The sequence below is a fragment of the Ischnura elegans genome, chromosome 11 (assembly GCF_921293095.1).
Source record: "Ischnura elegans chromosome 11, ioIscEleg1.1, whole genome shotgun sequence".
Taxonomy (NCBI): Eukaryota; Metazoa; Arthropoda; class Insecta; order Odonata; family Coenagrionidae; genus Ischnura; species Ischnura elegans.
This window is the reverse complement of record NC_060256.1, coordinates 10,935,477-11,007,565: the sequence shown is the minus strand read 5'-3', so window position 1 is coordinate 11,007,565 and position 72,089 is coordinate 10,935,477.

Sequence of the window (72,089 nt, the reverse complement as noted above, 5' to 3'; positions counted from 1 at the left end):
ATGTATTTAGGAGGTGAAGAATTTTATTTAATTTTTTGCATGTGTAATTTTGTTCTGTCTCCATTGTTTTAATTGTATATTATTTAAGTTTCTTTGCTTGAAATTTATTTTGAAATAATATTGCTGATTTAATTTTTATGTACCTGGCTATTGCTGTTTCTATGTATTTCTCAATTTTTTCGCATTATTTTTTTTTATTTTCTCATTGCTATCATCTGTTGAACAAGTGTTGCTGTCTTTTTTAAAAATTAAACTAATTTGAAATGTATTTACTGTCTTTATTTATTCAGCAATTGCATTTATTTCAATCAAAGGCATTATTTTTCTCAAGATACGTTAATACCTACATTATTTTTAGTTAATTTTGTATTATGTATGTCTTCTACATGAGTGTGTGTGTCTCTGTGTCTGTGTGTGCTATATTATAGCAATAATTAGTCGATTACCTTTGTATGTAATATTATATAAGTGTATGCATAATTGACTGTAATGATTAAATATTTGAAGTTCTGCGCTTTATTGATTTATTTTTTGCTAATGAGTTTTCATTGTTTTTTGATGAATGCAATAGCTGCACCTATTTTTCATGCATTCATTTTGATGGATTTGGAAGAAAAAATCAATATTATAGGGTCATTTTTACTTTCGAAAGGCATAATAATATTTTTGGCTGCTGTTTTTATTTAAGTTAAAAATACACAGCAAGAGGGATAATCTTTTGACCCAATACTGTGGGTCCAAAAGCAAAATTTAACAAAGCCTTATGGGGCTTTCATGCTAGAAAATTTCGGAAAAGAAAAATGTGAATATCTCGGAGAAAATGCGACATTCAAGATTCATGGTCATGGGAAAAATAATAGCGTATCATTGCATAACTGATAATGCGGACAACCAAGGCGTCTAAACATATTATTAGAGGGATGAAATCAACGTCGACAGTCATTTCAGAAGCAGTGGTTGTGGTGGGCACAAAGAAAAAAGCGTTCCATAGAATTTCGTTTTTAAGAGAGTCCATACTGAAAACAAGATCATTATCAATGTAGTCACAAAGTGTCGGAACCATGGTCGGTCGTTGAGTGTTAAATTGAACAAGGTGGAAATTACCATTTGTGTTTTCTTTATGGATAAAACAATATTCCACAAAATCAACCCTGAAACGATTTTATACGTTTTTAAGGGAGTTCAAGACAATGGTACAGTCCACATTCCGGCAACGTCAACTTGTTGACCTCTGATAGTCATGCATGGGTGAAATGTCTATGAGGGTTGTTCCGCACTATGTGAACAAACAGCATGACTAACCATAGAATTTTAGGTTGCCAAAGTTTTTGACGCTGTCCACAAAGCCATGTTGTCACCCTGTTGACCTCCAACGGCCAAAAATTCGTTACAAATGTGAGGAAAAAATATGTCATGCTTGTCAATTTTCCTCGGAGTGTCCAGATATCGAGATTCGAGTGATCAGGATTCCAATGTCGATCATATGACTCTTCTAAAATGCTTAAAAAATTTAAAATTCACTACTTATAAAATTTACAGAGACAAGGTCCCCGGTTTGGGCCCCCCCAATATTTTTTGTAAGTCGGCACCCCTGCTCCTGCTGTAATGTTTAGATACTTCTAGTGAGGTGATTCATCCCACGCTTATGGAAAGAAATCTTGGGAGATAAGTCTCATTTTGTGGGAACCATTACGAAAAATAGGAAAGGTCTGTTAAGAGAAATAACGACTGCTAAATTAAAGAAAGGCATTTCAGTGCTATGAAAAACTTGTGGAGCAACGGTAAAGAAATGGAAAGATCAGCGAGACGTATTCATGATCTCCACCACCATCAGATAGGAGGTAATCCCAACGGGGAAAGAAATCGAAGAGGGGAAGTGGTTACTAAGCCAAAGATGGTGATTGAGTACAGTTAAATAAAGGGAGGAATTGACATTGCCGACACCCTTTCGTTGTATCACTGCACCCATCGAAAAACAGTAAGGTGGTACCACAAGGTGGCCGATAATGCTCTTTTAGGGACTTGCATTGTTAATGCTTTTATACTGTGGAATGAAACACGGAATCCAGGTGCCCACATGATCTCTCTCCAGCAGTTATGACGATAAATTATAGAAGAATGGCTGCATATTCTTTGGGATTCCGTTGATTGGATCTAAAAAAAAATCGACGCACTACCTGATAAAGACAAATAACACTGGAGGAAGTCTTCGAAGTCTGGTAATTTAGAGGATAAAATTATCATTACATAAAATCGAGAATTAGTATTTCTCGCACTATTTTTAGCGCTGTTTCTTCATTTTAGAAAAGCCCGTGTTGGCTGTCGCGGATGTTACAAAGAATTCTTGCAGACGATGAGCCGCAAAGTTGCCCTCAGTAAAGCCAAACGTGTTTCTACAAAATTTATGATCTGTCCGGATCAGCCGTACCTAAGCCTCCCAAATATAAATCATTGCACTAATCATCTCTGGATACGATAGCAAACATTATTAAAAGCATAATCAACAATTAAAATTTGTTTAAACATTATATTCAATCATAGATTTTGAGTGTACACTAACAAGTTGGAACGCAGATCCAATTGCCTGAGCCGCCAAATGGCGTCTCATCAAATTTTAGACATTGTCAAAAGTGGGGAGACGCCCTATGGCGTCGCACGTGACTTAAGTTACAAGCGATAGCACATCACGTAATGAGTGTAAATATACCGAGAAATATTAGTAAAACCCGGAGATAGGCTCAATATCATTATTGCCGTTTGGTAATAGGTTCGAAAATGTTCGCCTGGCACACGCGGAATGACAGTAGAATTCGGGCCCGGCAGCGAACGTGTTAAGTAGTGAGCCATTAGTTTTAACTTGCTGGATATCGAAAAAATTTAAATGGGTGCATCTGCAATCGGGAGATTTGAAAATATAATTGGAAACATTTTTTCATCAAAATTTTATTTATTATGAAAGTAAAACGTGCAAGGATATTTAAAAATTTCGATATAAAACAGTTCAATAAAAAATAAAATACATAGTACTATAGAACAATATTTATTGAATATTATAATGCATTTATTCTGATTTGATCAATTCTTGAAAATTCAATTCTCTAGCTTCCTCATCCTCAATAGATAACGTTGCTAGTGCAGCCAATCGTTCTTGTGACATTGACGACCTCAAGTAGGTTTTTATAAGTTTCAGCTTGCTGAAACTTCTCTCCCCGCTAGCTACCGTGACCGGTATCGTGAGTAAAGTACGAAAAGCTATCCTCAGGTTTGTGAATGAGTCCTGGTGGTCTTGATAGAATTCAAAATCTTCAATGGTGTCGCTAGGCCGAGAAAATTGCCATTGTTTGGCGTAGTATAACTTGCACGAAGAACCTCGGAAATTACCATTTGTGTTTTATTTATGGATAAAACAATATTCCACAAAATCAACCCTGAAACGATTTTATACGTTTTTAAGGGAGTTCAAGACAATGGTACAGTCCACATTCCGGCAACGTCAACTTGTTGACCTCTGATAGTCATGCATGGGTCAAATGTCTATGAGGGTTGTTCCGCACTATGTGAACAAACAGCATGACTAACCATAGAATTTTAGGTTGCCAAAGTTTTTGACGCTGTCCATAAAGCCATCTTGTCACCCTGTTGACCTCCAACGGCTATACGGAGGTTAGTGGTCACTCAAGTGTCCGGACAACCAAGGTGTCTAGCCCTATTTTTGGAGGGATGAAATCAATTTCGACAGTCATTTGAGAAGCAGGGGTTGTGATTGGCACAAAAAAATTGTTCCATTTAAAACAAAACCAGCGACGCCGTAGAGTCTGTGTGCCGTAAGTTCGGAAAATCGATCTTAATTTCGGCGTCACAGATCAACTCTACGTATCACGCTAGAGGCTGTGCTGCGTATGTGTTCTAAATATCTAGAAGTAACTCCGTGATCCCTTTATTTATAATCGTGTATGAACACAAAAATTCGACGAAAAATAGGGTCCGCCATTAAGAAAATTAACAATGACAAACCGTATAATAATATGGAACACATTTGTTAAAATTGAATTGCTTTAAGTAGAGAGCCATTAGTTTTAACTTGCTGGATATCGAAAAAATTTAAATGGGTGCATCTGCAATCGGGAGATTTGAAAATATAATTGAAAACGTTTTTTCATCAAAATTTTATTTATTATGAAAGTAAAACGTGCAAGGATATTTAAAAATTTCGATATGAAACAGTTCAATAAAAAAGAAAATACATAGTACTATAGAACAATATTTATTGAATATTAAAATGCATTTATTCTGATTTGATCAATTCTTGAAAATTCAATTCTCTAGCTTCCTCATCCTCAATAGATAACGTTGCTAGTGCAGCCAATCGTTCTTGTGACATTGACGACCTCAAGGAGGTTTTTATAAGTTTCAGCTTGCTGAAACTTCTCTCCCCGCTAGCTACCGTGACCGGTATCGTGGGTAAAATACGAAAAGCTATCCTCAGGTTTGTGAATAAGTCCTGGTGGTCACTCTTCTTGATAGAATTCAAAATCTTCAAAGGCCGAGAAAATTGCCATTGTTTGGCGTAGTATAACTTGCACGAAGAACCTCGAAAAGCGATGTTGTGCCCGCCAAGTACAAGATTATTTCAGCAATGCGTTTTAATATTTCTTGCCAACGTTCCGATGCTCTCCTAACCTGATCAATCAGCTCTTGATCAATTGCTGAATTTTTGTTGAGCCGCGAGTGAGCCTCAGTCCATTGGGCCATGCATTTAAAATGCTCCGGTGAAGTCTCATGCGAAATCAATCGTTCTTGGACATGTTTCCAATCGTTGAATTCCGATTTTTTTTAACAAGCTGAGACTAAATCTATATAACATGAAGCCCCTTAACGACCACTCATTCATTCATTCATTCACGTATACAAATGTTTGGGGTGAACGACACGAGATACGGCAAAAAGTCTAATGAAGACCCCCTCTAAAATTGTCTGAAACCCCAGGAAAAATTATGAAAACACTAAATTTACAATTATTTATCCGTCTATTCATATAAAATTGAGTGTATGGGGATTAGTTCAAAAAATGGCCACCAAATTCCAATGGCAGCGCGGCAGTCATACAAACGGACAATCATAGCAACATATTTGTGTATGCAAACAAGAGGAGCTAAATTGGGAAAGAAGATAAAGGAAATGAAACGAAAAACTGATAAATATAAGGTAGGAAATCAAGAAAGTAATATTTGAAGTGTCTATTTCTTTGCGTCTTCTTTCCGCAAAAACAAACATCTGTTTAAATCAAAGCGCATTCAAATCAAAACCGGAGAAATGTAAGGTAAGAAATTTGTTGTTGTTTCTGATATATTACATCGAGAGTGTGGTGGTTATTAATTTCAAAGTTAACAAGTGCTCTAAATGCCATATTAGAAATATGATTGGTGCTGTTGACTATAGTTCGTATCTTGTTGCCGATACACGATTGTAGTAGAAAGACTTTTAAACAAGTCTTACATAATAAAGGTTGGTAAAAATGATTTTATTATCGTGTTTTGTGATGGTGATAACTTTTTATTTTTGTTTACGTTCTTTTTTCCGTTAATTTCCTTTTTAATGTACAATATTATCCGTGAGCTGCAGGAGTGAATAGGCAGTGAATAATACAATATGGAAGATAAGTGCAAATAAAGGTATTTCTTATTCAATTATTTGTCTTGCGTTAATCACGTTTCCTTGAGTGACTAAGTTATTCAACTGTGAAAATTATCGAAATCTTGACATTCACAATGTCTTGTACACCAAAGGCTGTGATCCGTTACTCAAATATTAAAGCTGAGATATTTGTGTATCCCGATTCATTAAAACTTTAAATAGAGGTATTTCTGAAGTGAAATCATTCGCGATCACGATAAATAATATTTCGATAAAATTCATCATACTAGCCCCAATTCATGCTTAGGCGCATTTGTTCTAGATATTGATATTCTGTCCCTACGTAATTCGCTTACGAAGGGGAACAGCTGTTACATCTTATTCGTGTATCAAGAATTTGGTTGAGTTTTGTGGAAAATAATTAATAAACGTGTTTTTCATTGTGTTACGTAAAGTCGTTATGTTATGATATTACGTATGCATTAGGTGGTGTTATGTTATGATATTACGTATGCAGTGGAACGTGGTCTCAACGTTTTTTGTATTTGAATTGAATAAGTTAGAGAAACTCGTAGAAATTTATTTACTTTTTTAGCCCCTCAGAAAAACGTTTCTCTTTATAAATATTTACATTCATAATGTAGCCTACGTACCATGCGCTCGTTTTACGTTAAAGTGGAAATATTGCCTATACATAAGCTAGCCAGCTTAAAAGTAAACGATCCTTAAGTAACAAGTAGCAAACAAAAAGTGTAAGACCTCCCACAGTGAGCATAACAGGCCGCAGGCCTTTTCCGGGGGGGCCTAGGGGGGGCAGAGCCCCCCCAGCGAGCAAAGCGAGTTAATGGCATATAAGCGACAGCAGAAACAAAAAATTGAACCACCAGTTTGAGAATCATCATCATCATCACTGGTCAACAATCCTAGGATTGGTTTGACGCAGCTCTCCACTCTATTCTCCTATCAGCTAATCTTTTCACACCTACGTATTTCTTCTCCTTCGCATCTTTCTTCACTTGTTCCATATATTTTGTTCGAGGTATTCCTTTTCCATTCTTGCCTTCCACTTGTCCTTCGACGATTGTCTTCATCAGGCCATCATGTCTCAAGATGTGGCCTATAAGGCTGTTCCGTCTTCTTATTAAGGTTTTCATGAGGCTTGTCTTCTCTCCTACCCTTCTTAGGACTTCCTCCTTACTAACTCGGTCGATCCATTTGATTTTCATCATTCTTCTGTAGCACCACATTTCAAAGGCCTCTATCCTTGCTTTCTCCGCTGCGGTCATTGTCCATGCCTCACTTCCGTATAGGAGCATACTCCAGATGTAGGTTCTTATAAATTGTTTCTTAACATCCATATTTAAGTTTCCCGCTGTAAGCAGGTCTCTCTTTTGCTGGAATGCTCTCTTCGCCTGGGCTATTTTGCTGATAATTTCTTTCTTGCTTCTCCCGTCTTTAGATAGTTTGAGAATAGATAAACCAATGACAATGAACCCTCTCGCCATTTACTGGGCGACGAACTGGTATTCATAAAAAAAAAAAAGATTGAGAAATGAGCCGAGGTTGAGAATTCCGTAGGTAATCTTTATCAGATTGAAAAAAGCCACAATGGGGCCCTGCTAATACTAATTAAATACGCTCAGGCCCTGTTAAAAATTCAGGCCAAGTTGATGGATCATGTGAGAAAAGAGAATCTGCAATGCCGGAACCTTTTATCTCGTCTGCCGTGCTTCTGCTGCGACCAAACCTGCGCAGTTTTCGTTAGAATTGCGGCTGTCCTGGTTGTCAGTGGGATTATTTGTATCATGATCACCTTCGAAAACTACTGCCTCGTGAGTCTGCAAAGGAGCTTGCATTTCGTTGAAAAATGGCGACTATTTACGCACTTTCACCATCACTTTTTCATGAGCTTTTTCAGGTCCCTGTCTTCGTTTTCGTCCCATAGGTCCCGAAAGTTTTTTAAAACATTTTTTCGCGAAATTTCATCCAACAAAAACACAAAGTTTGTAAAAGCTCGGACACTTTCACTTAAAATTCGATAACTTCTCGTTTCTCACTTATGGGGGAAATCACAATTTATGCAGGATGTAAATAATCGGTAAAAACAATACTTTTGCTGACCGCGTAAGACACGAGCCGATGTTATATGTGCCTGGGTTTTTCGACGTGAAGGAGACGATTCGAAAAGGGTCGTTTGTTTACATTTTGCGGCACCTGGGCACAATCGTCATCCCTATCCTATCATCGCCAGAATCTACTCCTCTCTCCCTTGATTTTTCTTATTTCCTGCAGTCTCGACGAAATGGTCACCCTCCAGTTGAATGTTTTCTTCCTCGCTTGTGTCGGTTTCGTCGTCTTGATCACTCGCACAAGTCTCACAATTTCTTATCTCTAATTTACTCTCATGTATATGCAAATCTTCGAGTGTGTAAGGGTGGACTTCCTCATCATGAAAAAGCGCATCGAAATCGGCAGGAACGAGATCGTCAAATACTATCCATTGCCACAAGAATGAAAAACAAGTGGATTGGCACCGCGATCTCTCAGAGCTCTTTCATTATGTTTAAGAGAGCTGAGAGCGCCGCACGACGGTCAACGTTGTCAGTCAAATAAAAAAAAAAATTTAATTGGCAAAAACGGTGCGCCCCCAACTTGCTGGGCCCGGGGCCAAATGCCCTGGTTGCCCCGCCACACCGTGGTCCCAAATCGAAAAAAGGTGGCCAAAAGTAATATTTTCGACTTTTTACGAGGAAGTTTTAAATTATGTATTCGGATTCTACAGGAAATGGCCTACAATATTTCATACCATTTAGGCCTGTGTGATTTTTATGTTGACCTATGTAACCCGTCAAACTTGGGCATATTGAGACTAAAACGCCCGAGGTGTAGAAATAGTGGATTTTAGGGTAATTCAACTTAATAAATGACTATTTTAATTTCATGGGATTCAACTGTCAATTTAAAAACTTAAATTTTGCATATTTATTCATAATATTATAGTACTTTTTGACCGATTAAGAATTTCTTATGATAACATTTAATTAGTTATAATGTTAGCTATTTTTGGGCCTATTTTTAGTCAAATGTGTCGATATAGTTTTTTGCTCCTACGTACTCCTCGAAGATTCCTGTGCAGAATCCTTGGGTAGAGTATGTACAACAAGATAGAGAAAAAAATCTTGCCTATATTTGCCTATCCGACATCTAGAGGGTTTTAAGTTGAGCGGTGCACCGCTCTGCTGAGGACGAAAGGCCGATTGGCATTATCGCTCAAATATTCCTGTATCGGTGGTTGAACTTGCATGGTGTATACTTAGCATAATTCTACATCCTGTAAGATTACATACATCAAGTGCTTCACGCCTATCGTATGTACACTTCACGTTTGTGCACTCTCCTTCAAATATTCATTAAACCAACGAGGGCCGGTTTTCATGCTCTTAATGAGAAACATAATGTGTGATCAAAAGCGACTACATAAGCCACTATGCGAGAACCTTAAAGTAACCCCAAGATGCTTTTCTCTGCAAAACTTTCCTCATATTTTTATTGAGAAGAGATCCCTTACATGCTGTACAGCGTTGTCAACACGTTATTCCGAAATGAGGTCTTGGCGCTAAGAGAAATAAATGCTCCTTAATGCCAAGAATTGTTCATAGGATCATTTTAACAGCCCATAGACGTAGATAGGACGTCATTCGGAGGGAAAAATTCGTCTAAATCCACCGAGGGTGCGTGCATCTTGCAAGTGCATTTATTTCCTCATATAATAACGGAATGAGGATGACGGCCCCCCTCACCAGAACCATTTCACGGATATGGTGAATATTTCCCACTCAGTTTTATTTAATGATTTTCTCTGTGAACAAGTGCTGTGCTCCAAACTGTGTTAACACTGCTAACTCGAGAAACTTCACCTGTCCAGATAATTAAAGCACTTGGTATGGCAATTTTTGACATTCAAATTTCAGGATACACAGTAAACTCAGAGGCAAGTCTATATACACTTGTATATCTTTTATTCAATGTGAACTCATAATTTCCGGTTTTTGATTGGTTAAAAATAGACAAATTTTTGAAATCACATTCATCGTTTCAGCCGTAAATACGGTAAATACACCTGTTAAATTTGAGTTATGGGTGCCGCAAAATTTTTGTACCTTGCGGTGTACAATAAAAATACAGAGAGAAAAGAATATTCATAAGCTAAGTAGAGGGAATATGAGGGGAATATTTGAAAACAAGATTTCGACTGAATGAAATCAAGCAAGCCAAAACTACGTGTAAATATAAAATTATAATCAATAAGTAAGAAATATTGGACCCGTTTCCATAATTTTGAAACAGATACTTTATATGAATGAAATATAATTATTGATTGATGTGATTTGCAATTTTCATGACAGGTGTTGATGAAAGACTTATCCATAGACTTTCAGTGATATTAAAATCTCTATCCCGCGGCTATGAGATAAATAATGAAGCCTTCAGCCAATATTGCATGGAAATAGCTGAGCTGTACATGGATTATGGTTGGTATTATATGCTCATAAAGTGCTGATGCATGGAACAGCAATTGCCAAAGAATCCTTTTTGCAATTGAAGTTTTAACGGAAGAAGTATTGGAGGCCATAGGAACATAGACATGAGGAAATTCCGAGAGCATTGTACAAGAATTTACCCAAGAATGTTAAATTATCAAGATATCTTTCGAAGACGCCTTTAAATATCTGAATCATACATTTTAATTACATCAGGAATTCCAAAAAAAAAATAAAGTCAGCCTATGAGGTGAGGTGAAAATTTGCTAATTTTAAGTGAATCGCAGAGCGAAAATGAGTAGGTAATGAGTGTGATGGGGTGACATCTAGCGACGATTCTTTTAAAATTCGATTTTTGTGATACCTACATGAAAGCGATTTTATTGCAATTGAAACATTATATTCCTCAATGTTCTTAATAGGTCATTTTATTTCATCTAAATGTGACTTATCAAATACATGGAAGCTAAAAATGAATGAATGTATTTTTTCAGATTTTGGTATCTCACCGACTATGCTGATGGTCGCGGATTCGAATCTTACCAATTTCATGCCGTAAATTCTATAATGGGTTTTAACTACAATTTATACATCTTTTACCTTAAAATTATACTTTTTTAAGCTCTCCATGAGCACCAAGTTATCGGCAATCGCAATGACAACTATAACGAGATTTTCTAAAAATTGTTTAGATAATAACAGCTCAAAAAATGCTAAAATGAAGAGATCGCGTAAAAGTAATGCCAAAATCAGATTCAGGCGATCAAATTCAGTAGAGAATTTCAATTTTTGTGGCTAATTTAGGTAAAATTACGCCGTTATTAATTTTGGCCAGCTTTTTTTCGATTTGGGACTATCTCTGGGCCATCGCGACGGCGACCCAACCTTCCCTCATTACCCTCATTAGAGGTTGGACCTCCCCACAATGGAGGAGGTTATTATTATTATTGGGGGAGACCCGTTGGATTGAAAAGCATGTTGGGTTGTTAAGATTTAAAGAAATCTATTAAGTAATTGTTGATACATTAAACGTAGAGTATTCAAGGTGTTCGCCAAAATGTTGATACTAAATTTGCTGATCTTTTCAAGAACGCGGAAAACTTGCTCAGAAATATTAACGAGGGAGTGAAAATTCCGCGAATTTTTATCCTGTATCTATTTCCGCGATGAAGTAAACGACTGAACTGAAGATTTTTGCGGGACTTCCGACGATACCATCATCATCAGGCATTAAACAAGGCGGTGGTATGGCGGAAAACTTGATTGTATCAACTATTCATCGAGGCATCAGCGCGAAAGCCTTCGCAAGAAAACCGGTATATTATAAATTAAATAAATAGGTACATGTGGCTATTGGCGAATCAACTTATACCTTTAGTCTTAATATTAATACAGGATAGTTAAATATTGGTTTTATTATTAATATTGTCATCATGAGCGATAGTTCACCGAATCTTAGAGTAATTAATTTTAGCTTCTTCATTCCCACATCATCAAAATAAAAACAACATTGAACATCGCGCTACGTGCTTCAAATCGGTATCCGGCGTAAAAAGATCTTGAATATAAATGGTCTTTATCAATAAGAAAACATGATAATCTTCGAAAAATATTATTTCCATCCATCCTCTGCTACATTGGACTGAGTTCAACTCAAAATAATGGAATTTAGCATATAGCGAAAGGCTATACTACCGCTGGCCAGCAGAGGTCATATCTGGCGCCGCAACAATACTTTCGTTCACCTTGGCAACCTGTAAAACGTAGCCGTACGGTGACATTTTATCAATTGGATTTTCCAAGCGACAGAGAGCGGATGCGATAGCATATTGTGGTGTTATAAACGAAGTTTAAACGCACTGGTTACAGAATAAAACAGCTACAGTGAATAAAACATCAATCACTTGAGTAGCAGAGGAAGAAAACGGTCTCCTCGCAGGCGTTTGCAGTCAGCCGGCAGAGTTCCGACTTCGACCTGCAGAGTTCGAATAACATTAACTCCTGCAAATAAGAGATTGCATTTATTTCATGCATTTGAATCTCATAATCGATTCCAGTCAGTTGATTTGGAGTGATTACCAAATAGCAGATCTCGCCATTTATATTTTCCGCCACGTACACCATGGAACGGATTTTAAAGAAAGTCGCACCGATCGTTTCCGGAAGTGTGTTGGGCAAAAGCCTAGAGGAGAGGCTGGATAAAGAATGTATTGTCAACCTGGAGAACGTTCAACCGCACACGAATAAAATTTCCAACGAGAATCGCAAACAGGAGAAAACATGGTTGATTTCTGAGGTCGCAGCGACTCTGGAAGAAAAGGATAGGCGAAACCTCAACCTGTCCGTTCTCCCCAATGACACGGCATCCGGAACTCTCACGGGAATCCACCATAACACGATTCAGCCGAAGCCAGCGGAACCAATGCCTCCGCGTACGAGAATGTACTCCGACAACATCGAGGAGGAATCGCTGGTCGCGGAAGTCATTGGAGAAGGCATGAGGGACGCCTTGTGCTCAGAACTCAACGGAGAGAAAGGTGATGGCGGAAATTCGGCAAAAAGAGGACGTGTTCAAGACCATCAAGTGAAACAAACTCCAGTCATCGCAGGTGACACAACCCGTCTATCCTCGCCGGCTGAAGAGAAAAGAGAAGAACATGAACATGGATGGAATAAGGCGAACGCTCTTTCAGATGACGAAGGTGAGGTGATATATTCAATCCAATACGAACCTGTAAATCGTGGCACATTTAATAATTATATGGTTCGAATTGAGAAGAATATACAAAGCGGGAATGAAGAAAAAAGTCGCAAAGGTGTACTCGAAGCAAAGGAAGACTCAACAAGGGCAAAAAGCAAACAGGAAGAAACAATTTACAATACCTCTGATGTCTGTGTTGAATTTGAGGCTTTAAATTCTCAGCTTTGCCCACCAAACATTAATGAAGATTCGTATCAATCATATCAATCAAACTCAACGCAACATATACGTGTTTTAGAGCCAGCTATAGCTATAGAATACATGACCAATGGAATGGGTATAGAGAACCCTCATTTTTACCCTGAAAGTGAGGAAGAAGGTGAGCCATTTTATTCACCTCAACATATGAATCACTTCTGCTGGACAAATGAGGCCTCAGAACTGATGGAGTACACCAGCAACCCTTTCGGTCTTCAGAACCCGGATATCTACCCCCTGAGTGAGGAAGTTAGTGAGACTTTTTATTCACCTCAATATATGAGCCACTTCTACTGTACAAATGAGGGCTCAGAACTGATGGAGTCCACAAGCAACTCTTTCAGTCTTCAGAACCCCGAACCTTACGCTGTAGGAGAGGCAGTTAGTGAGCCTTTTTATTCACCTCAATGTATGAATCACTTCTACTGCACAAATGAGGGCTCAGAACTGATGGAGGCCACAAGCAAATCTTTCAGTCTTCAGAACCCCGAACCTTACGCTGTAGGAGAGGCAGTTAGTGAGCCTTTTTATTCACCTCAACATATGAATCACTTCTGCTGTACAAATGAGGGCTCAGAACTGATGGAGTCCACAAGCAACTCTTTCAGTCTTCAGAACCCCGAACCTTACGCTGTAGGAGAGGCAGTTAGTGAGCCTTTTTATTCACCTCAATGTATGAATCACTTCTACTGCACAAATGAGATCTCAGAACTGATGGAGTCCACAAGCAACTCTTTCAGTCTTCAGAACCCCGAACCTTACGCTGTAGGAGAGGCAGTTAGTGAGCCTTTTTATTCACATCAATGTATGAATCACTTCTACTGCACAAATGAGGCCTCAGAACTGATGGAGTACACCAGCAACCCTTTCGGTCTTCAGAACCCGGATATCTACCCCCTGAGTGAGGAAGTTAGTGAGACTTTTTATTCACCTCAATATATGAGCCACTTCTACTGTACAAATGAGGGCTCAGAACTGATGGAGTGCACAAGCAACTCTTTCAGTCTTCAGAACCCCGAACCTTACGCTGTAGGAGAGGCAGTTAGTGAGCCTTTTTATTCACCTCAATATATGAGCCACTTCTACTGCACAAATGAGGGCTCAGAACTGATGGAGTCCACAAGCAACTCTTTCAGTCTTCAGAACCCCGAACCTTACGCTGTAGGAGCGGCAGTTAGTGAGCCTTTTTATTCACCTCAATGTATGAATCACTTCTACTGCACAAATGAGGGCTCAGAACTGATGGGTTACACCAGCAACCCTTTCGGTCTTCAGAACCCGGATATCTACCCCCTGAGTGAGGAAGTTAGTGAGACTTTTTATTCACCTCAATATATGAGCCACTTCTACTGCACAAATGAGGGCTCAGAACTGATGGAGTCCACAAGCAACTCTTTCAGTCTTCAGAACCCCGAACCTTACGCTGTAGGAGAGGCAGTTAGTGAGCCTTTTTATTCACCTCAACATATGAATCACTTCTGCTGTAAAAATGAGTGCTCAGAAATGATGGAGTCCACGAGCAACTCTTTCAGTCTTCAGAACCCCGAACCTTACGCTGTAGGAGAGGCAGTTAGTAAGCCATTTTATTTGCCTCGACTTATGAATCACTTCTACTGTACAAATGAGGGCTCAGAACTGATGGAGTACACCAGATACCCTTTCAGTCTTCAAAACCCCGAACTCTTTCCTGTAGGGGAGGAAGTTAGTGACACTTTTTATTCTCCTCAACATATGAGCCACTTCTACTATACAAATGAGGGCTCAGAACTGATGGAGTACACCAGCAACCCTTTCGGTCTTCAGAACCCGGATATCTACCCCCTGAGTGAGGCTGTTAGTGAGAATTTTTATTCACCTCAACTTATGAGCCACTTCTACTGCACGAATGAGGGCTCCGAACTGATGGAGTACACCAGAAACCCTTTCAGTCTTCAAAACCCCGAACTCTACCCTGTAGGGGAGGAAGTTAGTGACACTTTTTATTCTCCTCAACATATGAGCCCCTTCTACTGTACAAATGAGAGCTCAGAACTGATGGAGTCCACGAGCAACTCTTTCAGTCTTCAGAACCCCGAACTATATGCTGTAGGAGAGGCAGTTAGTGAGCCTTTTTATTCACCTCAACATATTAACCACTTCTGCTGTACAAATGAGGGCTCAGAACTGATGGAGTCCATGAGCAACCCTTTTGGTCTTCAGAACCCGGATATCTACCCCCTGAGTGAGATAATTATTGAGACTTTTTATTCACCTCAACTTATGAGCCACTTCTACCGTAAAAATGAGGGCTCAGAATTGATGGGGTCCACTAGCAACTCTTTCAGTCTTCAGAACCCCAAAATATACGCTGTAGAAGAGGCAGTTAGTGAAACATTTTATTCACCTCAACATATTAACCACTTCTGCTATACAAATGAGGGCTCAGAACTGATGGAGTCCACGAGCAACTCTTTCAGTCTTCAGAACCCTGAACTATACACTGTAGGTGAGGCAGTGAGTGTGCAGTTTAATTGTGCAGTCGCAGTGAATAGTTCTTGTGATATCTCTAAGCCAGATGAATCAATGAGAAATCCAGAGGAAAGAGTGGGTCAGGAGGGTCCATTACTCTGCACACCACAATATTTCATCCCTGCCTTTAATTGTGCAGTCACAGTAAATAGTTCTTGTGACATCTCTAAGCCAGATGAATCAATGAGAAATCCAGAGGAAGGAGTGGATCAGGAAGGCCAATTACTCTGCACCGCACAATATTGCATCCCTGCCTTTAATTGTGCTATCACAGGAAATAGTTCTTGTGACATCTCTAAGCCAGATGAATCAATGAGAAATCCAGAGGAAGGAGTGGGTCAGGAATGCCCATTACTGTGCACACCACAATATTTCATCCCTGCCTTTAATTGTGCAGTCACAGGGAATAGGTCTTGTGACATCTCTAAGCCAGATGAATCAATGAGAAATCCAGAGGAAGGAGTGGATCAGGAAGGCCAATTACTCTGCACCGCACAATATTGCATCCCTGCCTTTAATTGTGCTGTCACAGGAAATAGTTCTTGTGACATCTCTAAGCCAGATGAATCACTGAGGAATCCAGAGGAAAGAGTGGGTCAGGAGGGTCCATTACTCTGCACACCACAATATTTCATCCCTGCCTTTAATTGTGCAGTCACAGTAAATAGTTCTTGTGACATCTCTAAGCCAGATGAATCAATGAGAAATCCAGAGGAAGGAGTGGATCAGGAAGGCCAATTACTCTGCACCGCACAATATTGCATCCCTGCCTTTAATTGTGCTGTCACAGGAAATAGTTCTTGTGACATCTCTAAGCCAGATGAATCAATGAGAAATCCAGAGAAAAGAGTGGGTCAGGAGCGCCCATTACTCTACACCCCTCAATATTTCATCCCTGCCTTTAATTGTGCAGTCACAGTAAATAGTTCTTGTGACATCTCTAAGCCAGATGAATCAATGAGAAATCCAGAGGAAGGAGTGGATCAGGAAGGCCAATTACTCTGCACCGCACAATATTGCATCCCTGCCTTTAATTGTGCAGTCACAGGGAATAGGTCTTGTGACATCTCTAAGCCAGATGAATCAATGAGAAATCCAGAGGAAGGAGTGGATCAGGAAGGCCAATTACTCTGCACCGCACAATATTGCATCCCTGCCTTTAATTGTGCAGTCACAGTAAATAGTTCTTGTGACATCTCTAAGCCAGATGAATCAATGAGAAATCCAGAGGAAGGAGTGGATCAGGAAGGCCAATTACTCTGCACCGCACAATATTGCATCCCTGCCTTTAATTGTGCTGTCACAGGAAATAGTTCTTGTGACATCTCTAAGCCAGATGAATCAATGAGAAATCCAGAGAAAAGAGTGGGTCAGGAGCGCCCATTACTCTACACCCCTCAATATTTCATCCCTGCCTTTAATTGTGCAGTCACAGTAAATAGTTCTTGTGACATCTCTAAGCCAGATGAATCAATGAGAAATCCAGAGGAAGGAGTGGGTCAGGAATGCCCATTACTGTGCACACAACAATATTTCATCCCTGCCTTTAATTGTGCAGTCACAGTAAATAGTTCTTGTGACATCTCTAAGCCAGATGAATCAAAGAGAAATCCAGATGAAAGAGTGGGTCAGGAGCGCCCATTACTCTACACCCCTCAATATTTCATCCCTGCCTTTAATTGTGCAGTCACAGTAAATAGTTCTTGTGACATCTCTAAGCCAGATGAATCAATGAGAAATCCAGAGGAAGGAGTGGGTCAGGAATGCCCATTACTGTGCACACCACAATATTTCATCCCTGCCTTTAATTGTGCAGTCACAGGGAATAGGTCTAGTGACATCTCTAAGCCAGATGAATCAATGAGAAATCCAGATGAAAGAGTGGGTCAGGAGCGCCCATTACTCTACACCCCTCAATATTTCATCCCTGCCTTTAATTGTGCAGTCACAGGGAATAGGTCTAGTGACATCTCTAAGCCAGATGAATCAATGAGAAATCCAGAGGAAGGAGTGGGTCAGGAATGCCCATTACTGTGCACACCACAATATTTCATCCCTGCCTTTAATTGTGCAGTCACAGGGAATAGGTCTAGTGACATCTCTAAGCCAGATGAATCAATGAGAAATCCAGATGAAAGAGTGGGTCAGGAGCGCCCATTACTCTACACCCCTCAATATTTCATCCCTGCCTTTAATTGTGCAGTCACAGGGAATAGGTCTAGTGACATCTCTAAGCCAGATGAATCAATGAGAAATCCAGAGGAAGGAGTGGGTCAGGAATGCCCATTACTGTGCACACCACAATATTTCATCCCTGCCTTTAATTGTGCAGTCACAGTAAATAGTTCTTGTGACATCTCTAAGCCAGATGAATCAATGAGAAATCCAGATAAAAGAGTGGGTCAGGAGCGCCCATTACTCTACACCCCACAATATTTCATCCCTGCCTTTAATTGTGCAGTCACAGTAAATAGTTCTTGTGACATCTCTAAGCCAGATGAATCAATGAGAAATCCAGAGGAAGGAGTGGGTCAGGAATGCCCATTACTGTGCACACCACAATATTTCATCCCTGCCTTTAATTGTGCAGTCACAGGGAATAGGTCTAGTGACATCTCTAAGCCAGATGAATCAATGAGAAATCCAGATGAAAGAGTGGGTCAGGAGCGCCCATTACTCTACACCCCTCAATATTTCATCCCTGCCTTTAATTGTGCAGTCACAGGGAATAGGTCTAGTGACATCTCTAAGCCAGATGAATCAATGAGAAATCCAGAGGAAGGAGTGGGTCAGGAATGCCCATTACTGTGCACACCACAATATTTCATCCCTGCCTTTAATTGTGCAGTCACAGGGAATAGGTCTAGTGACATCTCTAAGCCAGATGAATCAATGAGAAATCCAGAGGAAGGAGTGGGTCAGGAATGCCCATTACTGTGCACACCACAATATTTCATCCCTGCCTTTAATTGTGCAGTCACAGGGAATAGGTCTAGTGACATCTCTAAGCCAGATGAATCAATGAGAAATCCAGAGGAAGGAGTGGGTCAGGAATGCCCATTACTGTGCACACCACAATATTTCATCCCTGCCTTTAATTGTGCAGTCACAGGGAATAGGTCTAGTGACATCTCTAAGCCAGATGAATCAATGAGAAATCCAGAGGAAGGAGTGGGTCAGGAATGCCCATTACTGTGCACACCACAATATTTCATCCCTGCCTTTAATTGTGCAGTCACAGGGAATAGGTCTAGTGACATCTCTAAGCCAGATGAATCAATGAGAAATCCAGATGAAAGAGTGGGTCAGGAGCGCCCATTACTCTACACCCCTCAATATTTCATCCCTGCCTTTAATTGTGCAGTCACAGGGAATAGGTCTAGTGACATCTCTAAGCCAGATGAATCAATGAGAAATCCAGAGGAAGGAGTGGGTCAGGAATGCCCATTACTGTGCACACCACAATATTTCATCCCTGCCTTTAATTGTGCAGTCACAGGGAATAGGTCTAGTGACATCTCTAAGCCAGATGAATCAATGAGAAATCCAGAGGAAGGAGTGGGTCAGGAATGCCCATTACTGTGCACACCACAATATTTCATCCCTGCCTTTAATTGTGCAGTCACAGGGAATAGGTCTAGTGACATCTCTAAGCCAGATGAATCAATGAGAAATCCAGAGGAAGGAGTGGGTCAGGAATGCCCATTACTGTGCACACCACAATATTTCATCCCTGCCTTTAATTGTGCAGTCACAGGGAATAGGTCTATTGACATCTCTAAGCCAGATGAATCAATGAGAAATCCCGAGGAAGGAGTGGGTCAGGAATGCCCATTACTGTGCACACCACAATATTTCATCCCTGCCTTTAATTGTGCAGTCACAGGGAATAGGTCTAGTGACATCTCTAAGCCAGATGAATCAATGAGAAATCCAGATGAAAGAGTGGGTCAGGAGCGCCCATTACTCTACACCCCTCAATATTTCATCCCTGCCTTTAATTGTGCAGTCACAGGGAATAGGTCTAGTGACATCTCTAAGCCAGATGAATCAATGAGAAATCCAGAGGAAGGAGTGGGTCAGGAATGCCCATTACTGTGCACACCACAATATTTCATCCCTGCCTTTAATTGTGCAGTCACAGGGAATAGGTCTAGTGACATCTCTAAGCCAGATGAATCAATGAGAAATCCAGATGAAAGAGTGGGTCAGGAAGGCCCATTACTCTGCACACCACAATATTTCATCCCTGCCTTTATATTGCTGGCGTCCTTCATAGTACTTGTGGACTGGGCTTTAAGGGTTGAGGAAATTGAGTTCCTCCTGGACCACGTGTATGAGGATATGAGGGAGGAGGTGGAGGAGAACGACCTGCTGTGGGAACAACTACAGCGCATTATACGACAGGAGCTACTACTTATGTTGACACACATAGTCATCAAGGTAATGAGGCTTCAGAGTGAGTTCTGCAAGCAGAAGATGGCCACTTTCCAACAGCACTTTTGCCAGACTTCAGCTGGGTGCTATTGCTCCTGTCACCTCAACTACTAAATGCATTCATCAGAAAATGTAAGTACATAATTCAAATCAAATTAAAATACTTAATTGCCAAGAGTAGATGTATCTTTTTTTTACATGTCAAAATTTGTATAAGCGAGGGCATTCATTTCTTTGCATGCCACCAGCATTAAATAATTGAAAACCTATATCCCGCCACAGATATGATCTTATCGGCAGATCGGTTCAGGTCAATAGTCTTTTTTCATGCTGTGTCTTTAGATTATGATTAATATTTAAGAAGGTAATCAGGAGGAAGAATTAATGTAAATATTTCAATCAATACTTTAGATGAATTAAGATACAGGTGGGGATATATTGGTGCCACCTCCATAGGTTCTCAGGGGACTCAAGCCCCCTCTAAATTTCTTTATGGGTGTGAGGAAATAATGTCAGGCATGCCGATTTTCCCCTGGGTGTCCAGATATCAAGATTCAAGTTATCAGGGTTCCAATGTTGATCATATGACTTTTCTAAAATGCTTAAAAAACTTAAAACTCACTACTTAAAAAAATTCCCGGGCTACGATCCGTGGTTTGGGCCCCCCAATATATTTTGTGAGTGGGCATACCCGTAGGGATATATGTGAAGAATAGATGGAGATTAGCATTTAAGTGAGTAAATACAATGGAGGAATAATGTGAATATTTCAATCAATTTCGTAGATGATTTAAGATAGATGTGGGAATATATGAAGAAAATTCAAAGCCAAGTGCACAAAAATTGAAAAAAGGGATGAATTGCTAGCATTCTTGATAGTGAAATTGTTATAAAAAAAAGTTCACATGCTTACCTAAATGACTTGATCATACAACAAATATTAGTCTTAATATACTCTCGACTTCCGGTGAGTCAAAGGCAAAAGTAAAGCTTACTCGAATCCTAATAAATGGTGGTACATAATATATTTTACCGTTACTAATTCTTACAGTGCATGTTTTCAAGACGATTAAAGTTACAAAGAAAATGAAAATTGAAATTTTCTTAAGAGCTCGTTCACCGTCATTATTTTTACCATTTTTACCTTTATTGTGAAAATTTTTTAAATACTCAGGGATCTTAATTTTACCATTTTTATTTGCGCCAACTATTTCTTGAGTCATTTGTGACAGTCTTCATCCTCTCGCATAATAATAATAATAATAATAATAATTTTATTGGTCCCAGGACTTTACATTGTAAAATATAGGACAAGTCATACACAAAAATAAATACATGTGCAATCAAAATCAGAATCAGACCCTTCTGTGGTAGGCAAATTCCTCTAGAAACTGAGTTGTGCTATAATAGCCTTTGTTGACTAGAAAGAGTTTAAGATTAGATTTGAAATTTGCCCTTGTAGAAGCTTTTTTTAAGGTTTGCGGCAGAGCATTATAAACCTTGATGGCCATGTGAAAGGGGCTCTTATTGTACATTGCAGTGGAGATAATAAAAGTTGATGAGGTCAACAATACCATCCAAGGTTGCTGCTTCCTCTCAGCTAGGTACCTACTCCTTGATCTTGTGCATTGGTCTCATGTGGTTCAAATTGTTGCTAGCAATCAGTGGAAGGTCCAGAGAGGTAGTATACAATATACGTATATTGTATATCAATATCGTTCTACGCGTCGCCATCACTCCAGTAAGGAACCAAAAAAAAGTTCCCCAAATCAAATGATATATCGCTTCCATAGCTCATGAATCGTGTTTTAGAACACACTTTCGGAGATCTATCCAAAACCACCCCTTGTCACCTGCACATTAGGGCGGATCGCAAAAATCGATTTTTTTCAAATCCATCTGGCCCAATGAAAAAAAGTTGTGGGACCGATCAAAAATAAGGCCTGAAAAATTTGAGACCTGTACGTGGACCCCTGACCCTCGCTCAAATGCAATTTAGGGGGGGAGGGTCAAAATTCGAAAAATACAATATTTTATGGTCATTCCCTATAGATTTTGCCGAGTTACTGCCCTTCTACGGCAAAATTTTCGTGCATTTTAACGTATCTGCCACCGTTTAGCCACAAAATGCCTAATTTGAGTCCGCGTCCGCGAAGAAAATATTCCAACGCCCACGCAGCGTCGCGGATACCAGTGCCGCAGGCCGATCCCTTCCCCTCCACGCTCGCTTCTCCCCCTCCCACGCCTCTAATACAGCAAAATTCATCCCGCGCATGCTGCTAGGAGGTCGTTTATCTTTGATAATATAAATCAGAAGATGGTAGAAGGTAAAAAGCGATGCGTAGTGAGACGACTTGTCCCTTATTTGGCGCCTCGTCGGCGTTAAACAAATCGATGTTACCAACTTTTAGAGAAGTTATGAAATAATTTTAGACCTGCGCACGCAGGAAAGGAGACTACGGTCTTGAAGACGCCTCCCGAGTGGCTATGAAGGTTTGGGAACTTAGGTTATGCATTTCTATTCCGGTATTGTCCGACAGCTGTGACTAAATTGATGAATAAGGGTGAAGGCCGCCGGCGTACCCTCCCCGCTCTCCTCTCGAACGCCCCAGATGCAACAAAATTCACACCAAGTGCGTCTTTCTTCGTTAGTCTTATTAATATTTGATGTATCAGCATCGTCCAGTGAGGAACAATCACGAAGGAATTACTCAATTACCTGCTTTCCAGTCTGTATTTCTTATGTTAGTGTCATTCCTCGTCTTTTGCTGCTGTCAACAAAGTTTTGGTAAATTCTTTCGCGAATCGCTCGTCCGTATGTATAATAAAAGGAATATTGAAATTTAAATTTGAACTTTCATCAATAGATTTTTAAATTCCACAGCGCTAAGCTCAGATATAGCCGAAGGAACCGGAGTCTCTCTCCAATATATCATCAGCCTTTACGTCGACATTAAAATCCCGCAATTAAAAAAATCTCGGATTGGTCGCCAAACGCATCCTTGCAGAAACGCAAATTGGGTCCCTAGATTACCCTCCCAACGTTCCTGTCGCAAATCCAAGTCAACATAGTGCAATTAGCAAAAAGACCACTGTAAGGGATGAAATACGATTTGATGCTTTCCCGGCGAATGATGTGGGTAAACTCTTTTCGGGGTTCGACAAAATTTATCCCATAGGATGAGCCCCCAGTCGGAGCTTGAAATGTTGGCCATTATGGAAAAATTAACCCGGTGGGAATCCCGAGAAGAGTTTACCCACACTGCAAGGGATGTTGGAATTATGCTTATAGCAAAGGGATGATGCCTCCTTTTTGGACGGTATTCGCTTGGTACCATCATAATCAAATCCTTTTTAATTCTGTGTATCTAATTTTCACTCGGAAAGGAATCGATAATCGCAGATTTTATAACTTTTGCTAATCCTCCGACGGGGGAGGCAAACCTCCAAAAGTGGGACCCTGTTTCTTCAACTAACACCACACATTCCCCTCTAAACTTGTATTGATAAGTCATCTTGCCTTTTTTCATCAGACAAGAGTATAGTCTTTCATTCCAATTAAATGGAACCCTTTGATGACGCCCCTCTTTTCTTATTTACAGGATTTAGCATATTTTTCTGTATACGTAAGTAATTCTGGTACACTAGCTTTGATGTATCTTACGAAGTTATGACTTTTGCGTTAGCTAAAGTTACGGGAACGAGCATAGCTGTTGCTTGGTTCTTGCATATACCTCTATCACAGGTGGCAGACGCATTTTCCCCGAAGAAGTTCCATTTTGAGGTTATAGTCCTTAATGTTTATTTCATGAGGAAAGTAGAGATACAAATCGGCTAATTTCTCGCCAGTTTAATTTTCTTCGGATGAATTGATGAAGAAAATTTTTGATACTATTTTCCCGTACAAGAATTGACGATGTCGACTCAAAACTCTCCTTTGATTCCCTTTTTTCCTCAGTTGCCGAGTTTCTTTAGGGTTCAATCCAGCAGCCATCATCTTTCTTTTCGTCAGATTGTCTCTCAAAATACTTCTCATTGGGGGAACCTTATGCTCCTCCATGCACTTACACGCAAAAATATCGCATAATTTAAAATGTTCCTTTAAAATTGTTTGAGTCTTATACTTCAATAAAACCCACTTTTGGCCTATTACGATTTTCCGTAAGTTTTAGTACTTCCTGTGGTACCGCTAAATCCATTTAGTCACATTCATAATGGAAGAGAAGCGCGTCACCAAAGTTCGCACACCTTCATAGCCACTCGAGAGGCGTCTTCATAGACCGTAGTCTCCTTTCCTGCGTGCGCAGGTCTAAAATTATTTCATCACATGTCTAAAAGTTGGTAACATGGATTTGTTTAACGCCGACGAGGCGCCAAATAAGGGACAAGTCGTCTCACTACGCATCGCTTTTTACCTTCTAGAGCGGGTAGGGTACGCCGGCGGCCTTCACCCTTATTCATCAATTTAGTCACAGCTGTCGGACAATACCGGAATAGAAATGCATAACCTAAGTTCCCAAACCTTCATAGCCACTCGGGAGGCGTCTTCAAGACCGTAGTCTCCTTTCCTGCGTGCGCAGGTCTAAAATTATTTCATAACTTCTCTAAAAGTTGGTAACATCGATTTGTTTAACGCCGACGAGGCGCCAAATAAGGGACAAGTCGTCTCACTACGCATCGCTTTTTACCTTCTACCATCTTCTGATTTATATTATCAAAGATAAACGACCTCCTAGCAGCATGCGCGGGATGAATTTTGCTGTATTAGAGGCGTGGGAGGGGGAGAAGCGAGCGTGGAGGGGAAGGGATCGGCCTGCGGCACTGGTATCCGCGACGCTGCGTGGGCGTTGGAATATTTTCTTCGCGGACGCGGACTCAAATTAGGCATTTTGTGGCTAAACGGTGGCAGATACGTTAAAATGCACGAAAATTTTGCCGTAGAAGGGCAGTAACTCGGCAAAATCTATAGGGAATGACCATAAAATATTGTATTTTTCGAATTTTGACCCTCCCCCCCTAAATTGCATTTGAGCGAGGGTCAGGGGTCCACGTACAGGTCTCAAATTTTTCAGGCCTTATTTTTGATCGGTCCCACAACTTTTTTTCATTGGGCCAGATGGATTTGAAAAAAATCGATTTTTGCGATCCGCCCTACTGCACATCTTATAGATGTCCAATAGACATCTATTAGATATACATCTATTCATTGATGAAAATAGTCAATATATAGATATCTATAGGTATGTTTTCCATGTCGGACCCTAAATGTTTGTAATTTTGTTCAGTTTTCGAATACATACAGGAGATAAAAGTCCCAAAAACCCAAATTACTAAAATTGCACATAAATGTTTTTTTTTAAGTTGATTATTTGGAAAATAAGTAACTATATGCACAACCATAATGTGTTGTTGCAAGCTTTGAAATCCTCAAAATTTTTGTTACCTTTCTTACCCCATAGTACAGGGAAGCAGCCAGAAATTAAGGCTAGGGGGGGGTTTCAGGCGCAACTAATACTGGGGTGTCTGGGTGTATGGCATACCTGCCAGGGTAATTGGGAGGTGCGAGGGCCCTCTGCCAGAAAAAATTAAGATTAATGGTTCAAAATTGTGAGTTATACGGCCTCTGAGGGATATTTTATTAATCCTTACACTATTCTTTGAGTAATATTAATCCAAAAAATAAAATAGATTAAACTTAAAAAATTGTCTTGAGCTCTGAGGGGGGTTTTATCCCCCAAAACCCCCCTCTCTGCGCCACTGCAGGGAAGTGACCTCCAGAACCACACCTAGCCCTCTTGTCCCTCTCCGGGATCTGCCACTACTAGCGATAACTCCCTTCAAGGTTTGATTCTCCCAAAAAAGAATAAATAAACCAGAAAATACAATGAATGAACAAATTCATGAAAACTTGGTGTCAAATTTCATGATTTCTTACATTGAACTTCAGGGTTAAACAATACATGGGGAGAATTTTTTTTTGGTCGAACCTTGTCTTGCTTTTCTATAAAAATATTCTTTGATGGCATTGTACCTCTGGATCTGTGGGACTGACAAAATTAAAAATTTAATTCCCTCATGATATTAGAGATCAGCTTAACATTATTCATAACAGGATGTCTTCTTATCTTCACAGACAAATAGCATGGATTACGGCAATCCATTGGAAGATGAAGAAAGAAGATGACATTCCCACACCCATTGCCGTTCATTCATGGATGAAAGAAACCAGTATCGACGCAGAACTGGATATCTTGAAGGAGATGGTGATACTCATCTGCAAGGAAGACAGCAGAGAGTAACTAGCTCAGAATATATCGGTCAAACTCTTTCATTTTGCTGATTTTTTGACAAAAAGTGGAAATTATTGTGAATTTTCCATGCATGGTCATATTGTTCTACATTTCATGATACATGTTACCAAAGCCATTGTCACAAAATCATCATGGCATGCCGAATACCAAATTATATTTCATTGGATGCATCTATGGATGCAATAAAATTTGATGACGTCATTGCCTATCTAATTGCATTGCATTGTAATTTTTCACCCTTATTCTTCCATTGATCTCCATAGATTATATATTCCACTGAATTTCATCATTTTTAATCGCATCCAGCGTGCTTTACTCTTTAACAAATGACCAGAGCTCTTTGCTAATTTTTCGACCAATTTTTTATTCAATTTTTCAATAATAATTTTGTTGATTTAAAATTTGCTAGTTAGCAAGTATGTCTCGTTGAAATTGTGAAAAAGAAAAAAAAACAAAATTGATACTTAATGATACATGATAACAAAGAGCATTGGTTAAAAAGCAGAAAAATAAACAAAGCAACAGGACTTGGTAAAAAAACAAATGTGTACTATAGGTTCATGTGTGGCAACAGTCACTTTTAGATACCATGGATTCAAAAACACAATTATATGCTTTTTCAAGGAGTAAATTCTTTACATGGTATTTGAACAGTGGCGGAGAGGTAAGTAATCTAACGTCAAATGGTAATTTATGTCATATATTATTAAGGCTGAATGAAGAGGACTATGTAGAGAAAGGGAAGTAGAGGCTTGGGGTAGGTGGATGACAGTACTCGTGTGTGTTATTAAGTGCTCGAGTGTGGTACTTGAGTATTTTGTGTGTGGTAAGGGTGCACATCATGGTGAGAGGAGATTATGTGGGGGTTTTGCTTGACAAATACTGTCTTTCTTTTCCTGTACTGGCTTTCAGAAATTAGCCCACATCATAGGCGTAGCCTTGTCCATACTTTACCTAAACCGACCTTTGAGCATTGCTTTTGCATTCCATGTGTGCCAAGGGACAATTTGACTTAAATGGCCTATGCATGTGGTGCAACTGGCTATTTTTCCTATGCCTAAAGACCCAAGCATGATTTCTGAACTAGAAAACCCTTGTAACCCCCATCCCACAGGCAAACTTTTTCCACTATTATGATTTTTATGTTATTGGCTAAAGAATCTTTAAATGGTGACAAATACATAATGAAAATAGCAATATATTCTATTAAAAACAGTTTGGAAGTGTGTTAACTAAAATAGAGATTCATTGATGCATTTGCATGTTATGTAAGCGAATTTTTCAGTTCAATATTGGAGCACATCATCAATGAATGAGGTATTTTTAATCAGTCAATCTTTAAACTTAATTAAACTAGAGATTTGAGTGGCTATCAACAATACCATGGGTCAATTTCACTCATTTTATGATTGCTTAAAGGTCTGGTTACACGGTACATTAACATGTACAAGTTAATGTATGTTTGCGTGAATGATTTTGGTGGACCGGAACGGAACATGTACGAATGCACGAACCAAATTTGAACAGGTTCTATTTTCTGTTCATGCATTCACAGAAGTTTGGTGGTTATAAGGTACATTTTCGTGTTCATTCATGTGTTCATACATTTAGACATTAACTCATATGTGTTAATGTATCGTGTAACCAGGCCTTAAGGCAATTATAATCCCACGTTTTAGTGTGACCATAATTATTTATTGACCTTAAAAATCCCGAGTACTAAATAAAATGTCAAATGGATGGATAACCAATAAAAACAGTTTTATAGGTGTTTAACTGTGCCCCGTATTCCTATTTATTAATGTCTAATGCTGGTATGTATTTTCAATGCAGGTGCATCATTTCAGCAGAGTTGGAGGTGACAGCTGCGGAGAAATGTGTTGGCCCCTTGTGAGGAAAGTGTTCACAGTAGGGCTTTCTGATAATTAACATTCATTCAACAAAAGGGCAAATAAAAAGGCTTAAAATCTACAGAAACTTTAAATTTCATTCAAAGTAAGTCTTTCCATTTACTACTTGGGCTAGTTTTGTAATTTTCATATTTACTGTTGAAGTTTCTTGTTAATTTTGAAATAAACATTCAAAGTTCTCATTCGGAAATTTCATTCTTTATCCCCTAGGTGTATGGTGCAGATGTTTTCAAGATTATCACTTTTCTACATCGATAAAGCTGTACATATATAAATTCAATTGGGAAATGGCTGAGCAACCAATGTCCATAGAAATCTTGTCTTGAATAAATGAAATTTGTAATTTGGATAATTTTTTAATTTACTTATGTCTTTGGCTGCATATAGAACCTTATTATAGTAGATCTAATGGTGATATTTATCATAATTGTTTCCGAGTCAAGGGTCATTGAAGGGGTAAGTGCTCCAGTGATATGTCCTGAAAATTGAGTGAGTCATTTTTTAAAAATATTTTGCTGTATTAATATCTCGTGTGTAAAAGCAGGTAATATTTTTTTTGAGTTATGCTCGAGAACCCTGTATTTATATAAATTGGAAAAATTGTAACTGGTGTAGTCGATATTTGTACTGGAAATTGGTTCATAATTGCAATTCCATTGTACAACTTTAAAGGCACTGTAAAAGTAAAATTTTTACATGTGCCTTCAAGTAGCCTTTTTGAGGTGCCTTTTCAAGGTGCCTAAAAGGCGCATTTAAGCTAGAAGATGACAGGCACATTATAGGTGCCTTGTGTTGTCCTTCTGAAGGCAGTGCCTTGCCTTAAAAAAGGCTCCTTTAAGGCGCCTTTAGGAGGCAGTGTCATACGTGGGTAGCCTTAGCCTAGCCTTGTATCGTACAATTCCCCATTTTCATTCTTCTTCTCCCTGAATACCCACTTTCACAGTTCACAGTGGATTTCCCCTTGGGATGGTCAAATAATTCAAAAACTCCCTTTTGAACCAAAGCATTCCATTCATCTTCCAAGACCTCCAACCACTCATATATATTCCTAGAGAGTGCCTCTCCAACAGTTTGGAGATCCATGCAGCTATTGACATGGTCACACGATTCTCCACCCATTGTGGTCAGATATAGAATGAAGTCAGTGTGCTGTGTGGGTTTGATCAGTGGCGGCGTGGCAGAGGGGGGGTTTTGGGGGATAAACCCCCCCTCCTCCTCAGAGCTAAGGGAAATTTTTAAGTTTAATCCATTTTACTTAATTGGATCAGTATTCCTTATAGTACAGTGTTAGGATTAATCAAATATCCCTCAGAAAGCCTTGAAAATTGCCATTTTGAACCATTATTCTCAAAATTTTGCTGGAGGAGGGCCCCAACAGCGTGTGCTTACCCTGGTGGGTATGCAATACCTCCACACTCCTACGTACTACTTACGTTTAAAACTCCCTCTAGCCTTCATTCTTAGCTGCGCCCCTGAATGTTTGAAACCAATCAAAGTTACCAAATATCTGGCACCAAATCACGTGAAAATCGCATATTCATTTTCACTAAGAAAAATGGCCATGATAAAGGTTGAGAAATTGATGGAAATAACGTTAAAGAAATGGTACCAATGTCATTACAAAAATAGCATTTCTTATAAAACTTCTATGGATGGTTTATTTAGATTTGGAGGTCAAAACAATGTAGGGGTTTGTGTTATGCTAATTATTTCTCGTGTTTGGGCCTTTGCATTTTGATTTGTGCTTTTGGGAGGGGGAGTGTCTTGTATACTTTTGTACGTGCCTACAATTCCTACCTCGTCACAGATTCAAGTCATCCTGGAGTTTGAAGAAGAGAAAGCAGTTGAATAGGGCAATAACAAGGAGGCAGAGAAAGTGTTAGCTTTGATTTGGGCCATTAGGGCTGAAAAAAAATTGCATAACATAAGGCTAGGCACTTTTACCCTTGCGTTATGTTTAGCCTTTTGAACCAAGGTTCGGTATGTAGTACCTGAACGCATTGCATTGTGCAGAATTGGGACTTTGTCACTCGTTTTAAGTGCAAAGCTGCCCTCTGTATGTTGTCGTGTTTTGCATGCGAAGATTTGGGGATTTTTAGTTCAAGGGTATTTTTATTTTTGTGTGTTCAACCTCTCCATAGATGCAAAACATCCCTGGATTGGATGTGTAAGGAGCTGGGACACATCCCAGACGGCACAGAACCCTCCGTATCTAATTCGTATGTACATAGTACCCATTGACTAAGGGGATACTGTGCCGCTCCGTCGCTTTTCGTCAATGGATAATTCCCATTCGCGGCCTGTCGACGAAGCGCGTACGCAGCATGTGAATGTCCGCTACTAAGCACGTACGACTGGATACGGAGCGCGCAGGAACACGGCACTCAGGCTAATCTCAATCGATTAGGTCGAAATTAGATATATCGTAACTCGCACGATCGAAAAATGTATCGAACGCAACACAATCGATAGCTACCGACCGTAGCGAGAACCTTGATACGAATCATTATGAATTGTAAGTTATCAATAGGTAAATAACACCATATCATTAATTCTAATTGCCATGAAAGACTCACGACCGACAAAGTTTTTGTCGGTTGTGAGTTTTTCATGGTAATTAGAATTCATGATATAGTATTATTTACCCATTGAGAACATACAAAACTTATTCGGCCACTTAAATAACTGCGAAAAATGAGATTCTCAAGGCTAATTCACGCATCCCCAGCATCCAGCATTCTTAAGTTGCTCGTACTTACTTGGAAACCTTGAGATGTTAATAAGAGTAAATTCTTACTAATTTTGACACTAAATAAGACATCACATAGCCCACGAGCATTAAAAAGCTTACCCTAAAGCCTGACGAAATAAAATTTTTAAATAAAAATTGCCGATGAAACAGGATTGCTGACACATCTGCTATTAGTATGATCGAATTCATCAAAATGCAAGCAAAAAGTAACGTATAGTTCAGTCTCAGCTACTAAAACTTACCCATATCAGGCGCTAAAGTATTTGAAAAATTATTTGGGATGAGTAAAAGTCTCTAGGTCACTGCAGTAAATGTATCAACCTATTAAAAATATGAAAGTCCTGCCAAATCACCAGCATAAACACTTATAAAATAAAACATGGTATCTCTTAGATCACACCTCCGATTTTATACTTACTTTGCATGAAGTCACCACCACAAGAAATTTTAAAGAGGCAGGAAAGAAAAAACCCACAGAAATACAATACATATATTATGTATTTTCTATTGTCAACCACAATAATATTTCCAATTTTATCTTCTATCCCACATCTAATTTAGCGAAACAATTACTCTTATTCCCTTTCGAATAGAAAATTATTTAAAAGACGACTGGTCGATACATAAAAACTATCTTCAATACTTTCTCCGCTGAACGTCCACTATCACAGCATCAACTTGCACAAATCAAATCCACATCCACAAATATGTCACTTCAGCCACAATGTCTGTATTATGTATTTTCTATTGTCAACCACAATAATATTTCCAGTTTTCTCTTCTATCACACATCTAATTTAGCGAAACAATTACTCTTATTCTCTTTCGAATAAAAAATTATTTAAAAGAGGATCGACTGGTCGATACATAAAAACTATCTTCAATACTTTCTCCGATGAACGTCCACTATCACAGCATCAACTTGCACAAATCAAATCCACATCCACAAATATGTCACTTCTGCCACAATGTCTGTCTTCTTGGCGACAGGTAACAGTGAAGCAATGGCACCTTCCTCCAATCTGGGCACCTTCAATTCAGCAAGAATTTTCTCCTCGTCTTCTCGTCCAAGGCCACAGATTATTTTCTGATATCACAATGGTGCGATGTGAAGCTCACACACCTAAAATTAATAAATAATAAAATACCATGTAACTTATTAGGTCAAATCATTTCCACTTTTTGGTATTTCTGCATGAGAAATCAAATTACTAGGCTCGTAAATATAGTAAATATTTGTATGCCTGATATTTTTATTGTTTTACACTATAGCATACGATAATTTGAAATGATGAAAGCCGACGTGTAGTACACCATAGGGCAAGCTAAGAAGCAATATTCGATCCTATAAACTTGGCAGCTCATTCCTATTTTCTCCTTTTAACCACACGTTCACCGAATGAATTAATACAAAAAAAGACAACTAAAATGCAAGAATTTTCAAAAGAATTGCTGCTACAATATTTTGAATCACCATTTTTAGTACTGAATAGTACTATAGTACTTCAGTACTGAATAGTTCGGGATGTTGATGCATCAACATCCCGAAGCCACTTCTAACTTAAAATTACATCCAAATAATTACAGCGAGAAAGAGTACATACCTCACAGCTTTTCGCAGGGGTGAAATGTTTTCTTCTTATCGCCCAAATGCACTTCTTCTTCAACTCAGGATCTTTTGGAAAGCTAAAACCTTGAACCATGTCCCGGAGTTTCCATTACGTCATCCCGACAATAAACACACGAAAGGCATTTTTAACAAAAATATCTCACAAACACGTTTCTGAAGCCCAGTGAATGAAATTAAAGAATAAGGGAAACTTCACTATTACCAGACACTATTTTTCACAAACTTAACCACAAAAATCCCTGAAATGTGGTTAGACGTTACGTAAACGACGCGATCTCCAACGGCTTGTGCTAGCTTGTGAAGACATGTGATCTTACTTGGAAACCTTGAGATGTTAATAAGAGTAAATTCTTATTAATTTTGACACTAAATAACCCAGACGGCACAGAACCCTCCGTATCTAATTCGTATGTACATAGTACCCATTGACTAAGGGGATACTGTGCCGCTCCGTCGCTTTTCGTCAATGGATAATTTGGATGGATGGATCAGTTCAAACCAAATGATTGAAATACGTGGATCAACACTATTAAAAATTTAAGGTAATTGTATTGAAGGAATCATTATGTTAAGAAAAACTTACCTCACGTAGGCGGGAAGACGTTGTCGGGTGCCACTTGTCCCTTCGGCATATTTGAAGCCATTTCGCTCCTCTCCCAGTATTTTGAGGGAAACTGAACTTTTTAAACACGTCCTTGGTGCTAGTGGAGAAATTAGGATCCGAGCTACAAAATATTGTGCCGTATTTCTTCTACTATTAACGGAAAATTTTGCCGTGCAACTACCAGCCACGTTAACTTTCACAACGTAAACAACCAATACAGAGAAAAAAAAGAGAACTCTGTGTAATAATATGGCGATTGAGCGCAGGAGGCTTAATCGCTTAATTATGGCACAAAACCTTGCCATCAGCGTTCATATTTAAATATGGGTTCCAAAAAAGGTACCGGCATTATAAATACAATTATAGGTCGAAAATTAATGCTATTATGAAATGATTATTACCTGAATATTTGTTCAAGAATATAAGAGGCGATGATGACTTCATACTCGTGTAATTCAGCTGTATTTGTACATATGTAAAAATACACATGTAATACATCTGTAATACAGATGTATAAATACATATGTATAATTGGTGTATTCTTACAGCTGTATTACATGTGTATTATTTCTACATGTAAAAATACACTAATAATACATGTGTAATACAGCTGTATGAATCCATATGTATGGATACAAGAAAAATACAGGTGTATTACAGAGGTATGTGCTATCTGGGTAGGGGCCGGTTAAAACCTAAGCGACTGTAACGAGTACTTGGTTATTCTCCGGTTATTGCAAAATAACCCGAGGAAAATAACCAAGGCGTTGGAGTAGCTATTGCGGAAGTTAAATGGATATGAAGTACATGAAATATTATATTAGTTTGTGAAAGCATGCCTGCCATGTGGCCAAATTCAATAATACAAACATGAATATTGAAAATTCGGGGGGGAGCCAAAACCCAATTAGCTGTTTATACAATCAGGATCGAAAGGGTCGTAGTTCCCCATAAAATTTCGGGGGGGAGGTTGTTATGGACCCCCTAGCTTTTAATAAACTTGGTTATATTCAAGCACAGTGATGGTTAGGGGATTCTGTCCCCCCCGGGAGGATCATAGTCTCGTTAGAAAATCTGGGGGGTCAGACCCCCTTAGATCTCTGTTATAAATTTAGTTATGTTAAAGAATGTATGCGACATCGGAGTGGCTAGGGAGTCTCAGGGGACCCGGCCGCCTATAAAAATTCTGGGGGGGTATGATGACCCCCTAATTTTTTATGTAGATTTTGTTACTTTCAAGCACGGCTGTATCTGGGGGCGTCTTGGCCCCACAGAAGGGGTCGTAGTCCCCCATAAAATTTCCGAGGCGGGGGGTTATGGCCCCCCTAACTTTTTCCTTTTTGACTCGGCTACATTCAAGCACTGTCATAGTTAGGAGGTCCGGCCCCCCCTGGATGACCGTAGTCCCGCTATAAAATATGGGGCGGGACCCCCCCCCCCCCCCAGAATTTTTATAGGCGGCCGGGTCCCCTGAGACTCCCTAGCTACTCCGATGTCGCAAACATGCTTTATATATAGCATAGATGTATAGCATAACTAAATTTACAACAGGGAGCTAAGGGGGTCCCGCCCCCCAGATTTTCTAGCGGTACTACGGTACTGTCAGATCGAAGCTGTGTTCTCAGTCGGCCACACAGCCAGAAAGGTATGAAGAGTTTGGGGGTTATGTGGGTTGCCTGTACTGATTCTCTTTTGTCGTCACTTAGGAGGTATCTGGCAACGATACACTCGTTACAAACTTTTCAGCTACTTAACGATGAAATAATCTTTCAGCATTATAAAAATTTATTGATTACTGGAAGATATAATGAAATGCAACCACATAATTTGAAATAAGGAGTGCTGGAAGGCTTGTGGTCTTCTCAGAATATGCGTTGCAGGTAGTCACCTCCAGAGGAAAAATATGGGGGATGTTTATGCCCCTAAAACACCCCTAAGGTTACAAAAAATTACGTACATTATTAAGAACAATTTCTACTGACCAAGCATTGCAAGTACTTATTCGCACTTATTCACTTCTTACAATACACTTATTCACAAAATCACATTCATCCATTGTTAAAGCCCTACCTACCTAAATACCTCAACATGCACGCCTGAATTAATCTATCGCCATAATATGGACTCATTGTCGCGATGTCCCAAGGCCTGCCTGGTCTGAGTTATTTATAATCGACATCATTATATAATTAAATGTATAACTTATATCCTCCTGTTCCAAATCTAAACTGTAGCCGGAAAAATACATGTTCTTTATATTTTTTGTAACAATGACATATTATCATTACCAAAAATGGATTAACAATGTTAAAAAATTGCCTATTTGCATACAATGGAATTAATTAAAATATTATTATGCACATAATGTATGCTCAATGTAATTGCACCTTAATGGATGCTTTCTGACCATGTTCACTTTATTTAGGTTTATTGTCATCTTACAAATGTAAAATTTTGTCAATACCTTAACGACATTCCATTTTACTGGATTTTTACCAGCACTTAAATTTTCACAAAAAATACATGTAAAATCTTTTATTTTATGTCGTAAATAACAAAGATATTAAAATATTTTATTTTTACAACATCTCTTTAGTAACAACATAGTCAAAGGTATATAGAAAATAGTTTTACTGCCTTTACTTGTACAAAGTAGTAGGGAGAAATTACATGCATACCATTCAATAGCATTTAAAATATTAAATTAATAATTTACTCTTCTATTAAAATAATAATATCACTGAAAATTTGAGACAAAACATCAACAACAATAATATAAATCGACCTTAGCAATGGGTACAGCTTATTCTACTCAGGGTGTTACTTAATTATATTTTCATGGTCGCAACATACGAAGACCTGCCTATTCTGAGTCATTTCTTATCAAATATAAGATGCAATGTTAAATCCCTACTCTCCTGCCCCAAGTCTAAACTATAGCTGGAAAAATACATGCATTAGTTACAAAAATAAAATAAGGCTCTGTTCAATATTATCGAAAAAATCACAAAAAAAGTAATGCAAATAGTACTAAACACTGGAATAAAGATCACAGCAACATATCATACATTATATTCAATGGTTTCACATATTTAAATACAAATCACAAATACACCAACTGTTTTAGCCAGGGATAAGTCATATGTACATGTTATCAAATAATCTTTGCAATTTCCAACTCACGCGAAAAAACCACAAACTTTGGAAGGAAAAATATTCCATCACTTCCAAATAAGGGTATAATTTTGTAAGCATTTGGTGCAAATTAATGACTTATCCCTGTTACACCCCCTCCCCACGATGAGGGAACAGTTTGGATTTGAGGGGGGCATGCACTACACTACGACCAAAATTAATGAGAATAAAAAAAACTACACAAAATATAATTATCAATTCATAACAATCAAGCACTACTACTACTACTACTACTAATATCATTCATTCATTCATAAAATCGCATTCCATTCACTCATTCATCAAACCACATTCCACTCTCTCATTCATAAAATCACATTCCATTCACTCATTCATAACATCACATTCCATTCACTCATTCATAAAATCACATTCATCCATTCATACAGCCCTGCCTACCTAAATACTGTTTTATGCGCCTGAATTAATTAAACGCCTAAATTCGGAATCGTGGCCACGATATACGAAGACCTGCCTAGTCTGAGTTATTTCTAATCGACGGTACGACGCAGTATAGAATCCCTACTCTCCTGCCGCAAATCCTAACTATAGCTGGAAAAAATACATGCATTAATAAAAAATATACAAACACCCTGTACAATAATTGCAACAAAAAATTAAAAAAACAACTATCTTCAGGCTTGGTGTCTTCTCAACTGGCTTCATTCTCCCTTTCTTCACGATGAAATCCTCAAGTCTCTAGTTGTGGGCGCAGTAACCTTCAGGTGTCCATTCCATGGACCTCCACAGCTGTCTCCAAAAGCAATCGCTGTCGTTGTCCACAAGCTTGACCTGTGGTAATGCAACAAACAAATCTCATAATCCAACGAAGGGGAGACGTAAAAAGTTAACTCTCAGCTCAGAAATATCATTTCGAGGAGGACGTTCAGAAAATATTAACTTTTAAAGTGTCTAGAAATGTTTAAAATAAAAAAATGCAAGAGTCGGTAATTCAAAATTATTTGAAGCTTATATAGTAGCGACATTTCAATGTATTTTCATTATTCTTTAAACATTTTAAAGATTTGATTGGGCAATATTAAAAAAATTCCCGGAAATCATTACAGTGAGCTGAGTATGTTGTTTATATAACCCTTTTTTACGACTTACTTGGACATCATGGATATTACTAAAGATTGATTACAAATATATACCATTCTATATTTAATATATGAGTTGGAAAACAATAATGAAATTATAAAAATCAATACGATGAAGTTATTTAAAAAGACGAAAATAGAAGTTACAAATATGGCATCCATATTTGTAACTTCTATTTTCCCTATCCAAACCACACCTATCGAGGAGGATGTATTTTTATAATTTCTTATAGGATGTGATTTAATAATTAATTCTTCTGATACGAAAGAAATAATAGTTAATTCTCAAGATCATGCAAAGAGCCAGACGTCAAAAATATCACGTCAGAAAAAAAACAGCCGAAAAAAAATGAAAAAAATTACTGATTTTTCCGACACTATTGGCTTAATAAATATTTAATATCAAGGAAAAACGCGTTACCAGAAATTAAGTACCCAAAATTAAACAAAAAAGAGTATCAATCATCGTAACATTATTGCTGCCACTTTTTTTGAAAGGTCACTTATGCTCATTAAATTCACGGAAAAGTTAAGAAAGGTAGAAAATATGACAGGAATCTCATGTTTCCCTCAGGTGAGTCTCCGAGGAAGTAATTGCTTGAGCGTGCATGACGTTTACTGAGTTAATAAAAGCAAGGCCAATATGGAAACTTCGAACTCCACAATGCAATGAGAAAATTAAACAGCCATGTAAATACTTATGATAGATTCACGAAAATCCCCATAACTGTCCTTCATTCGAATTATTAAATTTAATGGTAATGAAGTTTCAAATCAAAATATAAGAAAGCAAACGCTTTTGTCTTAGTCAACCAATCAATGCCTTGAGATTCAGCGCGGGATTTAAGTTTTGTGAGTGTTGCAAAAAAGCGCGAGATCTTAATTTTGGGTGCGGTTAAATTAAATATTTTCGCGTTGGAAAAGTGAAAATACTTATTAATTTCCTCACACAATCATAACTTTTAATATCGAGGTTCCTGAATGTAAAATTTATAGTGTACCCTTGTGACCACAAAATAATGGCTCTCAACTGAACTCAAAACTTGGAAGAGGAATGGATTGAAATCTTACCGTCTGCCTGCGGCAACGAGCTGTATTCTGTCGATCACTTTGCACGTGCTTTCATTTAGGCCTCGAGTAGTCAACTCACACAATACCATCCATCGGAATCTGCGAAAAAAACGAACACTCATAAAGAGGCTAAGCAATGTCCACGAAAATCGGTTTCATGGCCGAATCAATCAATAAATATTCTTATGGCGTATGGACGTTTCAGAGTGAATAGGCTCAACTTTTAAATTAGATTTAAGAAACTTCGAGTGAAAAATAAAATTTCCCAATTGCAGAGGAAATTAAAATAATATTCAATTTAATCATAATACATTTCACAGTACAAAAAATAGTTAAATAATTCTGATTTTAAATGAAAAATCATGATGAAAAATAAAATTTGTAATGAAGATGCAGATAAATAGAAACTTATTATAAATAAAAGTTCTTCGGACTGCTTTAAAATGTGAAAATATTTTGCGAAGACTGTGAAAGTATTTTGACTCGAAATAATATGTAAAGAAAATACGATCATGAGTCACCCAGAAAAAGGTTGGCACAAAAAATATTCTGCCAATTGAAATATTTTTTCATAACTTTTCAATTCCATTCAAATTTGATACGCCAATGAAGTATCACTCCCAGTGCCAAGTACCAAGTAAAATTTTCTAAGGAAGTAGTCAATAACTAAATATAGGAGGGTATTTAGTTTGTTTTTTAATTTTGATGGCATTAGGGGCAAATTAGAAGTTCAGTATAAGCATGAGCACAACTGAGTTCCATTAATGAATGCAAAATTAAACATATTCAAGTAACTCGTTATTTTAATAATTTATATGGGAAAAATGAACCAAATCAAAATGAATATTTTGAGATCATACCGCTCCTTATCTGCTGCAACTCATGTGGAGCCGCAAGAAGCCGGCTCGGTAAGGTGCACCATCCCCTCTTCTTCCAAGTGTCTTCTTTCTCCTTATCATCATGTCCAGCGATGACTCGCGCCTAAGGAGAGAGCGGGTTAGTGCATACACAAATAAATAACCGTTCCGAGGATTTGCACCACTCCAAAGCAGCACACAAGAACGTGACAATGGCATCAACAGGAAATCATACATTTCCTATCTAGCCACAGCCACATTCCTGCATGAAGCATTGGAATATATAATGCAAAACCACGGCACAAAAAACTACAACTAACGCGAAAAACGCCTAGCCTTACGCAAATTTATGTTCATTGGCCAGAACGGCCAAAAGCTAAGATGCCGTCTTCTTCTGGTCCCGCGATGCCATCCTCTTCTGTCTTCTGTTCTTCCGAAGGATCTTCATTCTTTTCTTCACATCCAGCGATGGCCTAGGGAGAGAGCGGGTTAGTGCATACACAAATAAATAACCCTTCCGAGGATTTGCACCACTCCAAAGCAGCACACAAGAACGTAACAATGGCATCGGTAGGAAATCATAAATTTCCTATCTAGCCACTGCCACATTCCTGCATGGCGCAATGGAATATGTAATGCAAAACCACGGCACAAAAAACTAAAACTAACGCACGGAAAAAACGCCTAGCCCTACGCATATTTTTATTCATTGGCCAGAAGGGCCCAAAACTAAGCCGCAAATATCGCACACGTCTTCTCACGATGCTCCTCTTCTTTCTTCTGTGAATACTTGCGTCTTCAATCTCCTCTTCTTCGTGCAGTCTTCACTCTTCCTTCCTTGAAGTCCAGCGATGGCTTGAATCTGTGAAGAAATAAGATTAGTGCATGCACAAACAAATAAATAAATAACACTAACATGCAAGCCCTAACGCGACGCAACGGAAAAATACTCGCAGCACACGCAAATATAAATAATCACACGCATAAAAATATCACTCGAAATCACACGATAGATAAAAAACACACGCAATCGGATTCTTGCCATTCTTCGAGCTCAATTTGATGTCTTCAATCTTCATGGCTGGAAGGGAAAGAGTTACAGACATATTACAATTAAGTACAAAAAAAAGCACTCTAAGTTCAGGCGAGGGATTACCAATGTCCACTCATTCCCGATACACACACACACATTATCTTCACTCTTCATTCTTCGAGCCCCCCCTGCGATGTCTTCAATCTTCGGGGCCTCAGCTACGTCTTCTTTCTTCATTCTTCACTCCTGCAATAAATGGTGTTAGTACAAAACCTGCCCAAATACCTTAAAAAAACCACTCACTCAAAAATACCCACATGGATTCCCTGCCTAAGAATGCATTCTCTGTCTCCTAGGACCGGTCTCATTCGTAGTAAATACCTTTAAAGTGCACTTTCTGGTACCTTTGTTTCAGCGGTGTTTGGAAACCTTTTGCCTAAACTTGCTCCTTCGAGCCGTTACCTTTAATGTACTGTTGTTACCTAGAGCTCGTGCTTTGATAATCGAGGGTGAATTCAATTTCCACCAGGAGTCTCTCATAACTCCAGTTGTGTGGTTCAGGTCGGCTCTAATTTACCATTTCACGTTCAAGATAACCTGATGTAAACCTGATGAAAATGTACGGCAACGCATAGAATCCGAGGAAAAGTGCACTCCTGCCAGCCGTCAACTCAAGTCGATAAATGGTTTTCTAATTTCTTCGATGTTCATTCTGAAATTGAAAAAGCAAAAATATGGATTAAAATTCGAGTAAAATATTTCCGGATAACAAGAAAAGGAATTAGCATTGAATGTCCCGCGAGGCCATCGTCTTCTTCTCTTCTTTATTCTTCCTGCTCCACCCTTCATTCTTCCCCTCGCGTCCCGGGATGGCTTGCACCTAAGGAGAGAGCAGAAAATTAAATTAAATCCCGGGGTTAGATTATTAAATATGGGTCACTCCACCTTAATACAACATGCGTTAGTCCCTAATAGATTCAGATTTTGATATCTGTATGGGTCTACATCAACCTCAAACTAAATACCCCGAGATCTTTTTTTTTTAATTTGGTTGTAATTTGTTATCGAATTTTTTTTCTCCAAAAAATTGCCTTAAATCATATAAATCCCACAATTTAACTATCAAATTGTCGTATAGCCATGATTTATTGTTAATTTTACAGCTAAGTTCTTTCGGAAGTCACTCTGAGTAAATTATTTATAAAGTTCACCTCCCTATTAGTATTAAATTGAAATGTTTAAAAAATTGTTAGGCAAATTTTCTCAAATAGTCCATCTCAAATTGGCCCAAGCATTTATCCTTTAGAGGGTAGGCTCATTCATTACCTTATAATTACAAAAATTAAATTTAAATCAACTCCTGAATATTTATTGAAAATATTTAAACGTTTACTGTTTCTCCCGAGCGGTTTTCCGATTACATTTAATACCAGTCTATGGACGTGTACTCGTAGACTGGTAGTCTACATCATAGTAGTATGATCTACGGCTTCAACTATAAAATATCAACCATGAATTCATCAAAATCTGAGACCCCTCCGGGACAAGTTTTTGGAATTGAGGTGGAATGACTGAAACTATTATACCCGTCTGTCTTTAAAAATCGTGGAAATGGATGCTAAAACAAAGGCTGTTTCTTTAAAAAGAAGGACAACCAAAAATTCTCTAGAAATTCACATATTTGTTCAATGACCTTTAAACAACAGGCTTTTTTTAGGGAGCTTGCTAAAGTGATATTGAATAGGGTAGGTATGTATATTTAAATCTCTCGTAAACAGATTATATTATTGTATTTTAATGGGGAATTCTTTATGTCCACTTGATTTTAGCAGTGAAAGATTTGTACAAATATGTAAACTGACTTAGAAACAAATAACTTAAATTATTATAATAGCAACACTAGAGAATTCGTAGAATAAACAGTAACAAAGGAATACATAGCAAACAAACATTTTGGCAAATATTACATCGTATTAACTATTTTGTTTTAAAAAAATAGGCAGACAACAAAATTTAAATATAGAACTCAAAAACTGAAGTTATTTACCACACGATGTTAGTATATTACAAGTTGAGCAAGATTCTTTAACTATATTGGATTTGTACCAATTTGAATTCAAAGTTGCTTTGTTCCGTCGAGGTCACGATTTAACTTTATCTAGTTTATTTTGGATAAATTAATACGACGCTCATTTTTAATCAAGAATCAGAGTCAATATTTGTATAAAAATTTCCTTCTCTATTCATAAATCGTTGAAATTGATATTTGAAACAAAGGAGGCAGTCAAGTGAACTTTATTTCTGTATTTCACGGGTTAGGTGTCTTAGTAGTAAAATGAAAAATCAATAACTTAAAACCATGACCCATAACCATGCATCATTATCGCGACAGAATTGAATACGTATTTTCAGTGGAAATACGTTAATCTAACCTTCATTCTAACCTCCTAAATGCCACATCTAATTAACCCTTTCGCTACCAGCAAAGTAAATATTCGCCGGGACGGTTTTTGACACGGAAGAGGAAAGCCGCAAATGTTCGTATCATATTTTCCTACGCAGGCGAACGAATACCGCAAATATCCGTTTCGTTGCCCTTTTATGCCGGTCGCAGCTACGCGAAGTCTTACCCAACAAAGCGGGGACATAGGCCGTACCCTCGGAATCCGGGAGCAGGTACCCGGACACCTCGTCTTCTATTACCCCTTTTTGTGGTAAGGGACAGCGATCATTCAGTCAGATTTTGAAATAAGCATTTGTTCCTTTCTCAAAAAATATAAACTAAAATTTGAATTCTTTGTCTTTTACGCAGCGTTTACAATTTTTCAATGAACTTTTACCATAAATATTAACTTATATCTCGATTTAAATATAATCGTCAGCATTAAAATTGTTGATGCATTAAATCCGTTAATTAGGACGGTATAGGTCCGTTCAAAAGGTGAAAAAGCACAGAAGAAAACCGAAGAATGGAATTCGAAGTCTGCAATATACGGGCAAACAACAATTATCCATGTAGCTAATTCACAATGACTAATCATGAGTTGACCCGGAACCAATCCCGCTGCAAGGGCTATCGACCCGGAAAGGAGGAAGACCAACTATACTTTGAGTCCAGAATATCAGCTATAAACTAAATAAATAATCAACAACGGCTTGGTTATGTGTACTACACCACTCACTTGGTCCCCCTTCAAAACCTTTAGTTGGGAAAATTAGTTTTCCTATTACTTCAAAACATACATCTATGACCTTTGACCCCCATTGTGTCCCTCGGAGGTAAAAAAACCAATAATACGGATCTATGAACTGCCTAACCGACTTTGGCACCCTTCAAAACCTATGGTTTGACACGTTGGTTGCCATGATGGCTCGACGTTTAACTCTATAACCTTTGACCCCCATTGTGACCCTCGGAGGTCAAAAAACTAACAATACAGATCTATGAACTGCCTAACAGACTTTGGCACCCCTCAAAACAGATGGTTTGACACGTTGGATGCCATGATGGCCCGACGTTTAACGCTATGACCTTTGACTCCCATTGTGACCCTCGGAGGTCAATTAGTGAACAATACGGGTATTTGGACAATACCAATGACTTGGGCACCTTATAAAACCCATAGACCGATACCTTTGTCGTATGCTATTCTTTTTGCCACCCTTATGACCTTGACGGTGACCTTACAGGGTCAACGGTCGAATTTTCGTAAATAAAAGTGTTATTTTCGGGTTTCTCGGGTCCGAAACCCTAAGAATTGACATCTTGGTCAATAAAATTAAGACATTTTCTATCTCGATTTCTTTAACATTGAAACCCCAAAAGGCAAATTCAAATAATGGGTTTGGACCCAAATTGTGAGGTCATAATTGTAAAATTTTGCCTACACTCAACAAAACTTAGGACCTTTCCCCATAAGTGTGCCAATTTTCATGAACATTGCTCTATGGAAAGTTACTAAAATTACAGATCAAAAATGACACACGACCCTTGGGACAGTCTGTAGTTACAGGGTTCCTAAAGCCCGTCCATATTACGATATTATTACTTACAATAAACTAAGTCATCAACAATGTATTCACAACAGCGTATCAGCATTCCACGCTTACACGAACACCTTATAAAAACTGTAACAACTGTCATATAAAGCCTAAATAAGGTTTTAAAAAGGAGTACTGATATCCGTAATTAAATAATCGGTTATAAACTAGGACTCAACAACAGCGGTCAGCTCCGAGTTCTCAACGCGACTCAAGTGAACAGAAGAATAACCAGACGGAAAACCTTTCGCAGTAGAAGACTTCGGAGCCTCTGATGAACTCAGTTATTCTCCCAGAACTTTTCCGTAACAACCGCGCACAGTATAGTAGAAGTAGTATAGTAGACGGAGCCACGTAGTAGTAAGAGACAAACGTTAATCAAGAAAATTCAATACGAAAGTTTTTTAGCGAGTAAATTTATCCGAAAAAACGTATCTTCCGAGGTAATCCGCATTGTGAAAAATTTCAGATCGCATGAACTAAATTTAGGAGGACGAAAATTCCAAAACACCTACTCTAGGGAAAGCAATTATATCAAATTTAATGAACACTTCCAGTGTGATTCCCCATATTACGCACCTAAGCGTAAGACAGAACCAACCGAAATTCAGCATAGAAAATATTACGTTAACTTTGTCGCAATTAATTGCCATAGCGTTATAAATAAGAGCGCTAAAATCGAGTAAAAATTTAAGGACGCAGATGTGGTCATAGTAACTGAGAGTTGACTTACTAAGGATATGAGCGACAGCGTAGAGTTTCCTCCAAAATTTAAAATCTAGAATTGCGATGGACGTAATAGGAAAGACATTGAAGTTTTTGTAATAATATAATTTCGTTGTTTAACTGCACGCTATACATTTTCTATTTCTATGCCAGTTAATCAATTCATGGGAGGCACTGTATATGTGACTTGACTGCTAGAATACTTTTGAATCGGACGGTACCTGCCCCGGTTATCACTGTTGGTTCGTTCACATTGTACGTAATATAAAATTTACTCTGCTAGCAGTTGCGGAGGCTTAGTGGAGTAAACGTGCGATTGACATAGTGGTGATGTTGAGATCGTATTTCCGACGTGGAAAAACATTGCCTTCATTTTTTTTCATTTCATTCACTCGTTTTTTTTTCTTTATACAGTTCAATTAGTTTTAAATTTGCAGCAATAGCATCGTTTACTTTTTGAAAACTGTGGTGAGCCACACAGTAGTTAAGGAATGGCAAGTTGGTCTTAACCTTTTTAAGAATGGCTGTATTTAAAAGGCTAGGGATTCGGGAAAGAGGGTCAGCCGGTGGTACAGGACGGGTGAAAACCCGGCGTTAGCGTTATCGTTAATGACCTGTTCAAAGACTGGTGCAAGTACTTTTTGTTTCATTACTAGAAACTCATTATTCTTTTCCGATTAATATCGATCTTAATTATCTCCTAGAATCATTTACTTCGAACTCTCCTCAGTGTTCTCGGTTGCTCTGTAAGATTTGAAAACTTATTTGCACCTTTGTGGAGTGTTCGCATATTGTGATAGTCGATATCGTTTAATTTTCCTTTTTATGCGTCGTTATATGATGTCCTAGATGAATTATGTAACTTCATTATCATCACATGGTATTTCATGAGGGTTTCCCGTTGAATGTGTTCCCTGGTTCTCAATTAATGGAACTATCCAACTGATCTCTTAGAACGCATTCATAAAGAAAACTTGTCGATTACATATCCTGATGTGAATGCAAAACCTAGAAGGCCTAAAGATCTAATTGTAGTGGCACACCTTTATGTCGTCATTGCGTTATGTCGAGCGCATTTTTGAGTACTTCAATCATATAGTACTCCTATTTTGCTTTTAATCATATTGGCTAGCATACATTTTTAAAACAATCTTGATTGTTCTTTTCAATACGCAAATTTGTAAGCACAGTTATTATTCTCCTTAGTAACCTAAAATTTTCCTCGCCTGAGAAAATGTTTCATGAAAAAGTTTGTGCACCCTGGGATTCGAGAATCCGAGACCAGATAGCAAATCATCGCGCGTACAATGTCACCGCGCTCATTCAGTTGAATGCTAATGCATGATCAGAAAATAATTTTCAAGTGATAATCATGGAAACGTGGATCGTGGAACTGTTAGCAAAGTAAGCAAAAGAAAAGCGTATTAAAACGCGCATATTCTTCTTAGTGTGAATTTTAACTTGTGGGTACTCATTTATTGGTATAAAACACCTTCTCACACAACAAAGTCTTTATACACTATGAGTAAGTACTGAATAATAATCATGAAAATCAATACATGGAAGTCATATATTTCAATGATAAAAAATATCTAGCAAAAACCTGATGCTTAATCACAGCAATCTAACGCGCTTACCACTTTTTTCATGTCACGCATTACTAGTTCGTGAAAATTGAAGATTGCCATAGTTTTGAAGTTGTAATCATAGGAAAAGGACCCGGGAACCATGAACTATGGAATAGCGAACTAAAGGATAGCATGTGGTCCACAAATAACTCGACTCATAATTCAGACTTAGTCTTGAACTTTTGAGCAATGGAAGAGCAAAGGAGCACGCGGTTGAGTCCAGCATTACGCGAACAGATAATAGACGTGGTGGAGGGCGGAAAAACATTTGGGCCTAAACAGCTGGGTTGCTGAATTTGTCCCGGAATACTGTTTATTACTGGGTAAGGCGTGTGAAGGAAGGCGAGCGAGTCAGTGCAGATATACAGGCAAAGGAGCGGCAGACCTCGAACCATCCACAATTTCGAGGACATCGGGATTCGCCATCAGATCGAGAATAGTCCTCTATGTCGGTAGAGTGGTTGCCTCGTCGAGGAATGCGCAATTTGAATGCAGCTACGCGTCAGTTAGGGTGATGGAGCATAGCATGCATCTCCACAAAAACCTGCCCTCGAGCCTATCTTAAAAGACCGAGAAAAACATTCGAGGCTGTTATTCAGCGGAAACAGTTTAGTCAGCGAATAGGTTTTTTCGGACTGCACCACTTTCGCTGGCTAGACAAATTTACACACCGTATGACAAGAAAGAAAAGAACTGTGGAGGATGAGGAATACACTGTATGAAACAAATTCGTTCATCTCCTGAACTCTCAAGATTGTTGTCCTTTGTGTTATCACTTATGGTACAAGGTGCATTAGAGCACATTGGATATATCTTCCATGAATGGCAGCCGGTGAGCAAATTCATAGGGAAATTGGATAACATTTTAGATTGTCAGAGTGGGTTGTTTTCGTTCCTACTAATTTTTTACTCGTTGAACTTCATGTACGAGGCACAGCTACATTTAAAAAAATAGTGTTAGCCTTATTTTTAAGTTACCCAGAACCAAGTGTGGTTAATAATGAAAGGAAAAGAGTACGTCGAGGACATGTTATTTTCCAATCTTTAACACCGGCTAGCCCTCTGTGCACCGATGCCCGCCTCGCGAGGCGGGTGATCAGCATGGTGTTCATTACAGAAATTCTTAGAAAACAAATAGCAATCGAAACCAATTGATGAATTTGCAGTGATCAACTGATATGAATGCCCATTTTCTGCTAGTCTGAAACATTTCTGTTGACACAGATGCTGGGTTTTTATTTGCCCTTCACCGCCGGGATACGGGTTGCCGCTTTTGCAAAGCCATAACCTTTAAAATGTACTGACCATTCATAGAAATTATGCGTCTAAACCCACCCAATTCCTAACTTTTATAAGACTTACTATCGTTGAAAAAGTATCTAAATCTGTTGCAATGGATTTAAAGTGATTTAGAATCTATACATAAATACAAAACGAGAGAATGACCTGAAAAAAAATTTAAGAATTGCTTTCGACGTCAGGGATTTGAACTATCTCCGATCATTCACCACAATCTCAACCGCTCATTTAGGGTGCCTTTACAACTCTGCGTTGCGAAAACAAACGAAAGGTAATAAGCGTCGGCTCCTAAAAATCGGCCCTGGAGCATATAATCTTATGATTTCGAGCCAAACGCACAATGCATATGTTATTTTGTGCATTTTCACGGAATTTCATTTCATAAAATATTCTTCTTAACTATAAACAGCATTGGAAGTTGATATGGCGACCATGAAGTCGATAAACATGTAGTGATAGCCCTTGCCTATGCATTATTATGACCTTTAAGTTGATATGGCATTGGAGCTGATATGACGACCATGAAGTCGATAAACATGTAGTGATGGCCCTTGCCTATGCATTATTATGACCTTTAAGTTTTATTTCCTAACTCGGAATATACGAAAAATAACAAATTACACACACTCAGTGAACATGAGAAAGGTGAAAAGTTATCAGGAACATTTATCTATTATTGATCTAACAGATTGCCCCAGCCATGTTATCCATATAGCTTGAACTGAGCAGATCATGAAGGTACAATTATTAAGTATAAATTGGAATTAAAACGACCGTAGTCACCAGCAAGGAGCTCTCACGCTGTATTCAGCTTGTGATACCATGGACGGATGCGTGTTACGCTAATTTGTTCACCTTAGTGGCTTAGCCTGATCAAGAGTTTAACATTTGCCTTACATTTCGGTAATATACGAAATATCTATGCTTAAAACTTCCAAATAATATTGAATAACTAAATCAATTGCATTCTTCACTCCCATTTGAGCTAATCTTGTATATTTGTATACCTAAGCTTCCCATAAACAAATACCAATTCGAAATCGCTTACGTACTGCCGCCTTGACGCAGAGAAAATCCAACATGATCAGATTTTTCTGCTACAACGCGGCGATTTGGTGACGTTGCGTCATGAATTTTGAAAAACGGGCTCTGATTGGCTCGCGAGCCGCGGCGTCAACGCAATGCCAAACTATGAGGGCACCGTTACTCCACTAGGCCACCGCAACTTCTAGCGAAACGAAGTTTTATAATTCGTAAAATATAAACCAACAGAGAAAACCGGGGCCAGTACACATTAAATGCACTCGAAATAATCATTAAATCCGACATAAATTGAAACAGAAAGATCAATTTGCAACATCTCCATCTAAGTGCCTTTTTTCTTCACTCGCAAACGTAATATTTTCGGTGAGTAACCAAGGAAAACGAAAAGAGCAAGGGAAACTAAAATTTCTCTAGAAGCAGAAGTGGCGCCCCAAACATTGTCGAAAACTAAATATGTGGCGTCACGAGACAGGGTCTCTTTTGTGTTGAGGGTGGCGCCCTTCCCCCTCCCCTCCGACGCTATCTCTGTGCCTTCCCCTAACCACCAGCTCCACCCAACGACGCGAAAACCGAACCCCTCCCGACCGCCTTCGTGATGCACTCAAAATCAAGGCCAACAATTTTGACTCTGCCCTGTGCTTTCTGTGCCAGGCAACCTTCCTTGGTATCCTGAGTAATTCTCCTCCCTCCATTACTTCCCATGGCTGCAAGTTAGAAGCAGTGCGTCACTTAGGATTTTCCCCTCAGTCCCCGCTCTCTCATAGTGCAGTTTTAGTCTCAGAGCGGTTCAGTTAACGTTGATAGGTGCATGATCTACCGCTGAAGAGTACTGGTAAGTTCAATTCCCGTAAATATCCTATTATCCCATGCTTTTTGTACGTATCAAATCATTATTTTTGTACAAGAAGGCAGCATACTTTGGCAATAGATTTTGTCATTATTAATGAGTTTTTGTACCCACATTCTTGGTTGTGGCTTTTCATGTTTTTGAAAACTATTATCAATATCTGGCTCTAACAGCAAGGACTATTACCTCGTACAAGTTTATGTTTAAATTCATGAATTTGGTTCACGCATTCACACATGTTTCATTCAATTATAAATTCTCAGAAATGAGCATAAACTTGTACTAGTTACACTATCATGAATCCAGGCCTTTAAGAATGGCTTGAATCGTTACGCATTTCATGCATTTCCGCTGTCATAATTCCTCCTTGCCATTTGATTAGAGATATAGTGTCATCAATACATTTTTTTAGTTATATTTTAAAGCATGTTTCTTTTTTTTAGAGTTTACGAAATGTGGAGTGAATAACTGATATAATGCATCGAATGAAAGTACAAGCCTATAATAAAGCTTTCAACGATCCCTGTGAATCCTTTGCATCAAACCTTGGAGTATTATCATCGGTCATATTGTAAGCAGTGTGCATGTCTCGTGGAAATAATGTGAAGCTGCCTGTTGTGTTACTGAAGGGCAGGAACGATTGGTTATCTAGATATTCAGTGAAGTGAAAGTGTCAAACGTGCATCAAAAAATTCATTATCATTGTGTGTGTTGAATGTGAAGTGTTGGTGAATAAGTGTCTTTTGGGGAATGGCCGATGGACAGCTGAGCCCTGCCGCCGATGGATATGTCGTCGGATGAAAGGTAGGGAGCCTTTCGCATTCAATGTGAAGCTTAGGAGTTTTTGCAGAAATTTATGTTAAAAAACTCGTTTTAGCACCCTCCTTTTCTGGCGAGAAGGAAAATTCTTTCACACAACGTGGGGTCTTTTTGAAAATGCGAAATTTTCTTTGAATGCCGAGTCTAGCGTTTTTGTAATATTGCGGGATAAACTAAAAAAAGAATTTCATATTAATTCAATCGGAATTGAATACAATTATTGTCCTTATATGATCGGGCGATTCGGCCATTTTAATTCACAGGCTCGAATTAGCTGACTTACGAATTCATTGGATGAATAATAAACTTCGCCATGTCATAATACTTAAATTTAACAGCTCTCATGCGTCAGTCCTAGTAGTTTAAACTCCATTTAGGTGTCTGTGAGAGCAAATTAATTGCTGATAAAATTCTCAAGGAAGTACGTATCGAGTGAAAATAGGGTGTGATAGAGAACAGCATCAGAGTCACCACATATGAGAACAGTGGGTTGGAGTGAGAGACGTATTCAGTTGGGGGAAATGCATTATCTTCTTTCCCCCTTCCCACTGAGCTCTTGACACATGAACTTGTAAACCTGCGTGAAGCAATGATCGCGGCGGCCATGCCCGTATTTGACCTCATCTTTCTCCCATTTCACCGCCAATTGTGATGGCTGAATAATGCTTTCAGGCGTAAGAGAATATGTTTCTCTTGTGAATGACATGAATTCAAAGGAATTACCACAACCGCTCGACCGAATACATCTTCTAAATCATGATTATATTTGTTGTATAGCTCTTTCACGAAATATTCTTTTGGATGACTATTCAGGGTATACCTTCACTTGATGCTTTGCATCCCGTATAATTCTTCGACGCAACGCAATCCATTTATGCTGACTCAAAATTTCGGCCGTAATTATTTCTTGTGTTCATCAAAGTTAAACCCCCCCCTATATTTTTCTTCTTCACGTGGTCCATGGCAATTGAAATTTTTTAAACCGTTTGCTAGCTGAAGTAAAACCAGAGAACACTTTCCTAGTGTATTTCTTAAACTCATACTAATTTTCGTCAGAATATATCCCAAGTTTTCATCCAAAGTTTTGTCAGTTTCCCTCATGTTTAAAAGTTTAAAGGCAGAAGAAGGCTCTCTCTTAAATTTTAGTGGAATACGACCTATATTATTATTGAATTGCGCTATATTGATAAGCAAACATCACAGGCTCGGTCTTAATTACTGGTGAAACATTCATTAAAATTCTCATGCAAAACGCGTTAAATAAAATCCACGGACTCGTTAAGTTAGCTGTAAGTTATTGAAAATCTCTGTATTAGTCGTGACCGTGGTATGAACTTGGACAACGCTGAAGCTGACATTTATTGAGTTTTTTTCAGACTGCTTTTTCTTACGGTATGCAACATTTTACTTCATTCAAGGGTTACTAATTTCATCGACATTTGAGACATAGAGGGAATTATGGCATAATTATTCGGGCTTAATGACTCCATTTTGAGTGCAAGGTACTAACTAACGGCATCATAAATGAACAGATGCAGCAAGGTGTAGAAAGCTTTAGCGAAATCTGTGGCATAGGGGAAGAACATTCTTGACTGAATTTAATTGCATAACTTCTTGGGGAGATTGGAGACAGTGATTGCTATTACGATTTCTCTTTTGGAGCTGCATAGATTTAACTGATAAAAAAACAACAAATAATGTGTGGACTTCATTTGAAATTTCATCTGCGATTGAATTTTAAGAAGCAATTATGAGAATATCGAATACTAACACATTCGCATCTGGGAAATCTATAGAATATTTCCTGTTTCGTAGAATCTTTACCACCGAAATACGTAGATTTGAAGGAGAATTGGTCAGTTATATCTCTAAGAGATGAATGCGATGCTTGAATTGAATTGAAGCTACTAATTTTCAATGTGGCTTTCGTTCAATTTTAAGGTCTTTCTATTTAAATCGACGATACATTTCATACATCAATGACAATGGAGTGAATTGTGAAGGGTAGTTTTTTAATCACTAATGGGAACACAAATATTCTTCTCGCTTCTGTGAATATCGCACAGTGGGATTTAGGCAGTTTTACACAGTACACGGAATTGCGCAGTCTGACGTACCTGCGAAAACGCAATCAAAATTACGTCGTGTAAAGCGGTGAATTGCTAGAACACATGCGAGAATGCGTGGATGCGAGACGGCAAAATAGCCCTTGTTCTAATTTAGTTCATGCATTCGCGCAGTTCCACGCCATTTTAGAAATTAATGCAGCTCCAACCTGCGCAATTCCGTGTCCCGTGTAAGACGGCCTTTAGAAATGTTCTCAACGTACATGAACTCCGCAATATCAGTACACTGCTTATCTCTGCCACTCACTTTCGTATGCAATTATTTTACATGAGCCACAAAGGTGACATGCCGCTACTCAAGTATTATCGTGATTAGACTAAAATTACGAACTCTTTTCACTAATATTATAAAATACTTGTTCTCACTTACCTCAATCAATATTTCTGCATTTCTTCTTTGTCCCCGCTCTCCATTCTCATTTCCTCGGAAAGAAATGGTCACTTCAACGAACGAAGAAACGGCTGAACTGGTCTGGGAAATTAATTTTATAAATTTAAAACTCGCAAAAACATGATTCTGCTCCATGGACGGTTGGTGACGAACTGGGGTTTGTTGCGCTTCCCTCGTTGAGTGGGGGGGAGGGGGTGTGCTTGATTAGAGGCGACAGTTGAATGAAGATCGTTGAAAGTCTAATGTATTGTTTTTCTTAAAGCGATTACGTGTTCTGCAAACACACCCACTGACCTTCGTAGAATATTAGAATATTCTGGAACCTTGATCACGTGTGTTGCGACCATTGGCTTTTCAAGAAATTCCGCGGTATTTTTGTGCTAACTTGTGCACAAATCCTATTGGTCGAGCGTTTTATTGATTTACCGCTCGATATATTTTTTTATTTGTAATATAGAATATCGACGTATTTATTAAGGTATTTTACTTGATTAATTTTAAATAGCGTAACATTTACGATATTTAGCATTTTATAGGTTTTTCGTTGCCTTAAAAAGAAATCAGTTCAAAATCAGAGTGACGTCAATTGCATACGTCACGCGGCTAACGGAGTACCAGAAGCCCCCCTCCCTCAGATCTTGGACTTCACTTCGCGGCGAGCTTTCATGGGGTTAAGAGGTGAGTACCTAAACTATTCCTTAAGTGAGAATTTCTTTATATTATTTTCAATGGACTTCAAATTCTCTGAAGTGAAGGTATAATTCGCAAGTACGTGCTTTATTATTCAGCTATATTAAGTTATTGTGATCTTTTGTGGCTATTATTTTGGATGAACGATTTTTATTACGCCGACCGTATTCACGTTCCAACATTTTATGCCATGTGAGGAAATTGACTCGAAGTCAAAATAAGTTTCAGAGTAATTTTTTTAAGGAACGCGAGTGATAGGGAAACATCATCTCTGATTAAAGTCGTACTTTCAACCCTTAAAATTTCGAATGGAAATATTTCCTTCGGTAAAAAGTGTTGCGGCAATGGACGAAAATTCACGCTTGATTTTTTGCCAAAGCGATTTTATGTGACAGATACTCAATAACTCAACTTGCTTGATCCCCCTTTAAGTTCGTGTGTATTCGCTTCCTAGTGGAATGTCTGTAACTTACGAAAACTGCATTACGTTATGGAGTGCCGACATTTGAAATGAATAAGTACTCTGTGAGTAGTTTTATCTTTATCTTCATCGTGTTTCTTATAACATCAAAGGTAACGGTGTCAATGCAGGAGTTATGATCCTTACGGCAATCCAATAGCTTACTTCTAGTACTCCGGTAGCCTAGTTACTTTTTTAACGTCAAGCTTATGAATATTTTCACTGTGACAGTAAATATGAGGTATTAGCAGTAGACGTAGAACAGTGTATTTCTTGCTAGCCGCACTGCTTCGTTTTAGATTACGTGAGAACCTGAAATTTCAAAATGGAGCTGCTATCCGTGATTGCTCAGTTGCCAGATATCATCCTTTATTCGCTTTTTTATGATTTTCTCTTGTCGGTACTTGAAAAGTGAGTTATTCTACAGGTTCTAAGAGGTGTCTTGAAAAATCATTGATATTCAAGCCTTGGAATTAGCTGTCAGCTAATTAATTTTAGGTGTTTAACTGCCTCTCCGAAACTGCTCTACAATTATTGGTCATCTACTTTTAATGAGGAGCAAAAGTAAGAGAATATTGGCGATCATAATCGGATTTAAAGCACTTCCTTTTGAATTTTCTTTTTTCCACACATTTAACCTTTGAGGTCGTTAGTAAGACAATTTGTTGTAATTACCTAAATGTAACATACCACGTTACCTAACTGTAAACTTCTAGTGCGTTAATATTGCCAGTCTTTAATGCGAATTTTCTTTTCAGGTGCATGAATAATATATAGGGATAGCGGATGAATTCCGTGAAATGCGTGGGGGTTTAATGGAGAATTGCGGTGAGGTTCCAAGGAAGAAGAAGACAGAAGAAACATGGTGAGTCAATATCATTCTCTCAATGAAAATTGTTTGATAGATCTTTATATATTCCCATACATATGTCATCTGTTTCTCTCTTTTTTATGTTACCACGTCTAAACCAAATAGTCTACAGTTTGCATAAAATAACTTCTATGATAATTTTAAGTGAACGATATTACAGAATTTTTTATTTTCTAATAGTGCTTTATGGTACGATTTCCCAGCGGTTAATTTGTATGATCCTTTGTGGCTATGATACCTATGAAGACAGCTAGGTGGAAAGAAAAAAAATAATAGGTTACTTAGCTCATGTAAATTTTAAATGATTAAATTTTAATATTTAATGGTGTCACGTGGAGACAAATGGAATCGCTCAATTAGTCATTCACATCCTTTATTTAATTTCTGGATCCGTATTTACGATATCCGAGGCCTTCCTATTGTCATCCACTTGTCCACCGAGGATTGCCTTCATCGGCCCACCAAGATAAATGCTTCTACATATGTCAGCTTAGAATAATATGTCTTCTTCTAATTTTTTGCTTGGCTTCTATTCTTGTTCCCCCACTAATCCGAGGAATTCCGCATTTCTCAATCGGACGATCCATTTAATTTTCATATGGCCGAATAACCATCAGTTTCTCGTTTTCTGTATTTGTCAATGCCATCACTATCATCGAGAAGCATACTCAAATTGTAAGTTATAGTGAATTGTTTCCTTACTTTATGCTCAAATCTCCTTCTTCTTTAAGTCTACCGATCCTTTTACTTGTCTGAAAAGTTCTCTTCGCCTGGGATATTTTGCTATTAGGTATTCATTTCTTCTTTCATCTCTGGTTATTCTGCTTCCCAAATATTTCAACTGGTCGACCTCTTGCACCAGTTCGTTTCTCTAGTTTTATGCTGATCCTGACTTCCTGTCATTGGTTATTTTCCTACCCATCTTTACTAGGAACTTTTTAATTTTCCGTAAGCCTCTGACAGTTTTTGCTAAATGATTTTCATGCTATGAAGACTCTCAGGCCGTTCCTAATTCTTGACTCTTCATAGCTGAGTCCTAATTTTATCACCCCTACTTGGCCTCTAAAACGAATTACAGATGATTCACCTCTCATTGTTAAGCACCCCAACCTCTGTCAGGATTCTAAGCATTGAACTCCAATACACGCATTTATTACGTCAAATTATCACGCGATATCCATTTCGATTGGTACTTGTAAGTAACCCTGATTTGCACAATTCTTCTAGATATTCACTCCATCTCTTCACTTTGTATTATTTTTCTTTTCCCCGTTTTCGTCACTGGCGGTATTACATCTTACGCCATTATTTGAAGTGGTTGCTCACATTCCTCGAGGTAGCTTCTTCTTTCCCATGTACAATATGTTTTAGTGCACTTTTGAATTTGTTCCTCACCCACGTTTCTTTGGCCTCTGTGGATTTACAACACCTTTGCTTCCTATTCTCATTTAAATTTACTCAGTTTTCGTATTCTCGCAGTGTTTTCGACGTAATATCTACATGACTTTTTGCTGGCATACCATTTTGATGATTATCGTTGTGCAAAGAAATTCTTTAACTACTTCATTCAGCACACTATAAAAGTTTTTCAGACTCCCTTCCTCTAATTTCTCGGCCACATTTGATGCTGTTTTGTTCTCCTCTGCTTTCTAAGATTACACGTGATACCGAGTTTGTTGAGATTTGGTACATGGTAAATGAATTTCCCGCTTCATGCTTGATTTTCTCATATTATTTTAGGTGGCAATACATCTCTATTAGGTTAAAGCCGCTAGAGTCCGTCATCCTTTAAAGTAGCTTTTGCCGTCCTTTTTCTAGTTGCTGAATCTTTTCTTTTGCTATAATTTAATGAGCTAAGAATTACCTCATGTCTACTAGCATTTATCTTGTGTAAATTCTACTGTGATTATTTAATGTTGTGTTCGCAACTTCAAGCTTGAGCTTTGTGTCATCTTCAATTTTGCTTGCATCATTACTGTTTCCTGGCTCTTCTCTCGTCATGATATTCGCTGATGATAGAATTACTTTCACCTAGAATGATGAAACTTACTTCACCTCTTATCTGATTGATTTTTTTATGAGAATTCTTGATTGAATTTCTCCTCTGCATCCTCTGGCAATTTTGTGTAGGCTGACAAACCTTCGGAGCTGCAGTAGTTCTTGTTTTTGGCTTATATATTGACCATTACCAACCTTTTCAGTGAACTGTGGGTAGTTTTTAATCTGCTCTCTTACGGAGCACTATGCCCATTTCATCACTACCGTTTTGCAATCTTGTGTGTATTATTTTGTTGTTTCCATTCTATACATCTCCCACATCTGACCATTTTATTTCGCTCATCCCTATGCGTCCAGGATCGTCATTCGAATTTCCACCTTCAGTTTTTCGGGCCTTCTGCAACTTCTACTTCTACAAAATACTTTGCGAGCCACCTCTAGGGTGTTTGGCAGGGGATGATCAATCACCAGCATGCAGCATGCAATTGGACTCCCACATGCACACCACGCGGTCCAAAAAAACGTCACGCACACTAACATATTACCATATGCTGTTAGAAATAGTTATAAAATTAGGAAACGTGCATTAAGTTTTACTTAAGTTAGTAGGCTACACTACATGTCCTCTAATCTATTTATGAGTTCTAACAATGACTAATCTCTTATTGATAGTGAAAAAAGACATTCTCAATCTTCTACAGTCTTATCTCTCTTATTTTATTTAAATATGATCTGATCTTCCGTAGCATGTTGGCGTCCGTAAGATATGGCTAACTTCGTTAGGAAAGACATTGCTCTTGATTTTATTTAAAAGGTTTAGTCTGTTTTTCAATCTACGATCTGACAGATTCCCATCCGAGTTTATGTTAGAGGTCTGAGTTACAATAACAAGAGTATCGTAACGACCTTTCGCGTACCTGGCAGCTCTTCTTTGCACGCGTTCTAACTCTGTTATTAAGCCTTTTTCATGAGGGTCCCAAGCACTGGCAGCGTATTCCAAATGTGGTCTAACGAGGGAAAAGTAGCTAATTTCTCTCACTTTCTCGTCGCAATTTTCTAATATTCTTTTAACAAAACCCATTTTACGATTAAGTTGACCTGTTATTTCCTAAATATGTTTATTACAAGATGTATCATAATTGAGTCTAACTCCGACGTATTTCACGGATTCAGCTGTCTTTAATTGGGTTCCCCGAATGATATAGCTATGCTGTCGGGAGTTATTCTTCTTCCAGAAATTCATTACTATGCATTATAAAATTTAATTAGAAATTATATAATAATTTCTAAATAATTTATTTATAGTTTATTTTTAAATATTATTTATAGTAGGATACACTAAAGTTAATATAATACATTTGTGGTTCAGAAATTATTTTTTCATAAATTCATTACTACGCATTTTTCTCAAATTTAATTCTGTCATGCATCCCACCACGCTCGGATAGCATCAAGGTCGTTCGATACTTCATCCCTAGCTTTGCTTGAACGGATTTCCGTGTAAACTACAGCGTCGTCTGCAAATAATCGTCGCTTGCTGTCTACTACTTCACCAATGCCGTTTATATAAAGAGGGAATAGGAGTGGGCCCATGACACTACCCTGAGGGACGCCGGCAGTGACTCAGGCATCGTTGGAGGCTGCACCGTCTAACTTCAGGGAGTTCTCTCGTTTCATTTTCCTATCTTTAAGGTAACTAATTGCATTTGATCGATGTGCTCCCTCGCATAGTCCCCCCCTGAAATTCCAATGGGGGACTATTTATGGATATGTAAGGAATATTTTACTAAAAATGATACCATCATGTTTGTAATGAGTATAGTGGAAAGGTCTTTTGGGAATAATTGTGGTGGTTTCCCATTGTCTTCTGCGTCGCAGTAATTTAGTCGTTAAAAAGATGAAATCAAGACGCCTGGGGTGAAAAATGTGTCGCTCTAATGATCACTTTATCTTGCGCCTTAACACTTATGAAGAGGAGCTTCTGTCATCTCCCTCTCGTGATGGAAGGGATATTAGTTGGCGTCCTCCTATCGCGAGTAATTTCACTTGAATATTCATTAGGGTGGTTTCCTATTATTTTTTGAAATTCCCTAAATCGAAAGATTATTACTCCTGGAGTACGTATTTCACGCTTTCAGATTTTTAAATGACGATATCTATTTTTCGCGATTGAATGTAAAGTGAAAAATTTCAAGGGCGCGAAAAGGCGACGGATAAGTATGAATGCTGGGAAAAGTCCGTGTGATGTCGTTCTGGTTCCCGCTGTCACCGTGTGAGGCCACCTTGGTGCGAGGATATGAGCACCGCTACGATTCTGGCTGCCAGTATGTAGCGCTTGGCTTAAGTAATTTAGTAAGGATTGGCTTAAGTAAGGATTATTAATACCCTATCTAACGGCGGAAACTATCCGACCATACGCAATTTTAATAGGTGATCATTAAGATACATTTCCTTGAGCTCTGTGCCTCATGCATGCATTGTTAATCACAGACGATGCAAAACTCCCATCTACTAGTATAGAAACTAGGTCCCTGTGACGTCACGTGGAGTGGCATCGCATGGGCGCCAATCTGACCCTTGCCATTCGTCTAAACCGGTATTTCTAAAACCAAATAATTTGTATATTATGAATACACTAATGGTGGGTGATGAATTGCAATCAATGCCTTTCGTTTTTTTTTGATGAAGGAAAATACCCTATTGAAACACAAGGAAATTACAAGCTGCAGCAAATATTTTTATTTATATATTTGTTAATAGTTAGCCATATGCGTCGTCTTCAAGAATACTTTTTAATTTTCCGCGACGTTTTCCTTGTTTTCCTGATCTATGTATTTGCGATAACGCTGTCATACCAGAAAATAACACAGTAATACGTTGTAACTACGTGAAGAGAGAAGTTATCAGCCTGGAGATATAGAAAGGTCTTTTTTGTATCTGGCAATGTTCTCTAGCGTATTCTTTAACTAACCTAAACAAAGTTGCTCCTTAACTTCAGCCACAGATCCCTTTATTTAGCATGAATGGTAACATTAAGAATGAATGGTAACACTGGTTACTCCCAATTGAAAGGTAAATGTAAACCTTCTGATTGGTTTTTGCAGCTGAAAGGCTAATGGGTTGGGCCAAAGATATTTCGTGTAGGAGAGAGTTTCAGAGCTCCATCACCAACATCAACTTATTAACTTTGAAAACATCCTCAAATAGTTCACTCTCTTGGGGTTTCAGCCTTAAAAAGTTCTCTGCATTGGCGGCCTTTATCACCTTGTAAAGATTCAATGAATTCAATTCAAGAACATCTACTCTGTAGTGGGTCAGGGAATAGAATGACTGAATCGGCCTCACGGGAGAACTTACACAACCACAAAAAACAGTGCTGTCAGCATGTAGAATTGGGTTCTTGGTTACCTACGCATAACAGATTTAGAATACAACATCTCCACCTATCCAGAACCCACTTCCGACCCAAAAAGAAACTATGGTCATATGATAACATTTTGAGCTCAAACTCAACCTTTTCCGAAATTTTGCAATTTTAAATGTGCTCAGAGATTTCGTTAAAATATCAGCGATAATTTCTTCAGTTTTCAGTACCAAATTTCTAGCAATTTATATTCTACAGCTTCTCTCACAAAGGGTAATGTACTATCGTTTTCAAAAGTATTTAGACACACACGAGTACTACTTGACTGATTGGGTCGGGTCGGTGAAAAATTCTTAGGTTGGCACATACAGCGACCGGTATTTCTCACTCGTATGCCGACTCGTATACCAAGAGCCGACGGAGGTGGACGCGACCTAGCTACCGAAGCCGGAGTCTAACTGCAGGAGCATGAGCCCAATCAGAATTAAGATTAGCGGATGGATTGTACTGAGGCAATCGACGTCCACACTCACGTCGGAATGTTTTCTTTTGGCCTCCGTGACGAGTTTTTCCTATATTTAGATTAATATTTGGACTCACGATTCGTACTCTTACCATTACGTGGCTCCGTGGCTGAGTAGGTCTTTACTGTGCGCGTTAGTTGCGGTAAAGTTATGGTTCGACTTCGAAATTATAACAATTCTATTCACTTTTTAAAAGAGGCATCCTGAACATCAACATAAACCATTCAGATGACTCAAGAATAAATTAGTTTTGAGAAAAAATAATCAGTTCACCCTCTTTCGTCTTTCAATTCTAACATATTTAGAATTCAAACATTTTTATAATTTTGAGCATCTCGTTTTCAACGCAATCATTTCCAAGATCAAAAATAATATCAACAAATATCGCAGAAATAATAATACACCTCCCCCGTGCGATTTTACAAACACATGGTTCAGAGTCACGCTGCTTATAATTTAATTGATGCTGAACAGAATGTAATTCCTCATTCCATGTTTAAATGACGATTGTTTTAGATGATAAAAATGCCTTTTTTATACTTTCATACCTTCTCTTCTCCTGTAATTTTTATACCCTCTGGCTGTATCATATACATGTCTTCTTTGAGTGCTCCATTTATGAATGCCATCTTAATGTCCTTATTGTTTATGTTCCATCCAAAGTGGGCTTATAGAGCAATGAGCACCGTCAATGTTTTTAAGTTTTTTTTTTAATGTTTTTAAAATTTTAAAAGCTACATGCTCCTTCTACCGTCGAAATAATCATATCCGCCGCATTATGACCACGCTAGAGAAGCAGCTACGTACTCTTCCCCATATTTTCCGAAGTGTGCTTCGCCCACGACTCCTCTAGAATGGAGTTCACTCTCGTTGGAACATCTGTGGACGAAGCCGAAGCATATTGGGCATTGAAACTGCCTTAGGGCACGACCGTTCTGGTGGTGTAGTGGGTCAAGTGTTCTTCAACAAAACTGGAGTTCCTCGGGTCAAGTCTCAGTTGCGGACGATTTGATGCTGCACACACGCACTGTGGAAATTTTTCTGATCTTAAAACTTCGCAAAACCTATCTCGAGTTCCAGAGGATGTTGTATGGCTATTGAATACCTGCGCGCTTATTTATTTGTTAAAATTCAATTCCTATATTGCATAACCATTTGGGCCGTTGACTGTGGAGTGAAATTTGACTGCCTTATCTACGTCATCCAGCCCCGCCCAAAGGCCTCTAACATTAGCTGCATGCATATGAAGCAACCTGCATCCTTTGCCTTCGCGGCAGCAAGAGCCGAGGAGGACAGCCGCAGGCGCGACTGGGCTACCGAAGCTGGAGTCAAATACTAGGAGCATAATACCAATCGAATTATGATAAGCGGATGGAATACACTGAGGAAAATCACGTCCATGCACATTTGGGGACTTCGGAGTGTTTTCTTTTCGCGTACCCGGAGTTTTTCCTCTCTATAGATTGATATTTTGAGTCGCTGTTTTTGTATTGCTAATACGTGGCTCCGTTGCCGCGTAGGCATACACTGTGCGCGTAGTTGAGGTGAAGTTCTGGTCGTCTGGAAGTTCTGGAAGCTGAGGTGGAGGTTCGAGTTTAAAGTAATATTTTTTAATTTTTTAAAAGATACATTTTTAAAATCTATAAGTAAGATACAGATGACACAGGAAAAGAATAAGTACTTAATTTTTAGCGAATTTGATTTTTTAAATCTTGACCATCAACGTTAATACATTCTTTTCTTATCGAAATGACCGAAACGGATGACCCCTCTGTCTTGAAAATTTAATTCGTCACTCGCTATTTCTACAACTTTCTGCAAACGTTTAGGCATTGATCCAACTAATCTCTCGCATATATAATTCCAAAATGGATTACACTAGTCGTGGACATGCGCCTCTAGCACCCTCACTGTTTTGGAACCCCTGGTTTGCCATTCCTTTGTCATAATTCCCCATTATTTCAGTATTGGGTTTAGGTCTGGCGAATGAGCCGGTATAATGCTCTGCTTATGTTGCTAGTATTGATATCAGAAGGCTAGACCATGAGATTTCCAAATAAAAATATGTCAGTACGATCACTCAAAAGTTATTGAAATAATGAAGGAATGGATTACACCCATTCCGTCATAACTTTATTTGTTATTATAACGTCATAATTTGTTAATAGCCGTCGGATTATTTGAAATGTATTTTTGCCAGATAGTCGGGTGAAAGAGTTATATATCTATTACAAAGAGTGTATATCCCAATTAATCTACAACTGGTTCTCAGGGGCGAATCCAGGATTTCTTTCTGGGGGGGGCACAAGCAAGGCCGTATCCAGGATTTTGTTCAGGGGGGGGGGCACAAGGGTACCTCGTCATACAAAACGAACGAAATGATTATGGAACTGTATTAAAAATTTAGCATATTTTAAAGGGTCTGGGGGGCACGTGCCCCCCCTGGATCCGCCTATGCTGATTCTTACAGTTAATTGTGGTTAGCATACCCACTGGTAGGAAAGCGTTGTTATTTTAACCACTTCACTTCCCACAGTTTTTCTTGACAAAGTATTAGAAATTTGGTTATTATGATTATCGATGGAATTACAAGAATTTTAATGCTCTAGGGCAGCGGTTCCCAAACTGGGGGTCGCGGGCCGTTCGCAAAGGGGTCGCGAGATGTGCGAATAATAAAGTGAACTATGTACTTAAACTCAGACAACCATTTTTAGGGGCCGCGGCTAAAACGTATGGGCTAAAATGGGTCGCAGAAAGAAAAAGTTTGGGAACCGCTGCTCTAGGGTTATCAAAACGATTTCAACTAAGAATCTATTTGGTTATTTACTATAAGAGTGTTGACGATACTAATAGTAGGAATTTTACTCAACGTACATTTGACAATATTTAGCCGCAAGGGCACGATGATACAGCCGTTGCCACTTCTCATGCTGATTTCCTCTCATTGGATTAATCTATTTAGAAAAAAATTAAATTAAATTGCTAAAATACATAGATTCATTATTTTTAAAATTTAATCAGTTAAAATATCTAATGGCAACTTTTTATCGAGTATCTACTGTGTTGATGTTAGAAATGTCTCTTTCAATGAATGAATAAAGTATATTAACTAAGGATTTGAACTCTCGAAGAGGAATTTTATAGTTTCATCTATCCGATTCTCAATGGGCAATCCCATTTTTTAGAAACAGCTCAATCACATTAGTTTTACTATCAAAGAAGTATCCTTCTGGAATTGTCATTCATCGTCAGCAAAACACCTTGCCCCTACGAATGACTTTTCTATCATTAGCCCACAGAAATCGGCATGCACAATCTCCGATTTCTTGTTTTTTCAATCATCCTTCAAATAAAGATCTCCTCATCTTTCCAAGAGTGCATGGAGTGCAACTTAACTCCATAGGGCCTTTTAAGTTGACAGCATAAGCAAATCCCTGCTGCCGTGAGCCGTCCCAGTCTCCGATGCTACAGATCCACAGCATTAATATTTGTTTTCTTCTTGTCGTGTCGTGTGCTTGTACTGGTAGCGGTAAGGCAGACTAGTTGATTCTCATGATCAAGCATTTAAACACCAGCTGATAAATCCCTTTGGCAACAGCTGCCAAATCTCCGGTGATGGTACATCCACTTTCACGGAATATTAGACATTCTTCATTCACTGAAATCATGCAAAACCCTTCGCGAACAGTATTAATAACGGACAGCGAATTAGTACTGGGACATATGAGACATCAGATATTGACTATATTTCACGGCTGTTTGGCAATTTGATGGGACATTGTCACTGCCATCAGCCTTGATAACTTCATTTATAGCAACAGCTATTTCAAGATCTTATCCCCGAGATGAAAAATTAGCCATATTATTTTCGGGTGATGCATGATGACTACAAACTACTTTCCATGAATTATCCCTTCAGTATGTACCGTTAAGACATGTCCAATTTCTCGTAACGACTCCGTCAACGTTTCGTCACTTCTCCCCACTCCTAAGAATTCTTTTCCTTTGTGACCATCCTTCTCTGGAAATTCAGACACTTTGTGACTTCCACTTAAACCACTTGAGTGCAATCTTCTTCTGAACAGTTTGTTTACAAGTCCTCCATTTACCCGTCACTTACACATAAAAGGTTATTATCCTCACCAATAGTAGTGGGGATTTGGCGAGTCTGGCACATGACGTCACAACGTCGCCTCTCAACCCCCCCCGTGAATTCCAGACACGTGCCGAGGCCATAGCTTCTCCCACTCGAGTTGGATATGTTCCCATTGACAGTTAGCAAGATCTCCTCATCCGTGGAGGTAACATGAATCGTATTTCCTCGTCTCCGCATCGGAAATAACCGAAATAATACCTCTAACTACTTTGCTATTGAACATTTTTTAAAATAAATCCTTTTAAGTGAAAGAGCAAATAATTATCAGTAAAAAAGGTCTCTTACACTTTTTCGATACAAGTCATAGTTATGAAGATAAATAGTATCTTGTCTTATAAACAATTGTTGATTATTAAAAATCGCAATAACTTTGTTAATATTTATGCTATGATCACCATTCAAATTCCTATCATCATCAAATTCAATCTAGAATACTTTAGCATTTCCAAAAATTCGTCACCACAGCGATAAATACTCATTTTCAGAACCCTCCTCAAAAACTGCACATATTGTCTATGGTATGAGGCAAGGCTATAAGTGAAAGGCGTTTCCAAGCGATCTAAGTGGGATGGGTAGGTTACGCCTAGATTTGCCCCTTCCACGGTACCTTCAAAGCAGTATATAAGGCCGTGAAGTCTCTGAGAAAATCACCAGCGGTCCACTTCCGCGTAGCAACCGCGGGGAAAGGCGTCTCGCTGTACAAGTCCCCATTAGACGCACGTACCGAGGTCGCCTCCGCCCTACACATGACCATATGCATTTCAAAACTTGGTATTCAAACATAGCTACCGTCGACATAAGAAGTAAATAGAAATTGGGAGGACCACCTCAGAGAGTGAATTGGCGGGTGCCAACCTGAGTCCATATTCTTTTGGCTATATTTTTTAGAAGTCCATGGAAGTGTTAGGTCATTAAAACCGATAAAATTGATCTGAGAGCTTCAGAACACCTTACAAGGGAAATTCTCTCAACTAGCATTAATCCCTGATATTTTTCTCGAAAATACCCTTTTCAGGGTACTTAAGGGTATTCAGGGTAAGGGAAATTTAATTTTGTCCTGACACCCCCTATGTACCCCTTAAGGGGTCGATCAGGGCGGGGGGTACTCACTACTACGTAGTGAGTAATTTCCCCAAGTTTCAGACCGATTGGACCAACGGTTTTGGCCCTATGACCAAAAAACCCGAAAATTTCGGGAATTTTGCTCAATAACTCCTTTATTTGAAGAGATAAAAATATAGTTTAAATTGGAAAGTTGTTCAGTAAGTAACTGGTCATCCATTGCGTATATTTTTTAACACCTTACACTTCGGGTGTGACCCCTACACTCTGGGGGTAGGGCATGAGGATAAAACTTAAACCTCAATATCTTTCTTATTTGAAGTGATAAATGAAAACTGAAAACGGTAAAAGTGATTTAGTTTAACTTTCCTTCGAATACAATAATCAAAATTTATCCGACTCCCAAGGATTCAGGGTCAGGGTAGCCATGTACCCTAATTTGTAGAGTTAGCATTTTGACAATAAGTATCGAACTTGTTCGTCTTTCAACTTTATATACGATAAATTAATTTATTTTTCATAATTCCCTCTTAAAGTGCCCAAAAATCGATTTCAAATGGAGTTTGGACTTGAAAATTTTTCTCGTTTGGGGGAAACTTATAAAACCTTAAATATCTTCCACATTTGAATAGATAAAGTTTTGCTTTAAACGGCATAGCTGTGAGCATTTAATTATCCTTCGAATCCAATCATCAAATTTTCTAAGACTCATTCAGGGTCCAAAGTAAGGGTACTAGGGTATCCAATTTGAAGAGTTAGCGTTTTGACAGTTATTACAAAAAATGTTTCTCCTTCAACGTTATACACGAATCACTGATTATCTTTTACGAATTCAACCCGTAACTCTCAAAAAGTGAATGGCGAGTCTGGCGCATGACGTCACTGCATCATTTACCTTGAATATCTTCCACATTTGAATAGTTAAATTTTTCTTTTAAACGACATAACTGTAAGCATTTTATCATCCTTCGAATCCAATCATCAAATTTTCTAAGACTCATTCAGGGTCCAAAGTAAGGGTACTAGGGTATCCAATTTGAAGAGTTAGCGTTTTGACAGTTATTACAAAAAATGTTTCTCCTTCAACGTTATACACGAATCACTGATTATCTTTTACGAATTCAACCCGTAACTCTCAAAAAGTGAATGGCGAGTCTGGCGCATGACGTCACTGCATCATTTACCTTGAATATCTTCCACATTTGAATAGTTAAATTTTTCTTTTAAACGACATAACTGTAAGCATTTTATCATCCTTCGAATCCAATCATCAAATTTTCTAAGACTCATTCAGGGTCCAAAGTAAGGGTACTAGGGTATCCAATTTGAAGAGTTAGCGTTTTGACAGTTATTACAAAAAATGTTTCTCCTTCAACGTTATACACGAATCACTGATTATCTTTTACGAATTCAACCCGTAACTCTCAAAAAGTGAATGGCGAGTCTGGCGCATGACGTCACAGCATCATTTACCGTGAATATCTTCCACATTTGAATAGATAAATTTTTGCTTTAAACGACATAGCTGTGAGCATTTAATTATCCTTCGAATCCAATCATCAAATTTCCCAATACTCATTCAGGGTCCATAGTAAGGGTACTAGGGTATCCAATTTGAAGAGTTAGCGTGTTGACAGTTATTACAGAAAATGTTCCTCTTTCATTGTTATACACGAATCACTAATTATATTTTACAAATTCAAACTGAAAGTCTCTTTAACTGAATGCCGATTCTAGCGCATGACGTCACAGCTTCATCTACCTTTAATATCTTCTACATTTTTTGAATAAATAAATTTTTGCTTTAAACGGCATAGCTGTCAGCATTTTATTATCCTTCGAATGCAACCATCAAACTATCTAAGACTTATTCAGGGTCCAAAGTAAGGATACCAGGGTATCTTATTTGAAGAGTAAGCGTTTTGTCAGTTATTACAGAAAATGTTCCTCCTTTGTCGTTATATACGAATCACTGATTATTTTTTACGTATTCAACCGGTAAGCCTCCAAAGGTGCATGCCGAAGCTGGCATATGACGTCACAGCAGCATCAAACTTTAATATCTTCCACATTGCAATAGATAAATGTAAGCTTTAAACGGCATAGCTGTAAGCATTATATCATCTCTCGGATGAAACAATTAAATTTCCTCAGACCCTTGAGGCTTCATTGCCAGGGTGCAAGGGTACTCCTATGTCACAATATATCGTTTTGACGTCTATTACAGAAAATGTTCATCCTTAAAGCTAATAAACGAAACCATACTTTGTATTAACCTGTTCTCTATTATTAATACTTTCTATTCTAATATTCCAAATTAGTGTTAAAGTTTTCACTGTTTTTAAAATCGAAAGATCATTCCCATCATTCTAATGCAACCTCTAACATATTTAAGGGTTATTGTTCTGGGTAAATAAATTAAGAAATAAATAATACATTTTTTAAATTTGTAATGTTTTTTATTAATTTGCGTGCATAAAACTTTTCATCCCCGTTTAAGTTGTAGAAACATACTCCCCCTTCAGTCGTCCTGAACATCCGGGGATAGTATAGATTTCTCTCTGCCCCATCATAATTAATTAGGGTCAACAACCCCTCTCCGTATCGGGTACTATTCCTCTCCTTCCGATACCTCACCCATCCTCCAACTCTTACTTCTTGAGGAAGGTGAACACCTCCAGTACATCTTGTAGTCTTCTCCTTAATAATCACTGCCAGAATAAATGGATAGAGAAAATATCAGGTATTGATAAATTAGATACATTATCATATATTTCATAACGAAAAAGAAAAGAAACTCTTTCAAATTAGCAGGAGGAGCTGGCTGTGTTGGTGAGGGTATGAGGTGGTGGTCGTTTAAGAGGTACCGGTCGTGGTAGTGGAGGGGACTTCGATCCTTCCATAACAAAAGGAAGAGAATAAATTAACATCATATTGAACAATGAGATTTTTTCCTCCATGATCTGTATTATTTTTTATTGAAGAAGCAGATCTCATTAATTATATCATTGATTATTATAGCAATAAATTATAGTGATCATCCTCTCAGCCCGTAAAATTTCTTATATTTCACTCATAACCAATTTAAAGTTGAATCTTAGCGTTTACAACACTCATAAAGAACACTTTTCACCCATTTCCACGAAACACCGCATGGAAACGGTAGAGTACATTTTTTCTTCTTTATTTTAGGTACTCTAGTAGAAATTTTTTCCATTTCCATTCCTTTCTTAGTTCTGCAACTTTTTCTAGTGAGATTTAGGGGTAGGGGGTATCACAGGGGCCATGACTTCGTAACTATCTACGCAGCTATGCCTGTAATTGTTGAAATGAAAGTGTCCTTCATATTAGATGAGTATTATTTTCTTTAATTAGACGAACCATTACTTCACAATATTGCGTCAAACTCGGGTGCTTATACTTATGACGTGGGAAGTCAATGAAGATGACAAATATCCGTCGAAAAGTCGGAAAAGATATTAAAAAATTGACCCAACCTCAAAATAAACCAGAAGCATCACTGACAACTAGAGATACGTGTAAATAGCACTTTCATTTTAATTTTATAGCACCTTCAATTATAGTTTATAGCATTGAGTAGCGTCTTTCTTTTCTTTTTTCATTACACATTATCAGTAGATGACGACAAAGTGCGGTGAAACACAGTTATTTGAAAAAATACGGAACAGTTTTAATAATGCGTTGAAAAAATTAATTAAGGAATAAGATATATACTAAACTATCTCACCCCCGGTGAACTTCGTACCACCTGATAATCAATGAACGGTTTCAAAACACCAGTTCTAAATCAAGAACGGTTGTACTGATTTTAGTAATTTTTGAATTATTATAAAAAAATATTAGTAAAGAATGTGCACTCAAGAAAACTGCAAGAATAAGTATTACGATGGCTGGTTAGAAAGACATTTTTTATTTATTCTATCTACGTTGGGTAGACGGGAGACTTAACTTGCCCGCTCTTGGGACAAGCTAACATAACGCTAGACCGACGCTTGATTGACGTAACATTCTCGTGAATAGGCCCTAAGGAAGAGCATTAATATGTTATGACTTATGGCGCGCTATAATTTTAACTCGGTTAGGTAAAGTGCACCGCGTAAATCTACCCCATGTGTAAACGTACCTATGTCTACCCTACACATTCGGGTCTATTCCATTGAGCCAAGCACCTTCCGATATACAAGGCAAAACACAAAATATCATCGTCGTATAGATCGCTAACGATCTTTGGTAGCGTTTTTAATAACCGTAGTCAAGGTGACAGTATGAAAAAAAACATTCTCAGGAAGAAAGGTAAAGAGGGAGAAATGCTTCTATATTCCAATTGGTGAACTCCCCGATTTTTTGCGCCTTTTAGACGGAAGCGTGCGAAAATGGGCTGGCGGTGGTGTAGCCTGTATGGTCTAGTTTGAGTCTCATTCAATTAGCAGTATGAGTCGGTAGAGCATTTCCACAGAGCTCGTGACTAAATTTACGAATTTTACCATCGAAAAGACAAATTTGCTGATTAAACATCATAAAAGTCCAGTCATCGCGCCTATGCCGCATTTATTCACGTGCAACGCATCAATATCGCATTTATTACATTAGAATTTTTTACGTATCACTACAAATAACTTATTGGTCATGAAGCACACTCGTTGGTTCAGACAGGAGATACCCATTTCCTCTCGTTTCTCATTGTTCTCTAAGCTCTCATGCTTTCCCTTATTCTGTTTTTATTTTGATAACTATGTCAAAAAATTGAAGTATTTTCTCAATTATCATTAGGATACATCTATGCTGGTAATCACTTATTTATTCGAAAAGTAAATGGTTTTCATTACAAAAGTAAGCACAATCTTCCACCATAATCAACGTATTTTAATGCGCATCATCCTAATGAGATTTTTTTATTTTGATATTTCGTACAGATAATTTTCGATCACAATTTTTGTTACGTATCTCCAGCTTAATTTAGCTAATTCCACAAGCAATATAAGTGTCATATGTCATCAAAATGGTATGTGAGAGTAGTTTCCATTGAGGCCATGCTGTTTCCTGCTCCGAATTCGATCATTATAATGTAAAAGTTTAGAACTCAGGTCTACAAGCTCCTAACATGACTTATGATCCCCACAAATCCATACAAATATATTTTAGACGTCAATTTACGGGAAGAAATCTCTTTCACATTTATTTATAGCGATTAATTTACCCACTGGAGGCGCTCCGAGCTCCTCCCCCCCCCCCCCCCCAATTTTATCTCCAATACTCAGAAAAATATGGTTCAAACTGGAGGAAAAATATCAATAAGGTTCAAAGTTCATACCCTAGAGACATAGGAGTAAGAATAATTAACATATTTGAGTAATTATCAAGGATTCTGACTATGGAAAACGTAAGTGACTTTTATTCATCTAATCAATGAACAGGTAACTTATTTTTTTGTAGTTAATATATTGCAAGCCGTCATGAATCATATATTGATATCTGCACTG